At 36.9% G+C, this 72,089-nt stretch overlaps 1 protein-coding gene across 1 annotated transcript; it reads left to right on the forward strand.

The window, feature by feature from the left end:
* Positions 1-2,033: 2,033 nt before the first annotated feature.
* On the forward strand, positions 2,034-50,020 carry LOC131433756 (uncharacterized). Its single transcript, XM_058600349.1, has 3 exons — positions 2,034-4,785; positions 5,164-5,692; positions 49,975-50,020. The coding sequence occupies exons 1-3, from the start codon at positions 2,034-2,036 to the stop codon at positions 50,018-50,020; spliced, it is 3,327 nt and encodes a 1,108-aa protein (XP_058456332.1).
* The last annotated feature ends 22,069 nt before the right edge of the window (positions 50,021-72,089 follow it).

Consider the following 72,089-nt stretch of genomic DNA (forward strand, 5'->3'; position numbering starts at 1 on the left):
TCGGTGGCTAATATTTCGACACTACACTACTGGATCGCTGACCGATGGATGAATGGAGGCTGAACTAATTCGGATGGTGATCTTGGAACGTTTATCTTTTTTTGGATGGAACAAGTGCACATACAAATAAATATTAATTTCAATATACTGCGTATTTTGCTACATCAAGTACTGAGCCCTGGATGCCCGCGGGCAATTTTATCGACATTTGGTATGTGGATTGAATGAAATAGAAGTTTGATTGTTTGTGTGCGATGCAGTGAAGATGAATGTATAATTATCTGTACAAGGCATTTGATACAGGTACAAAAGGTGAGTACCTGTCCACCTATTCACCCAACAGTGCGGAAGGTGTTTCGCTTTGTGTATTGTTTGCAGATTTGAATGTTAATTTTTGAGAGCTTCTGACTGAATGCGAGTGTGATTTTGACGAATCTGCAACTGTGACGTTCGAGTGTGGGCATTGCGTAACGAGTTTGAGTGATACTTTTCGTATATACTGTGCTGGAGGAGTAATTTGTTGGCAATATTGATTCTTGATTCTCGCGAAGTTTTTCTGTTTTGACATACAAGGCCTGGTAGACAGGCTCACAAGGTGAGTACCTGTCCAACACACTAAATTTCTCTCGCGAGGTGCTTTCCTGGTGTTTATTTTCCAGAATTATCTGGTTTGCTGCATCATTTTTTTGTAAATTTGGTCTTGAACGTCTACTATGGGCAAAAAGATGAAATCAAAGATTCATATAAGAGACAGTATAGTCGATTTTTTGTTTCGGATGGAGAGGTTCATGATGAGCACGGAGTCACCGGACGAAAATCAAATTAGATTTCGACTGGAGAAGCTAGAGACGAAATGGGATGAATTCGAGGAAATTCAGTGCGAAATCGAGAGTGCTGAAGATCACGAGGAGAACATCGCAGGCCACCGACTTGTTCGAGAGGAGTTCGAGGAGAAATACTTCGAGGTAAGGGCGGGGCTGGTAGGCAAATTACCACAAACGGTAACGCATAATACGACACATAATACAGCTGTAGCTTCATCGGCGAGCGTGCATACATACGTACGTTTACCACAAATAAACTTGCCTGAATTTGATGGGTGTTTTGAAAAATGGCTTGCATTTCACGACACATTTAGAGCCCTGATAGATTCGTCTTCCGAGTTGAGTGGTATCCAAAAGTTTCATTACCTGCGGGCTTCTCTTAAAGGCGATGCTTTAAAACTAATCGATTCATATCCGATGAGTGATGCGAATTACAGGGTGGCTTGGGATGCATTGGTCGCTAGGTTTTCCAACAAGTATTTAGTAAAAAAGAGACACTTGAACGCTTTATTCGAGTATCCGAGGATAAAAAAGGAATCCGCTGTTGCTATTCACGACATCATAGACTGTTTTGAGCGTAATACAAAAATTCTAGATCAGTTGGGCGAAAAAACGAATGGCTGGGGTGCGATGTTGGTTCATCTCATAATTTCAAAATTGGATGACGTTACTCAAAAACGCTGGGAGGAGCATGCTTCAGGTGACGATGAACCATCGTTTGCCGTATTAGTAAACTTTCTGAAGAAGCAGACACGTGTGCTTGATGCAGTTTCTGTGGATCAACACTCTTCAAGTTCAGCTTATTTGTCTTCTCCGAACGGTGCTAAATACAGACCAGCGAAGGTATCGGTCAACGCGGCGACTGATAGTTCGGGTCCAAACTGCATTGTATGTTCCGAGCAACATTCTATTGCAAGATGTCCGACCTTTTTTAAGTATCCAGTTGATAAAAGACTGCAGATCACCAACTCTAAGAGATTGTGCAGTAACTGTATGGGACGTAATCATTTGGCACGAGATTGTCCGTCGAAATATCGGTGCAGAACCTGTTCTAAGAAGCATCATTCTTTACTTCATCCCGGATTTCCTGGTTCTGGTTCATCTTCTGCGGCAGGTACAACTGAGACTGGTGGGTCTCCATCGACTTCTGGGGCTGCGTCGAACTCTGGTGGTTTGGTTTCTAGTTCGGTCGCATCTATATCATCTAACATGGCGATGGGGGTCACAGGATCGCATATTTTCCTGCTGACGGCGATACTGAAAGTGAAGGATAGATGGGGACGGACACATCTCGCTAGGGCGTTGCTGGATTCAGGTTCACAGGCAAATCTCATGTCAGAAAGACTATGTCAACTTCTCAAACTTCAACGTAGCGACAAGAAAGTGGAAATTAGCGGAATCGGACAAACAAGAAGACATATTTCTTGGGAAGTATCTACGGTTGTTAGCTCGCGTACGCTAGATTTTTCGTTGCCAATGGAATTCTTGGTTTTGGGGCAGGTAACAGACAATCAGCCATCTACATCTATACCATTGGCGCATTGGAATCCACCGTCCGATATGGATTTAGCTGATCCTGAATTCTACATTTCGCGTCCGATTGACTTGGTACTTGGTTCACAGTTTTATTACGATTTTCATCTTATGGATGGTGGTCGGTTACAAATTCGTAGGATCGACAATACTCTTCCAGTTTTTGTCAACACGGTTTTCGGATGGGTTGCAGCAGGTGAATCCGATTGGAACGGTGGAATATCAACAGTGAGCTGCAACTTAGCTGTAACAAAATCGCTGAATAAATCCATCGAAAGGTTTTGGACAATCGAAGAACTATCGGAAACGCTGCCTCGGACCCAAGAAGAGGAAGATTGTGAACTACATTTCCGGAATACGGTCAGTCGTGATACAAACGGGCGATATGTAGTGCGCTATCCAAAGCATATGAACTTCCACGAAATGATTGGAGAATCGAAGGATGCAGCAATACGAAGATTTCAACATTTGGAAAGGCGGTTGGCGAAGGACTCCGAACTGAAGAAGCAGTACTGCGAATTCATGCAAGAGTATCTAGATCTGGAACATATGAAGCTCATCGGTTCAGTGGACGGTTTGCGGGAAGAGAAAAAACCAGTTTGTTACCTTCCTCATCATCCAATTTTCAAGGAATCAAGCTCAACAACAAAGGTGCGAGTCGTGTTCGATGGTTCAGCAAAAACTTCTACGAATTTTTCTCTCAATGATGCGCTTCTTACTGGACCGGTAATACAGGATGATTTGCTAGATCTAATGATACGCTTCCGCAAACACGCTGTCGCTTTGGTTGCCGACATAGAAAAGATGTATCGGCAAATACGCGTACATTCAGAAGATACACCATTGCAGAGAATTGTCTGGCGTTTCAACCCATCAGAGCCGATTCAGGTTTATGAGCTTCTCACTGTCACCTACGGTCTTTCTCCATCGTCGTTCCTGGCAACACGAGTGCTTAAGCAGTTGGCTTTGAACAGTGCGAGAAACCAAAAATCAGTATCTGTTGCAGTAGCGGAAGATTTTTATATGGACGATTTTCTATCGGGAGCGGAATCTATTGAAGATGCTAAGCGATTGCGATTCGGTGTACAAACACTTATGGCGGAAGCAGGACTACAGCTTCGAAAATGGAACTCAAATATCTCAGAAGCTTTGGAAATTGCCCCGGAAGGACCCACCATTCTACATTTTGAAAAGGAACCGAAGGTGAAAACACTAGGAGTTGCCTGGGAGACTGGACCAGATCAGTTTTGCTTCGACGTTCGCGATATCAAACATGGCGAGCAATGGACAAAGCGAAAGATATTTTCGGCGATAGCTCAGTTATACGATCCTCTTGGACTTGTGTCACCTGTTATAGCTTGGGCTAAGATACACATGCAGCAGCTTTGGTTATCTTCCGTTGGTTGGGATGATCCAGTTACCGTTACTGTAAACGCTAGATGGGAAGAGTTCTACGTTCAGTTACCTGAGTTGAGATCGTTTAAGATACCAAGATGTTTGTTCCTAGCCAAACCAACGGATACTCAGTTTCACGTTTTCTGCGATGCCTCGGAACTGGCATACGGAGCTTGTATTTATGCGCGTTCGACCAACAAGGATGGCGAAATCAAGGTTACGCTCATATCATCAAAATCTCGTGTAGCTCCACTCAAACGGCTTTCTCTACCTCGCTTGGAGTTGTGTGCTGCTCTTTTGGGGGCCAAACTATACGCCCGGGTCTCAGCAGCATTACGGATGGAAGGAACTTCTTGCTGGTTTTGGTCAGATTCCACCGTCACTCTACACTGGATACAAGCACCATCCAACACTTGGCAGACTTTCGTCGGAAATCGCACTTCTGAAATACAAAATCTTACTCGAGGACATAACTGGAACCACGTCAAAGGAGTCGAAAACCCGGCCGACTATGTATCTCGTGGAATGCTACCAAGGAACTTCATCGCAAATATGATTTGGCTCGAAGGCCCAGCTTGGCTCCAAAAATCGCAGGAAAATTGGCCTGAACACCATAATCCAGAACCTCCGCCAGAAGATATTCTAGAGAGAAGAAAAACCGTACTAGTAGTTCAACAAAACTCGACCGTAGACTGTCTATATGAGAGATATTCGTCATTTCTAAAGCTAGTACGTGTTACAGCCTATATACTACGCTTCGTAAACGCTTGTAAGAGTAAATTTAAACATCCAACTGATATATTTGTCACAATACAAGAAATGCAAGCAGCCAAAGAAGCATTAGTCAAAGGTGTGCAGCAGCAAACGTTCCACGAAGAGTTGAAGGCGTTAAAAAACAAGCGACCACTTCCATCACATTCAGCATTGAAATATCTTCGTGCAATAATTGATACTAATGGAATCCTTCGTGTCGGTGGCCGGCTTCAACACTCCGAAGAAGTATACCAAGCCAAGCACCCTATGATTCTCCCAAGTAAGCATCCACTATCTCGCCTCATCGCACAGCATTATCACACCCTCACATTGCATTCAGGCCCTCGTATGACATTGGCATCGATTCGGCAAGAGTTCTGGCCGTTACGTGGTAAAGACTTGGTTAATTTTGTGTGTCGTAAGTGTCTCATATGTTTTCGCCACCGCCCTGTCCCTGCTACTCAGTCCGTAGGTCAACTTCCCAAGACTCGTACTGTACCCAGTAGACCATTCACGATCACTGGAGTGGATTATTGCGGCCCATTTTATATGAAACCAGTACATCGCCGAGCATCCCCGCAAAAAGCATTCATAGCTGTTTTTATTTGCTTTGCTACTAAAGCCGTGCATTTGGAGTTGGTCTGCAATCTTTCCACAGACGCATTTATCGCCGCTTTACGTCGTTTCATAGCACGTCGTGGTTTGCCTCAACAAATTCATTCCGATAATGGAACTAATTTCAAGGGAGCAAAAAATACTCTACTGGCACTGTATCATATGCTCAACGATAAACCTAGTCATGAAAAAATTGTCAATGAATGTGTCAATAGAGGCATTCAATGGAAATTCATACCCCCTCGAGCACCCAATTTCGGAGGGCTATGGGAAGCAGCAGTAAAAACAGCAAAAACTTCGTTGATCAAAACGATCGGTCAATGTAAACTATCGTACGAAGATTTCGTCACTCTATTAACGCAGATCGAGGCCAACATGAACACTCGTCCACTTACTCCACTTTCGGAAGATCCCTCTGAGCTCGACGTGTTAACTCCAGGACATTTCCTTACGGGATCATCATTGGGAGCATTACCAGATCCAGATTACACTAAAATACAACCCAATCGATTAAAACACTATCAGCAATTACAGCAGCTGATTCAACAACATTGGGTTCGATGGAAAAAGGAGTATTTGACCGAAATAAACAGCCAACATCAAAAATCTTCAAAATCGGTCCAATTAGAAGTAGGCCAACTAGTTTTAGTGCGAGATGATCTCAATCTCTTGGCCTCTTGCTCAAATCATCACCACTTATCCTGGTCAAGACGGTCACTCAAGAGTGGTAACAGTGAAAACTGCAGCTGGTGTTTACACACGTCCAGTATCCAAAATTTATCCACTTCCGATGAACACCGACATGCAGCCGCAACAAGAAGATACTCAAGGGGTAGCAGCATCCACTACAGAAGACACAAATTGTTCCACTTAACTGAATTTAAAGGATTTAGCTCTGAAAAAAAAAACATTAACATTATGTGTGAATATAAATTTGTAAACAAATTTAGGTGGCCGGCTAATGTTTACGTATAGTATAAAGAGAGAAGCGAAACTGTTATACAAGTATCAATCCTCTTCGAGAAGTTAGGTTGGATGATTTCTAAATGAGCCGCTTTGCGCATAAAGTCAAGAACTGTACACGGCAAGGTAGAATAGTCGACCGACTCATTGTATGTATTGGTGATCACATAATCGGTTTCGTTTTTAGTAGTTCAGTTCAGTTCAGCCTTCATTGCGACAGGTCGGCCACCAAGGCCAAAGTGTAAATTGTAGTAAATGTAGTGTAGTAAAAGTAGTAAAAGTAGTAAAATATAGTTTGATTTAGTAAAAGTGCTGAAATCGTTTTACTTACCTGGTGCTGCGATCCTCGTCTTTGGTTGGCTATCTGCATGGGAATTACTTACCTGTAGATGCACTTGCCGGTTGATACACTGCTGCAGTTGAGACCTGAAAGGAAAGGTAGGAGAACTGTCCGCATATTTGGCCTCGGACGTTTTTTTTGAACCGGAACACACCAAGGTAAGGCCAAAACAAGCACAATGATTAGTCTCGGAGAGCCCAATTCGAAGGAGATGTGCATCTAACGTGTAGTGATTGGACATGAGTCTAGATATCACACGAATGAAATCTCTACTCACATCCAGTCCCCTGAACCATGCCTTTGTCGATATTTTCGGAATAATTGAGTGCATCCACCGACCCAGATCATCTTTATCCCAAGAAGCTTGCCAGCTGGCAAGTGTTCTTTGGCGAGACGAGCTATAGAATTCGTTGAAAGCAATTGGTCTCTCATAAATTTCACCCTGAATAGCACCACGTTTGGCTAAAATATCGGCTCTTTCATTGCCAGGAATGAAGCAATGAGCCGGGACCCAGACTATAGTGATTATATAATTATTGTTCAATATGTCGTTCAGGCACTGTTTTATTTTGCCCAGGAAAAACGGTTCAGTCTTGCCAGTCATGTTTGAGCGAATGGCTTCAATTGCACTCAGACTATCTGTGAAGAGGAAATAATGGTTTGGAATTAATGTGACGATTACACTCAAACTATATTGAACTGCTGCTAGCTCTGCTATATAAACAGATGCAGGTTCTTGAAGCCTAAATGAGGCCGAAACATTATTGTTGAACATACCAAACCCTGTCGCTTATTCAATTCGCGATCCGTCCGTGTAAAACATTTTCTCAGAGTCAATATGCCTGAACTTACTTGAAAATATTTTTGGGATTTCCGTCGAACGTAGATGATCCGGGATTCCACGCACTTCGCGCTGCATGGATGTATCGAAAAATAAAGTTGAGTCAGGGACATTTAGGAGGCGGACACGGATAGGAATATATCTTGAAGGGTTGATTTCCTGTGACATATGGTTAAAATATACTGTCATGAATTTTGTTTGAGATCGAAGCTCGACTAGTCGTTCGAAATTATTAATTACCATGGGATTCAGCACCTCACATCATATTAGCAGGCGTGATGAAAGCTCCCAAAATCGATCTTTTAATGGAAGAACTCCCGCCAGAACTTCAAGACTCATTGTATGTGTCGAATGCATGCACCCTAAAGCAATTCGCAAACAACGATACTGAATTCGCTCCAGTTTGATAATATGAGAGTTTGCAGCGGAACGAAAGCAAACGCATCCATATTCCATCACTGAAAGTATCGTTGTCTGATACAATTTTATTAGATCTTCCGGATGAGCACCCCAACAAGATCCTGTTATTGTTCGAAGAAAATTTACTCTTTGTTGGCATTTTGTTATCAGAAACCTAATGTGTCCTCCCCACGTGCATTTGGAATCGAACCACACCCCGAGGTATTTAAAAGTTAAAACCTGTTGGATCATTCTTCCCATCATATGGAGCTGAAGCTGCGCGGGATCATGTTTTCTTGAAAAGACGACTAACTCTGTTTTCTCCACCGTGAATTCGATACCAAGATGAACAGCCCAATCGGACAAGTTATCTAAGGTATCTTGCAATGGTTTATGCAGATCAATAGCTTTGGGTCCAGTAACTGAAACCACGCCATCATCTGCCAATTGTCTTAGTGTACATGGGGTTACTAGACAGCTGTCAATGTCATTTACGTAAAAATTATAGAGGAGCGGACTGAGGCATGAGCCTTGCGGGAGACCCATGTAACTATTTCTGAGTGTTGCCAAATCGCCATGTGAAAAATGCATGTGTTTCTCTGACAAAAGGTTGTGCAAATAATTATTTATAACCGCTGGGAGTCCATTTTGGTGAAGCTTGTCTGAAAGAACATCAATGGAAACTGAATCAAATGCTCCTTTAATGTCTAAAAATACAGATGCCATTTGTTGCTTTTGAGCGAAGGCAATTTGGATGTCAGACGAAAGTAATGCAAGGCAATCATTCGTCCCTTTATTTCTACGGAAGCCAAACTGAGTATCTGACAACAAACCGTTCGTCTCGACCCAAGTGTCGAGACGTCGTAGAATAATTTTTTCGAACAATTTTCTGATGCAGGACAACATCGCAATGGGTCTATATGAGTTGTGATTGGAAGCTGGTTTCCCCGGTTTTTGAATGGCGATAACTTTCACTTGTCTCCAGTCAGGTGGAACAATATTTTGCTCAAGAAACTTGTTGAACAATTCCAACAAACGTCTTTTTGCGAGGTTGGGCAGATTCTTCACCAAGTTGAATTTAATTCTGTCCAACCCTGGAGCGTTATTGTTACAAGACAAGAGTGCTATAGAAAATTCCATCATTGAAAATGGGTTATTAATAAAACCATTATTTGGAGGAGATTCCCGTATAATGCTCTGCGTAGGAACAGAATCTGGGCAAACTTTCCTAGCAAAGTCAAATATCCATCGGTTCGAGTATTCATCACTCTCATTGCCCACGGTACGATTCCTCATTCGTCTGGCCGTGTTCCAAAGAGTGCTCATTGAGGTATCTCTTGACAAACCTTCGACAAAATGTCTCCAATAGCTACATTTTTTGGCTCGAAGTATGCTCTTGTACTTGGTTTCTAAAACCATAAGTTTTTCAAAATTCTGAGGAGTTCCTCCTCCCCGTTTTAGAAACGTCTTGCAAGCATTTTGTTTTGCGAGTTTAGCCTCTGAGCACTCTTTGTCCCACCAGGGGTTGGGAGGCCTTCTGTTAGTCGTTGGCCCAGGAAAGCGTTTAGTTTGGGATTGTTCTGCTGCCTCCAGAATCGAACAAATGAGGAAGTCATATTCTTCAAGTGGAGGGAGCTCTTCCATTGAATTCAAAATACTAGAGATACTACTTTGGTATTTAATCCAGTCGATATTTTTTGTCAAATCATATGGAATACTAGCGGAAGTAGCAATGCAATTGCTACTGCTAATTGAGATGATGATTGGTAAATGATCGCTACCGTGTAAATCAGGCAGTATTTTCCAGGTGCAATCTAGTCGAATTGATGTTGAGCAAAGAGATAGATCTAATGCACTTGGGCGTGCCGGAGGTCTTGGGATCCGTGTCATGCTACCCATATTTAATACCGTCATGCTAAAATTGTCACAAATGTTTTGTATTAAAGATGATCTGCTATCATTGTAAACGGAACCCCACATAATACCGTGCGAATTTAAATCCCCCAGAATCAATCGTGGTGCAGGAAGGGCTTCAACCATTTCATTAAGCTGTTGCTGTCCAACTTGTGCTTTTGGAGGAATATAAACCGAAGCTATGCAAATATCTTTGCCTTTAATGTTTATTTGGCAAGCAACAACTTCTATACTAGAAGTTGAAGGGATGTTTAATCTATAAAAGGAATAGCATTTCTTAATTCCCAAAAGCACTCCACCATACGGAGAGTCTCTATCGAGACGTATAATGTTAAAATCATTAAAATTTAAAGCTATGTTTGAAGTAAGCCATGTTTCGCATAAAGCAAATACATCACATTTTTGACTATGCAATAATATTTTAAATGAATCAAGTTTTGGCATGATGCTTCGACAATTCCACTGCAGGACAGTGATTGTATCATTTGCGACGGGTGATAAATTATCCATCAAAAGATACAAAACCTGAGACAATTGGCCATTGAGCTGATAACTGCTTCAAAAAGGTTCTAGCTATTGGAAGGAATGCCATTATGAGGGTCTTTAAGGGTTCAGATATATTGAATGCTGAGAAAATCCATTCAACAATTTCCGAAAACTTCAGTAATCTTGTTGGTGGCTGTGAAATGGAGCCCACTGGATTATTATCTTTTTCTGTACTAGATCCTGGATTGGTTTGTGAATTTGACAAACCAGGAGGCACAGTCTTTGGTTTTGACTTTTTTTGTTTAACACGGGGATCTTTTTTTGAAGATGAAATTTTAGGTGTCTTTTTTGGTAATTTGGAGGAAGACTTCTTTCTCTTAACTGACCCTTGGGTAGTGATAAACGAATTACCTTCACTATTTTCGTCAGAGTCAGAGTCCTCTGGTTCCTCTAGATTTGAAAACCCGTTTTCGGTTTCCAAAGGGGGGACATCAATGACCGTTTTAAGCATTTCTGCATATGTGCGCTTAGACCGTGCTTTTAAAGAAAGCTTAATTTTGTCTTTGTGCACTTTAAATGCAGTGCATACTGAAATATCATCATGAGGACTATTCCCACAATAAATACATTTTTCAATTTCCTTGTTGCAATCATTATCTTTATGAGGCCCTTCACACTTAATACATTTTGGTTTATTACTACAGTAAGTAGCTGTGTGGCCGAATTTTTTGCAGTTCGTACAATTCATTACATTTGGAACAAAAAGCCGAACAGGGAGGCGAATTTTATCGACATAGACATGGGACGGCAACGCAGACCCGGCAAATGTCACTCGAAACGAGTCTGATGGGCGATAAACTTTTTTTTCCTCTTCATGAACTACTGAGTACAGTTGTTTGCACTCCAGTATTTTCACACCCTCAAGCATAGAGTTCTTGAAACGACCAACACCATGCTTGAGTAAATCATCTACCGAAAGACTCGCTTCGGTAACAACACCGTCAATTTCGACATCTTTGGAGGGTATGTAAACTTTATACTCTTTATTGAAATGTTCCGAAGAGACAATATCATTCGCGTGTTTCAAATTATTTACCACAACACGAATTTTATCGTTATTTACTTTTATGATCTCTTTGATTGAAGAGTATCGTGATGTCAAACCTTTATTAATTTGAAAAATGTTTAATGGCTTTGATATACGTCTAAAAAAGACTATCCAAGGCCCAGAAGAGCTCTCCTGATATTTTTTCGTTCGTGGGGGTATCGGATTCATGCTAGGATTTACGTCCATGGATTCATCCATTACATTAAAATTTTTAACTAAACTTTAAAATAAAATTTGAAACCAACACTACACAGTACTCAATCAAAAGGAAAAGAAAAAACTTCTACCTTGAAATTGTTGTCTATCTCCGTTGCACTGCCGTGTAGATCCTCGTTGCTCTAGATGTTCTTGTTGGATGTATCTGGACGTTGATACAATGCTGAAGCTCGCTGTAGCGATAGAATATGATGTGATGCTACTGCTACCTGACATCCAGCACCACTCGAATTCCGATTTGCTTTCGTCTTCGCCAGCTGCAACCAGCGCAAGTCACCGGTGTATACCTGCGTGTTGTATGGCAGTGGAAAGACCGAGTTGTCTTGTCTCCTTCTTCCTTGTGCTCCGCACCGATATGCTTCTGCACTGAAGTGCCTTCGCACCGGTGTGCCTTTGCACTCTCCTGCTTCTATGTGCCTTTGCACTCTTCCTCTTCGATGTGTCTTTGCACTCTCCTGCTCAGCACTTGTGGCTGTATATTGCGGCCTGGGTAGAGTTTGGGAAACGCCCTTTGTTGTTTCCTTCACCAGCTTGGCCCAGCACTAGGGCTCTCTTATGCAGCACGACTATACGTTTTAACGGCTGCTGCCAACAGGTTTCTACCTGTAGTTCAACCGTTGTCGTATTTAACGCGTGTAAACCAACCAGCGTTATTAAACTGTACGCTTCTATACACAACCTTCTCGGTTGAACGGCTATTACTGAATGATGATTAATAAAAGTTAGTAGTTAGTAGTCTCGAAAATGGTTTTTAGTATAATTTTGTTAAACACTGTTTCGATTCAAAATTGGGAGTTTTGTAATATCAGATTTTCCCAAAAGTAAGGCTAGAATTGAAATGGCAAGCTGACGATGAAAATTGTCCTCTTTAGTCGCGAAGAATACTTATGCAAAATTTGGACCAAATAAAGAAATATAAAATTTGTCGACTTTCGATTGCATGTCGAAATAACTTTGTACGAAACAAAATCTCAACTACCCATTTGACCGATGAAATCCTCACTGTTCTTCGAGCAAAAGCACAGGAAGCAGTCAGAAAAACCCTCTGAAACCACTATCAGGGATCGCTACATATATCCCGGGAAATGAGTGTTGAAAAGATTTAGGCACCAAGACAAGTGTAGAAATTTCTGAGATATTTTCATTTCTCTTGACGTAGAGTTCTATCAGATGTTAGAACTTCAGACTCCAGTGCTGGAATGTAACTAATAACGCGATGGATAAGTAAATGTCGATTTCCGACCCCGCACAAAGAGTTATCAAGTATTTCTGGCTCGAAGGGGCAAATGACCTTAAGGTTAAAATATCTATAGTCGAAACTAACAAAAAGTAACCACATTCACAGATGGTAAATGTAATTCAGGCCCAAACCAAAATATGGTAAGTATTGCAGTTTGTAGTAACTTTTCTCATACCATCGATAATTTACTCTGATTCATGGCAAATGGCACATTTTACGAGCTCCAAATTGATCTTTTTATCGCTGTTAGCTGATTACGAATTAATACACTCCCGCATCATGTTTACCAAATCAACTCCTTTGCTTCAACCCGGAAAACTCCGTTCCAAACTTTCGCCTGCACTGTGTGCTCGAGCATGTGAGGCTTGTTATTAATTCCTATGGAACACACATGCGGTGCCTCGTCGGAGCTCGTCTGGTTCGTGTTAAAAATTTGAATTGCCGGTAATTTGAGCCATTCAAGTCATCTCTCAAGAAAAACAACCTAACAAATTGCAAATAAAAAAACCTGTCTTAATCCACCTAGTGGTGTAATGATGCCTTTCTCACATTACTAATATTTCCAAAAATTTCAGATTCTGTCAAGAAATTTTTTTCTATCTTGAATAAAATAAGAAACTTTCTTTGGGTATAAACTAACATAACCTTTTCAATTTGTAAACAGTTATGTCAAGTTAATAAAAATTTTACTTTTTTTGCATCGTCGCACTAAATGATACTTCGCCCTATAGATCTGGAATCGGAAACATACTTCGCCCTATAGATCTGGAACCGGAAATCGGACCCGGATGAAATTAACCAGTGACCTATGAAACTATAAGAACTTTTATTTGAGCCTAAGTTTGTGGGAATTGATCAAATCATTTCCGAGAAAATTGAGTGAGTCTCGTTTTAGAGTTTTTCATCACTATTTCCGGTTCTTCTGGAATCGGGAACTTGGAACCAGTAGAACCGAAGTCGGTTCGTTTAGTAACTAACTAATATAGGCTACAAATTGAATCAGTTTTGAGTCAAATCTAGAAGAAATTTACTCTTTTTTGCATCGTCGCTTTAAATGACGGTGTGCAATTTTAAACACACTTTATTCTATGAAAGCATTATGAAATTATATGAGAAAGGCAATACGTGTACTTTTGCAGAAAAGCATCGTTATCATGATTTTGTTATAACACTAACAAGTAGGTACCAATTGAACAAAAGATTCACAAATTTACATAATTTACTTTTTTCACCTGAAAAATTTAAATTTAAATGTGGCCTACATGCACGCTTTAAGAAATTGAACCAATCATAGCCTGTTCGCACTATACCGGGACGGGATATTCTTCGCCAAGTTTTTTCCAGCGCCGGCGGTGCGAAAAACTCGGCGAGGAATATCGGTGGCAACCAAATGGATTTTATCCCGGATCCGGGATTCCAATACATACACACGCCGGCAGCTCAGTCATCGCCGATGAGGAAAAAAACGTCCCGGATAGTCCCGGACGGTCCCGTCCCGGTCGTCCCGGTATAGTGCGAACAGGCTATCACACTACGAACGGATCAAAGCCGGAGGTGGGTTCTTCTTCTTTAGTACCAGCACGTATCGACGTGTACCGGTTTTGCATCGTCATTTTAAATAAGGATTTGAATGTTTTAACACTCATCTCCCTCTAATTTTGAAACCGGAAATCGGATGTGGATGAAATTGAACAGTATATTTAAAGACAATAAGAGCATTAAAATAAATCATGATTCGCGAAAATCGGTTTTACCGTTGCTGAGAATTCGAAGTAAGTTCCGTTGTTGGAGTTTTGCTTCACTATCACCGGTGCTTTCGAAGCGGAAACCGGGGACTAGTAGTCCCAAAGTAGTTTTACATATTCACTAACTAACAAGATCTGCCAATAAGATGAATTTAGGAGTAAATTCTTTGAAAATATGCACCTCATTTCGCCATCGTGAAAAAACACTCATGAAATTGAAAATTTTCACTAATCGCTCTGTAATACCAAAACCGGAAGTCGGATCCGAATTAACATTTCGGAAACATTTTAAAGAATTTTTTGACCTTTCATTTGCTTCTTAGTATGTGAAAATCGGTACAGAATTTTCCGAGAAAATTGAGTTTGCATGTTTTTATAAATTTGCACACTCCGGAACCGGAAGTTGGATCAAAATAAATTCAGGAAAATTGAATGAGGCTATAAGACCTTTCATTTAAATCTTAGTTTGTAAAAATCGGTTCGGTCATCGCTGAGAAATGCGTGTGACTATTTTTTTCCGTTTTTTGATGCATATCACCCTGTAATTCCGGAACCGGAAGTCGGATCGGGATAAAATTTAATAGCAGTCATGAGACCTTTCATTTGAATCTGAGTTTGTGAAAATCGATTCAGTAATCTTTGAGAAAATAGAGTGAAATTATTTGCCACATACATACATACATACACACACACATACACACATACATTTTGTGATCTCGACAAACTGAATCGAATGGTATATGACACTCTGCCCTCCGGGCCTCGGTTGTAAAGTCGGTTTTCACAGCGATTGCATAACCTTTCTATATGAGAAAAGCAAAAATGAAACATTCCGATGTTGTAGAAGGAAAGAAGATGTGATTGTCGAAGGAAGTGAAAATGAAAAATTCAAACCCAGAAGTTTGCGTTCGCCAAGCCGGGGAAGAACAAAATGAATGGTTGTATTTGTGTATGTGAGAAAAGTTCAATAAAATAAAAATAAGGATTTATGGGCTGTCGAAGCAGAGCGCAGGATGAAATAGGCTCGCCAATGTGGGGCGCAGTGTGGGTGGATAAATGCCTAAAAAATGAACAACAGTGTCTGGAAGTTTGGTAAGTATGTGATGGAAAGCTATCTAGTATTGGCAAATTGGAGCAATAAAATTACACGCGAATCCAAATTGAGGCTTTTATGTTTTGTTTGGGGTGTGTTAGAATCGAGTTTGAACACGGCCGAATGTTGCGAAAAGTGGAAGCGCTGTGGGATTAATTCGTATGCTGTATGGATATCTATTTTTATGAAGTCTCAATAACGTCTTCTTTTATTAGTTCACCAAAAACAACAATCCCACAGTCGTTTACGCCACTTATCGTTTTATCAGGATTCAGGATACAATTGAATGCAAACCTTCAAATGTGAATTGCATCACGTTCTTAGGTGTAATGCTCGCTTAAATTGCTACTATCTTCATAAGTTCGATTCCTTTTAAATATTTATAAATTGCGTATCATGCTAACCATTTTGTTCGGCGAAATCAAGAATCAATTCAATTTGATGAGGAGAATTTCATGTTGTGAAATATTTTGCTCATGGAAGTCTCCATGACCATACACTTCGAAGCGTGTGTATAGAAGTCAGTTTCCCATTCATTTTGTACCTGTTCAAAGATCCCCATTACCAGCTCTCTTCAAAACATGTTAATACTAGCGCTTATCGGGTTTCCCATCCCTTCAAAGAAAACCCATTCACTACGGTTGGAACCAGCCAGCTATTGGCACCGAAAGGACAAGCGTGCATTGGGAAACACCCTTTTACTATTGTGTAGTCTCGTTTTCGGGGGAAAAATCGTTTGGAACAGAACAACACTGCACATACAATGCGAGTTGACTTGCAAAAATCTTTGCCGTTATGCTTTTTCCATCATCATTATCGCCCCAACCAGACTGGCTGGCTTGTGCTTTACTGACTTGGACCGTAAACGAATCCCGTTGTTTGCTTCTTGCTTTTGGGGTCGGACATGTGAAGAGGGGTGGCGTGCCGTGAAAACATCAACACGCGTCAAGCACACGAAACTTTCTCGGTTGTGTCATTTGCGACGGGCTTTATGTCGACGGCGAAGACTGTTTTGCATCTCATTCAAACCGAACGAAGAAAGAAAATCCCCGTCATGCAATTGGAGTTTATGATGCATTAGCAAGGGGAGTTGTTCGGCCGGGTGGCGGAGGATGGAAATAATGTCGAAGAATGGATGTTTGGTCTCAAGCTTTCCCTTTGGTCGTGTTGCTGCCACTTGCCAAACATTGAAGATGGCGATTAAAGTGATAACATTCGCTTTGTGAGTGGTTATGTCATGTCCGTAAGCCGATGTTCTTTGTCGTATGCCTTCTGGGGAGGAAATGCTCGTCGTTTCAATTTTATGATTATAATGGTAAAAGCAGATCACACGTTTCTGAAAATGTCCTGTACCTTGACCATTCGTTATTACCATTTGTTATTAGTCAGTATTCTCGTCACCAACTAATTTTATGCTGTCTGACTGTCACCATCACACTTGAATTACAGCACATAGAAAACAAGAAAACCCTTCTTAATCCACCTAGTGGTGCGATAATGCCTTTCTCTTCTTTCATAACAGTCTCATGAAAATATACTTCATACTTTTATTAAACAATTTCGGATACTAATTTTGACACCAATTGATTCAGATTGATTCGAGTAGTTCACAAAAGCATGCTTCAGTGAAATTTCCAAAATCGAAAAAAGTTAGAATGCTTGGAATTGCATGAAACGTCGAGATTTAGTGTCATCTCGAAAAAAATTGTTATTGGAAAAATCGACTTTTTTGAAGTTTTGAGACTTTTGGCATTAAAAAAGTTTTCGATTTTGGAAATTTCATGTACTCCCCCCTATGGTGCTTTCTCAAGATTGAAAATTTTCAAAACTTTACCGCCGAGCAGCACCCCTTACGCATGTCCGATTTAGCTCAAATTTTGCGTGAGGACTTTTTTCGAGATGCTTAAACTTCAGAACAATAGCGCTTTACGAAATTATAGGTGATCCCAAAATATTGGCACCCTCATATACATTAAAGCGGCAAAAAACAACGTGTTTTGTCGGTTACGTCACTTATACCATCATATGTCCGGAACCAAAAGTCACAGCCATTTGTTCTTCGAACTTGATCAATGGTCCGATAGTAGCTTTCAAATGAGCATAAGTTAAAGTCAGTAAAAAAAAAACCTTAAGTGACTAATTCATTAGATTGAATATCTCAACATGTTGAGTAATGTCAAAATAATGGAAAACAAATGCAGAACAATTTTTGTTGAAGTTACTAGTTCATAGTTTTAATGTTTATTTTAATTTATTAGCTGATACAGATTTCTAGGTGCATGACAGAGTGATCAGTTGGCAATTTAAAGTAAAAACATGCTCTAATCCACCTAGTGGTATATTGAAGCCTTTCTCATTAATTTTTTTATGAGAAATCGATGCAAGTTCCATGTTGGAGTTTTTGATTAAACATTTTTACCAACTCAAAATAAGTTCAGCAGTAAAGATATTCCATTGCAGAATTTGGAAAAATAGAACTTTTTTGAATTAAAGCTGTTTGATTTACCTCTCATACACTATTTCGATCGAGCCAATTGAACGAAAACCTGTGCTCCTGTTACAGCTGTGTATGAAATTTAAATTAAATAAGTACATATCGATTTTGCAACATCATTTTGTATGACCAACAGAAAGATCCGGATTAAATTGTAGATTTTGAGTAAATGTGAGCTTCAATTTAAATAATGATTCGTGAGAAATGGTTGAACCATCGCTGAGAATTCGAAGTGAATTCAGATCGTGATGTAAAATTGAATCCAAAAATTAAAAATCGTTGCTGGATTGTAACTTTAACTTTAAGACTCATATTAGCAAACATCAAAAACATTCGTTGCGTCGGGTTTCTTCCCTTCTTGATTTTTTGCAAGCAAATGATGTTTTGTGTTACGAAAGTAGGGAATCTCGTTGAAAAAAAATGATTATTGCGATTCCGGGAACAAAAAGTACAAACTAATTTTTTTTATCAAACTTTTGATATCTTTATATTAAAAAGCATGAATGTTCATATTTTATAGAAAAACAATTATCCCCGGAAATAAAAAAAGGCTTTAGAGTTCTTTACCGAAAAAAATAGTTGAATGAAAAAAAAAATTTGGGTGGCTGATTTTGCGGGGAATGCCTTATATATAATACTGTGGTATTCTTTTCAAAATGTTTCTCTTTGATTTTTGAAAGAATCCAAGGGATTGTTTGTGTATTAGCTAGTATAACCAACATAATGAAAAAGTGCTTTGTTCGGGTAGGTCATCCTTAAGAAATCGAAGTGGGTTCACTATTATATGTAATTCGAGCACCGGAATCTGAGAACCAGTATAATCGAAGTCAGTTCGTACGGCCGCCAACTAACATGACGTACAAACTCTACTAATTTTTATTCAAATTTTGAATTTTTTATTCGATTCTGCCATCGTACTACGGTTTAAGTTTTTGTTGAATCCAAAAATATGCAGTAATTTTTGGTAGGACCATAAGACCTAGCCTTTCATTTGACCCTAAGATTGGAAATATCAGTTCTGCAAATTCTGAGAAAAGTGAGTGAGATCCACTTTTGAGCATATGACTATTCTCTCCCGTAATCGAAAACCGGGAACCAGGATAGTCAGAACCAATTTGTTTAGCTACCTACTGATAATGGTTATCGGTTTGTGTAGTTGTGAGACCAGTATAGTTTTTTTTTGCGTACTTTGTTCCGCAGGTTTAAGTGACGGTGTACAACATTTATCACACTCTACTCTGTAACTGTGGAACCGGAAGTCGGATCTGGATGAAATTCAGGAATTCTGTACAGCACCGTTAAACCTTTCATTTGAGTTTAATTTTGTGGCAATCGGTCGAACCATCGCTGAGAAAAGTGAGTGAGATTCATTTTGGAATATATGACCACTATTTTCGGTGCTTCCGGAATCGGTGACCGGGAACCAGGATAGCCGCAATCGGTTTGTTTAGTTGCCTACTGCCAATGGCTATCAATTTGTGGAGTTTTGAGCCCAATTTAGAACATTTTTTAAGGTTTTTGTTTCACCGGCTTGAGTGACGGTGTACAATATTGAACACACTTTACCCTATAACTGCGGAACCGAAAGTCACATCCGGATGAAATTCAGGAATTCTGTATGGCACCGTGAGACCTTTCATTTGGATCTATGTTTTTAAAAATTGGATGAGCGGTCTCTGAGAAAATCGATTGCACGGTTTTAGTTCATTTTGTACATTTTACCCCATAACTCCCGAACAAGGCCATAATTTAAATTTCAGTTGAAGAAAATCAATTGAGTGATCTCGGAGAAAATGGAGTGCACTTTTTTTTATTCTTTTTGCACATTTTACTCCTACAATGCAATAATTTAAATTTCAGTTGAAGAAAATCGGTTGAGTGGTCTCTGAGAAAATGGAGTGCACTTTTTCATCATTTTTTTGCACATTTTACTCCGGTCCAACCATCTCCGAGTAAATCGAGTGCACATTTTTGTTACATACACACACAAACATTTGCTCACTTCGTCGAGCTGAGTCGAATGGTATATGACATTCGGCCTCGGTTAAAAAGTCGGTTTTCACAGTGTTTGCACAACCTTTTTATATGAGAAGGGTAAAAATTACAAACATTTGATTGTAGGGACCTTTCCCCTAAACGTAGCCGTTCTCGTGAGGACTTGTTATTTAAAGGACTTCGGTTTCTATTGAATTATCGGTTTTTCTTAAAATCGTTATAACTCGGAAATTATTAATTGCTTGAAGATAGTGGCTGAGATGAAGTCATAGGAAATCAAGTGGGAACTCTTTTAAAACAGTGACTGAATAAAAATTTTAATAATTTTCCAAGAATAGGTAAATTATAAGAAGATATAAAATTTATATTAAATGCATATTTTATATTTCAATAGTTATTCGAACACTGTTATATTATTTTACAGTTCAAAGGCAATAAATTTGCTCATAAAAAGTCTTCTTCAAGAAGTTCTTGCTCTCAAGATATTTAAACATAAAACTGATAGTATGAACTCAGATTTTTGTTGAATTGCGCAACTTCGGCAATAATAATAGCAAACCTAAGAGAATCAATAAATTGTCGTACGATATATTATTCAAACTGAGTTTTGGTTTTACGGAGTTGACCAACCCAAAAGGTGGAAATCTTTTTATTAGTTTGCATTTCTGCTAGGTTCGTTTGCTATCTGGCGATTAAAATCATTTGGCCGCAAAACAGTGTTTTGATGACTGTGTTTTAAGAAAACTTTGTAACTTTGCAAATCCGAATATATTGTTTTAACTGTAACTTCTTCGATATAAAAAAGTATGATTCAAATTAATACCTAACTTTGGTTTTGATAAAAGATTTGAAATAAAAATATTGCAAAAACTAAAGATGTGATTCTTATAATGTAATATTTTCGGAAAGATTATTGATTATTTTTTTTTCATTGCATTTTCTTTTGAATGCCCCTCGTTTTCATATAACTTGCTTTAGACATCATTGTGATTAAATAAATAATTTTTTAATTACGTCGATTTGAAGAAAGTGCATGAAAACTACGTACGCTCGCTTTAAAAATCAGTCCCGAGTTGAGTTAGTCTCTTTATCCATGCAAAACAAATGCTTCGCTATACTGAAAATTTATGTAAAGTTCATCCAAAGCGGAGTATGGGAAATTTGATGACTTGTTATCCATTTCTGAAGTTGAACAAGAATACACGAGAAAGAATGATTGTTGTAAATAAAATTTTAAGTCTCGCCAATAATCGCAATCTTGTTACATACATGTTTCCTGCTCGGTACGAATCTTACGTGTTTACGCAATTCTGAGCGATTGACACCATCCAGCAAAATTAATGAGATGGGCAGGTTCCACCAGTTCCGTTGAAATGTGTGAGGTGTGATATTGAATCTCCTTGTCAACTGAGCTCTTCGTCCTGTTGGCCCCAGAAGATGAACGTCGTCTTTCGAATGCCGATGCAGTACGTGACATTGCAGTACAACAAACATTGACGAGCAAACAGTTCACATGCTTCTGTATCCGGCTAATAGTTAAGAGAAAATTGCAAGTTGTTTTCGTCGTCCCGAAGGATGCTACACTAATAGGATCGGCTTTCGCTCATTACCGTCGATGACGGTGCAACAGTGATGAAAGGAAAGAACTCGTTCGTTAGTTATTGCGAGGTTCGATTAACTTTTTTCCTTGTACTTTTTTTGCAGTGGCCTAGTGATTGACGATGAATATACTAGGAATGTAAGGATTAGGGACTTTTCGCTGAGCTATACGTTTTTCACTTTGTTGCCTAGACGCAACTAATCATAGTTGATGTGAACCATACAATTATTACATCAATTTTTTGCATGCCTTTCGTATTTAAAACGTCTGTACGTTATTAGTTCATATTTAACCAGCGATACCAGATTGTATTCAAGGGTTTTGGTTACCATTAACGTCTTTGTACTAAGGTGCAAACGAACCGTTTCGTCTTAGTTAGCCTAGTTAGATATCTCTTACAACGTCATGCACAGTGATATTGTCAACCTTCTTGTAATGACTTCTTGCAAACGTTCAGCCAGAAAAGAAGACCTCACTCTTCCTCTAAAAAATTCTCTGCAAACCCTTTTTGAGCAATCGTGATGTCTACGAAAAGGAAACTGTTGTAATAGTGTATTTTCGGGATTCTGGAATATTAAAAATAAATCAAACCGCTTAATCTTGGAATCGTAGCATTTGACGAAATTTCACTTCAAACCTTTTTGCATTTCTCTTTCGAAAGGTAATAGAACTCCTGGAAACCCCGACTTTTATTCGGAGTTCCGGAGACCCCTAGTGCTATATACCATCAGAATCAGCTCGACGAGTTCGGAAAATGTACCTTCAAAAATTCCTTTGACCGCTTGGGAATTATTGAACCGATTTCAACAAGCTCGTTTGAATGCTACTATTGTGTCATTGAACAAGTTCTATGATCAAACGGCTATCACTTCTGGTGCTGGAGATATAATGGTACACGTGACGTAAATGGCATAACCACTCACTTTTCTTAGAGTTTTTAATAACCTTAGGTTTATTCGAAAAGTTCCATTGAGTCATTGATTAAGTTCCAAGACCTAACTGTAGTCACTCCTAGTTCCGGATATAATGGTAAAATTGACGTAACCGACATAATGCCCTTTTTTCTCCGATGGTTCAATTTTAACGAGCTTAGGGTGATACTGTTGAGTCGTGGATCATGTTCGAAGATGGTGGTCACTTTTGGTTCCAGAGATATGATGGTATAAGTGACATAACCAACAAACGCATCTTTCTTTCCGCTTAATTTTGTCGTAGATGGTTGGTTCAAATGACTGTCACTTACTGTTCCGATGTAGTATTAGTATCAGTGACGTAAGTGACGAAACTCCGTTTACCGCTCAATTATCTCGGATATGCATGAACCAATTTCAATAATTTTAGTCTCGTTCACGATCATCCTCACTATCATCCAGAAATTTTTCTAGAATTTCGCGACGAAAATTCATATCGTTTTCGAAATCATTTATTTTGTTTATTTTTTTCCATAAATACGTTTTTGCCTTTCTCATTTAGAAAGGTTACGCAATCACTGTAAGAACGATTTTTGAACTGAGGGCCAAGTGTCATATACCATTCAACTCAGTTCGTCGAGTACGCAAAATGTCTGTGTGTGTATGTGCGTATGTGTGTATGTAACGTGTTTTTGAACTAACTTTTCTCGGTGATGACTGAACCGATTTTCACAAACATAGATTCAAATGCAAGATCTTGTGGTCCCATACAAAATTCCTGAATATTATTTGGATCTGACTTTCGGTTCCGGCGTTATAGGGTAATATGTGCAACAAAATGAAAATATGTGTTCTAACTTTTCTCATAGATGGCGCGACCGATTTTCACAAACTTAGGTTCAAATGAAAGGTCCTGTGGTCCCATACGTAATTACTGAATTTCATCCGGATCCGACTTCCGGATCCGGAAATATAGGGTAAAGTGTGTTAAAAATTTTATACCATCTCTGAAAAGGGCGAAAACCCGTAAAAAGTTTTCTAAATCGACCTCAAATCATCTCCAATTGATAGTTTTTATCCGGAGAGCTAGGTGAGTGATGTGGTCATCAAAATTTTCGGTCTTCCAATCGATGTGTTTCGCGCAAAAAGCGACGATAACTGCATGTTTCTTTATTTATTGTGTTAGTTTGTAGTTCTCCATTGATGATCTAAGAAAAGAATAGCAAAAAAATTGTCTATAAATTACAGATGCATATATGGTTGTAATCAAATACCGTACACACTTTGTATTGGGTTGTATATTGTTTCAAAAATGCACCTGTGATCAAGTTCGAATGTATGTGGTTGGTTCGAGGAATGTCTTCGAATATGTAACGTAAGTTCTGCAGTATGCTTTTTCTACCCGATTCAATCTGAATGAATTAATATCAAATTCGTGTCTGAAATTATCCTAATGAAAAAGGCAAAAGTGTTTCAATGAGACTATGACAATGACTAGAGGAAGGCATTGTCACATCGCTAAGTGGATAGGTTTTTACTGAAAATTTAGCGTGCCGTCATAAAATTGAGTCGAAGTATACTCGAAATAAATATTTCGAACTATTACTTTTTATTACGATTTTCGTCGTGAGTCATCAAGATAAGAGTGCTTCAATCAACTTAGTTCGACTTTTGGCAGCGTAGCACCATACTATGCGACTGTAAAAAGCTGGTATAACGAATTCAATCGTGATCGTAGTTCGCTTTGCTGATAAATTCAAAGGAGGTCGTCCAAAATCAGTTGTTTTGCCAGAAAACATCGATGCTGTGAAAAATCTGATAATGGAAGATCGCCAAGTGACGTACCGTGAAATGGAGGCATTTCGTCGTGACAACGGACATATTGCTACCGTTGTTTCAGATGGTCATAAGACTGTCAATTCGGATCGGTATTTGTTTCGCATTTGTTTGCAGAAGTTTTTCGTGAATTAAGGAGGTACCAACTCATTTTTGTCTTTCTCATATAGAAAGGTTTTGCAATCACTGTGAAAACCGACCTTTGAACCGAATACGCAAATTGTGTGTGTGTGTGCGCGCGTATGTGTGTCTGTAACGTTTCTTTGCACTAACTTTTCTCGGAGCTGGCTAAACCGATTTTCACAAACTTAGATTTAAATTAAAGGTCTTGTGGTCCCATACCAAATTCCTGAAAATTATTTGGATCCGACTTTCGGTTCCGGAGTTATGGGGTAAAATGTGCAAAAAAATGAAAAAATGTGTTCTAACTTTTCTCATAGATGGCGCGCAATTTTTCTTAAGACGTTTCTTTTTACGTGATGTCGTTTGTAGGTTTTTCACAAACTGGCGGTTCCAACGGCCACACATATAGGCACTTATAGAATTTTGGCATCGGTTATCTCATTTTGGATTTGCATATTTCATTGAAAGAAACTATCAAGATGTACAGGATACATTTCTGCCTTTTAGAAGGACCAAATTGTGGAATTCTCTACGATATTTAGCAAAATTCGGAAATTGTTTTTCGAACGATTTTCGTACAGCGAAAAGTGCACGAATCAAATCAAATTATTTTGGATTTTCACTAAACTGATGATGTTTACCTTCGATATGCAAAGAAGTAATCTTAATAGTTTTTTAGACAACATTTAGAGCCATTAGAACGACTGATTTTATATAATGTTGTCCACTTTTCGTTTGTTTTTCTCCAATGCAAACGACCAGCAGATCTGCTGTCTGATGCAATCGCTTTTGCTTGAATTGAAACCAGCTTTGCGAACAATCCGCAACACATCCGCTCACAGTGCCAAATGATGCCAAACTACAGGGTGATTTTTTAAGAGCTTGAGAACTTTTTTAAACAATAAAACGCATAAAATTTGCAAAATCTCATCGGTTCTTTATTTTAAACGTTAGATTGGTACATGACATTTACTTTTTGAAGATAATTTCATTTAAATGTTGACCGCGGCTGCGTCTTAGGTGGTCCATTCGGAAAGTCCAATTTTGGGCAACTTTTTCGAGCATTTCGGCCGGAATAGCCCGAATTTCTTCGGAAATGTTGTCTTCCAAAGCTGGAATAGTTACTGGCTTATTTCTGTAGACTTTAGACTTGACGTAGCCCCACAAAAAATAGTCTAAAGGCGTCAAATCGCATGATCTTGGTGGCCAACTTACCGGTCCATTTCTTGAGATGAATTGTTCTCCGAAGTTTTCCCTCAAAATGGCCATAGAATCGCGAGCTGTGTGGCATGTAGCGCCATCTTGTTGAAACCACATGTCAACCAAGTTCAGTTCTTCCATTTTTGGCAACAAAAAGTTTGTTAGCATCGAACGATAGCGATCGCCATTCACTGTAACGTTGCGTCCAACAGCATCTTTGAAAAAATACGGTCCAATGATTCCACCAGCGTACAAACCACACCAAACAGTGCATTTTTCGGGATGCATGGGCAGTTCTTGAACGGCTTCTGGTTGCTCTTCACTCCAAATGCGGCAATTTTGCTTATTTACGTAGCCATTCAACCAGAAATGAGCCTCATCGCTGAACAAAATTTGTCGATAAAAAAGCGGATTTTCTGCCAACTTTTCTAGGGCCCATTCACTGATTTGCAAGCGTTGCTCGTTAGTAAGTCTATTCATGATGAAATGTCAGAGCATACTGAGCAAATAATAATGCATGAAAATCATAACCTCAAAAAATCTGAGCAAATACTAATGCATGAAAATCCTAACCTCAAAAAAATCACCTTTTAGTTTAATGCGTCTTCTCGCCTTGACGACCGAAAGGCAAATGAGAACTAGGACCTGTGCGTTTCTTTTTTCAAGCACGCAGAAGGTGCACTCTCCGATGCCGCTGCTTGAATGCGTCTTCTTGCCCTGACGTCTGCTTCCATCCAACGCACAAGAAGAAATTATCGATTTCGACCACGGTTCCCTTTTTATAACGTTTAATTGAAGATATGTACCTGACTACCACAAAATCGTCATCCTTGCGCGAAAAACCCAAGCAAAAGTAAAGAGTTTTTCGCGTTGCTTTCAAGTTTTGAGAAAACCTAATTTTTGAGTTGTTTGTGGTTATCTCGCACTGTTCAAAATATTATCCTAAATTCCTGATCATATTTTTGATGAAATAGTGAAAGAATTATGTTGCTGCCGTTAATACAAGTCGAGATATTCACGATTAAGTTCTGCCCATTCTTCCATATGGCTAATTTTGAAAAGGCGCCCCATAGTAAAGTAAGTTCAGGACAAAAATTTATACCATTACTGAAAGTGGTGAAAACCCGTAGAAAGTTTTCTTAATCGACCTCAAATCTTCTCCAATTGATAGTTTTTATCAGTAGACGATCAGATAAGCTAACCAGCGATTGAAGAGAGAGCAGTGGTTTGCTATTGACGCTCCCGTCCATTGGTTCGGAATCACTGTTTTTGGTTGTTAGCTGAAGCTGGTGTACCTTATTCTATAGAGGATACTGATGGTTTCGTTGAGGAGGATGATTCATTGTTGTTGATGCCTGTCACCGACAGAGATGTCTATCTCCTCTGTGTGACGAAGAGCAAGCAAAATTTCTCCCCTCGCACTGACAACTTCAACGAGAGCTCTTCTCTTTCACATTTATACACCACTGTTGTGTAAAGTGTACACGCATCATGGGAGCGTTTGTTTATTTCCTTTTACCTCTTCCACTGAATCGCACCAAAGTGCTAGAGCATTAGCTAATAAATTCTCCGAGGTGGATGCAGATACTTTCACAGAGGTGTACACGCCGGTGAGCACTCTGCTGTATGGTTTTCGTAGATGAAGCGTGGACACGCAAAATCAGCAAAATAAAACAATTTATCGTAAAATTTTCGGTTTTCCTTGCAAATCTTTCATAGCAAGGCCAGATCTACTCTCTATTAATTGAAGTTCACAGAAGTGTTCGCTCATCATCACGCGCCAGTGGTCACTTGGGTGTATTTAGACGAGAGCGCGTGTGAGCGATTCATGCGAAGAGAATGTGTTTCACTCGCGCCAGCTGCTTTAACCTCAAGCACACACTCAAATGCTGTCTATTCGACACTGAGAAGAAGTGCGCTTTCCTCTTTGTGCGGTGCTTCGTTTTTTTCATCCTCGGTGTGGCAAAACTCTGACTCTAGCGTTTATCACTCTGGTGAAATGCCATCTCTGGTCAGCGATATGCTAAGGTTATATGAGGTTGGTGTAGAGGAAGCGCCGTTGTCCTTTGATGTCTTCTTGTCCAGTTTATCACATGACTTATCATAGTGAACAGATTTTTGACAATATTGACCTGTAGCTATCTGGCTGTCATAGGTGACAAGTGATTTGCACGGAAACTTTGTATTCTGGCCGAAAATCACATAAGAAGGTATAGCCTTCTACAAGCACATGCATAACAAAATTACACCGTTAAGAATGCCGGAGAAAAAGTTCTTTCATACTTCCTTTTCGATGAAAAGAATCTCTCCGTACTAGGACATAGTTTTGCGAATATAAGGATCGGAGGCGCTTGAGAGTAGATCATGCACACGCACTTCTATAGCACTATCTATCATATACACTGGAATGTTGTACTTGATGTTCTCATGCTTCACATAGTGCATTTTACTATTGTGTTTAGCGAATTGTATAACATCTAACTCGATAATGTAAGCTCTCACACATCGGCTCAAACAACCGAATATTTGAGTACCCAAAACATCGAATTGATGGGCCACCCGACGTATAGTCCTGACTTTCCACTTAACGACTTCTATTTGTTTTCTTCTGTGAAGAATAAAATGCATGGAGAACGATTCAATACTTCTGAAGAAGCTATTACAGCGTTAAAAACCATGTTTTAGAGATACATCAAGAAGAGTGGAAAACATGTTATGAAAATTGGTTCAAGTGTATTGAGCATCTAGGAGAATATTTTGAAAAACCATTCAACCATTTTCGATTAAATATAATACTATTTTCATTTTAAGGCTAAATAAATAAGTAACAATCCTAGTATGGGGCGCCTTTTACAAAATATTGCAGTACAAGAATGGATAGACCTCAATCGGGAATATGTCTTATTGTACTTAGCAAGACAACATAACTTTTACCCAATGTCATCGAAAATGTGGTCAGAATTTCAGAAAATGTGGTCAGAAGAAATCAGATCCAGAATTAAAATTCATTTTCAGATCCAGACTCAGTTCCAGATACAAAACTCTGTTCTAGAACCAGTGCCGCATTAGGTTCCAGAATCCAGCTTCAAAATTCGGTTCCAGATCCATAACTAAACAACTTATGAGAACGATTGTTGATATTTGTTAGATATTTGAAAGTGTATTTTTCCTTATTATTTCTTCATCTTGACCTATAGTGCAATAAACTTCATTTGTTATCAGCTAGCATATATAATGTAAATAAAAACAAATCTGAAATAAACTTTTTGAGGAAACTGATTTATTTTTATTTTTGATGTAAAATAAGACAACTGGGCATGGTCCTTTTTGGTTTTGAATAAGCTCATGAAAGATTTGAGCCGAGTCTAAACATGCGAAAATCAAATTTAATAACAAATTGTCGGTGAACCGCTTTGTATATCAAAACCGACTAGTTGTTTCACGTTTAGATTTGTGCACTACTCGCGCAGATTTTTCAGGTTATATTTTGATTTATTTGTCTTTTGCCTATCTGTGCGAACGCAAAAAATGTTTGCTATCATCATTAAATTAATTTGTATTGTCTTCCATTAGTTTCTAATTTAGCATTTTCAATCCATTAGTCTCATAGTTATGATTAAGCATCGCATATTTTAACAGACTTAACAAAACTGGTCCTAATGAAATTTTTACAGTCATCGAAATATCCGACCGTTAAAGCATAACCCTCTCACCAAGCATGAATATCGGCGGGAACTCAATTCCCATACCGGTACTTCTGGGCTGAAATGCAATATTTGCGATTATTAAAATCAGTCCCACAGACACGCCCGCTAACACATCTGTTGCCAGCAGGCTATTAGCGAAATTGCCATCCAATATTGCCAAGAACGTAAAGCCTTTGCAGAGTCGATATCAGCTCGTAGTGGCTCGGGTTAGCCGAAGAATAAGCCCACTTCACCTGCTAAAGCCCTATGCTAACTTTATCGTCTATCTAAACACGGTCCATCAGCTGATAGGCTTTCGTAATTATGCATAACCCTTGGGAATCGAGCTTACTCTCGGCTATCCAAACGACCTGCCAACCGTACCGGAAGTGAATGTTTGCAAATCTCGTGCAGGGTCCCAATTTAATTACGGATTCAATTTGATGCCGGCAAGCTTGGTAGCACTCGTAGTCGTGTTGGTAATGGAGAAGTGGTGGGAGTTTCTGCATGGGTTATTTGATTAAGTCAATCTCAATATAGTTCGCACCGATAGTTTAGAACAAAAAGACTGCATTGGAATGAGCTACGTGCAGCAGAATGATGAGGCAAGAGTGCAATAAATTCTAAATTGATGCTTAGTTCATCGTGCTGTTAATTATCGCGTTCTTTAGTCCGAGATTCACTGTCAGGGTAAGACATTTCGAGTCTAGTATACAGTAAACTGTGCAACATAGTCTAGACAGATGGGTAGCAGTTGCGAGATAAATGTTGAAGCTACGTGATCTATTTATACATCAACAAAATAGTGAAGAGAAGGAGTTCCCCAAAATATATGTTCCTCACTCTGGCACGAATTAAATGAATCTATTAAGGGATGATTGAAATTAAAAATTATCCGTATTTCATAGCAGAGATCACGTCCATTCGCGATACGTTGAACGTTAATTAGATAAATTGTTGCGCTAATTTTTATACCACCAGATGGCCAGCTATGGCCCAAGGTTCCTATGAGTAAAAAGGTTAAATAAACAGATAGTACTTAAGGCAAATACCCCATTGGCGGTAATCAGTGACGTACCCAGAGGGGGGCCCGAGGGGCCCTGGCCCCTCCCGAAATCAAAAACATATAATTATTTAGAATGTCACAGACATGTTTTACAGAAATAACAAGACAGTAAACGTAATGAAATGTAATACAATATCAGTTCCAGTGGAAATGTTTAAAGTGCATGTTAAAAACAGTCGTAAAAGGCACACCAAGAATTAGGTACATAAGCAATCTTCAGTAACATTATTTTTTAATCTTTGGGCCCCTTCCGAAATGAAATCCTGGGTACGAGCCTGGCGGTAATAATTGTAGTTTTTGTATAGCTCTCCTATAACCCGCAACATCAAAACGAATGTAGAAACTTGGATTTATAGCCTAAATCTGTGCAGATTTATTTTCAGCGTGTATAATAGGCAGCATATATCCAGGCTCCGATCGCCACTATATTTAGTGCTCCAGTTTCATTACGTTTTTGTTTTGGTGTAGGTTCGTATCGAAAGTTCTCTTTCCAATACTGACATAGGTGAATTTTTGACAAAGCAAAAGTGTAACGAAATTACTCTAGATTCTTTTTCCCTGTTCTATTTTTTTGCAATTGTTCTACTATTCAATAGGAAAATGTTGTTCTATCGTTGTACATATCATAGTTATTATGATAAGATTGTTTAGAAATAGAAAAATGGGTTTAAAAATTAATCATAAAAATTACTCAAATTTATAAAATACCATAAGCACTCGTGCCGACTTCAGTCCATGGCCGGGTAATAATTTTTTTCCTGGTGTATGATAATGTATCCAGCCAAACATGTACTCGAAGTGCGCTTCTTGTTTTTAGGCAGGATATCTTTCCTATCTGCAAAATCTTTCCGGTTAGCCAGTACAATTTCATGTATTATTATTATTATTGAGGTTTATTTCGTCCCGGTTTTATCTTACATTTTAAGTAGTTCTGACACTGTGGCGTTTCGAAAATAACTAAAATCTTAAAGCCTCTTACGGTGTAATCTGTAGCAGGCACGTACCCAGAGGGGGGGCCGAAGGGGCCCGGGCCCCTCCCGAAATCGAAGTAATGTAATTTCCATTTTGGGATTTTTAACTTTTATTTCCGGAATCAGGAACAGATATGAGTTTTTTGGTTATCAACTAACAAGATGTGCTAATTAGAAGATTTTACCAACCAGTTTTAAATAACCCTTATCTTTTTGCAATCGAATTTATTTTCGAGGCTCAAAAGTCGGATTTCACAGTGATTACAATCAATGTCAAAATTAAAGGGAATGGTACTGGATGATCAGAAAGTGCCATGAAGATTAGTACTGAGCAAACATATCATAGTTTTAGCAAGATTCTGCGAGTGAAAAAGATGTCCTGCCGCTGGATGTTGCACTTACATACTCAGGATAAAAAAGATGAACGCGAGCACACTTCAGAAGCATGTTCGCCTATGCTGATGATGATGGTGTTGGTTGGTTACTGTTGACTTACTCCATTATTATACGCCAGAGAACAGGACATTACCGATTTCGGTAATATAAGTATAAGTGTGAATTATTGGAGCGATTGAAAATCGGTGTGGGCTCTGAGAAATTTATGTGAGTGTGAATGTGAATGCTACTAAGAAAATTTTTCTTTTATTACATCATCACTCCCAATTAGGAATTTAAATTTTATACTCATCACCCTGTAAAATTTCAAATATATTCATGCATATTTTCCCCTGAAAATCTCAAATATATTCAAAAATTTAAACTCGAAAAAAAGTCCGCGAACTCCAAATTTTCTTCAAAGAACGAAGCACGGAATTGGTATAGCGAACAAAAAAAAAAAAAGATCGCGGCAATTTAAAAATTCGGTAAATTTTTAGAAACGTCTTCTAAAAACGTGATTTTCAAAAATCTACAAAAAAGTCTGTAGGCATCTCTGATCCAGACACGGAAGTTGATTCGATGAAATTAAATAGAATCACGTGGGATTATAAGGCACTTCATTTGAATATAAATTTGTTGAAATCGGCTTGACCATCTGTTCGACAAATAATCAACAAATTTGGCAAAACTAAAAGAGCTTACTGAATAGTTTCGAAATATTTTTTCCTTCTTACATCGTGGCTTATAAGAACACACCATTGAAATTGAAGGTTTTAATACTCATCACTCAGCTTTCCCGGAACTAGAAGTCGAATCCGAACTATGGGACTAGGACTAGAAGAAATGTAAAAATCGATCCCTTCCCTTTCACACATAGAAATTTTTGCTTAAATCTCTCGTTGTCCAATCCGAAATATATGAGTACATATTTACTTAAAATGCTACATACTTGCACTCACTCTTCAATAAAAAATAAAACAAAAATACTAAAGGCACAAGAATCATCACTTAGACGCATTATTTCTTATTTGTGGGCCCCTCCCGAAACGAAATCCTGGGTACGGGCCTGATCTGTAGGATCATCAGCCATACTATAAATCAAACATTTTTTTGTTTCCATTTCTGATTTCGGGAGGGACCGTGCTTGCGAATGTATGAGGATAATGAGAAACATTACGCTTACTTTGTCATATCACTGACTATAAGAACAACTTTACGGGTTGATAACGGAAAAACACTACGAAAATTTACTGACTTCGTGTGCATGTAAATCGTATTTATTTGTTTTTTCGAGCAGGGAAAAGCGTACTACTAATACTACTGATACTACTAGCGTACTAGTTATTATCAATTTATCACCATGTCTCCAGTAGTCCCGAATGGACAGTTGATCGAGATCTATGAGCTTGCAACGATCTTGGTAACTCGGAAGATTTAGGGAATTTCTACATGGCACTTAGCGAAGCGCAGAACGAATAAATATGAGCACAGCCAATTAAGAAAAGGTCCATTGAATCCATGTCTACTCAATTTGGAAATTGTATCCCGATGCTTGATCTTGTATATATTGCAACTACTTGAATAATGAATAATGTTCAACATACGAAATTTGTAGTAGTAGATCATTTCGGCATGGAACCGTCGTCTGTGAGTCAGATAGGATAAAGTAGGGTGAGATGCTGCTCTGGGAGAAAAAAGGAAGTGTGCTCGATTTTCTCAGAGATCGCTCATCCAATTTTCACTAGCTTAGGTTCTTACAACCCCATATAACACTACCAAATTTCATCCGGATACGATTTCCGGTCCCGGAATAACAGATTGATAGGTATAAAAGTTCCATTTCCGGGAGCGTGTTTTATACATGAGAAGGAAAAATCAAGCCAAATACATTCAAATCGCATTGTTATTCTTCAATTATGCAGGTATGGTTAGTTTTTGACCAAATACCTTGACTTCAAGTATACCGGATCATCGCTCCTGGTTCCGAAGTATCGGTAAAGTGCTTATGTGCTCCAAACCGAAAATCACTGCAATTTCTCAGAAACGGCTTAGCCGATCTTTGCAAACTTAGATTTTAACGAAAAGTATTATGTTTCCATAAATTGATGTAGAATTTTATCCAGATCTGGCTTCCGGTTTCGGAAATACAACGTAGTGTGCATCAAACTTCAACCTGACATATAGAGCGATAATGCAAAAAACGTAAATAATCTTCTAAATTTGGTCCAAAACTGTTCAAATTTATACGTTATGCTACTTGCTAACCAAACCAACTGATTTCAGCTATGCCGGTTCCCAGCTCCCGGTTCTGGAAGTTCCGGAAAGAGTAGTCGAAATGTATACCCAAACAAACTTGTTTGTTCCAATTCAATATTCAAAGAAAAGTTTATTTGATGAGCCCCTTCGTAATATTTATGAAAACATAAGTTTTATGAGAAAGGTATTATAGCACGCCTAAGTGGATTGAAACAGGTTTTTGTTTCTAATAATTTATTACGATAAATATATTGGATTTTTTTTCATGCGACCGGAAAATATACTGTTTCCAAAAAGCTATCAAACAGTCTTGATATGGGAATCTAAAGACTGTTTGAACATCTTTATAGTAATATTGATGAAATCCCATTACGACCAGCACTGAAAAATGAGTTCAGCTTGAAGCACACTTTGCTAACTACAGTGGTCGTAATAATTGTATGAGAGCCAATGGGAGCACGCAGATCAACGTTACTGGTATAACGAAAGTGACTACTTTGATTATCATCCATTGAAGTATGCAAATCGGAGAAATTTATTCATAGATTTTCAGGAATTCGGTTCTTTTCACAGTGCCAGGTATAGAAAAATACTCTAGATTTTGATATTCTTTGAAAACACCAATATTTTAATATTCTTTCAAAACACCTAATCATTTCCGGAATCAGAATCCGTGTTCAGATAAAATAAAAGAACCATGCAAGTCACAAGTGGTGACATTTCAGCCCCATCAGGTATATGGTTTGGTTACTTCCATTAGGATATCGGTACAGAACCAAATGATTTATGTGTACATGGTAATCAAGTTACTAGTTGAGTGTAACCAGCTTTACGTCTCACTCAATTGGTTCATTCTTCGCTAATGGAGAAACCTTGTCCGGCTGTGGACCATTTGTATATTGCTTCGAAAGTTACTTGAATGTTTGCTACCCTTTCCAAAGGAGGCGATGGTTGAATATGAAGTGTGGAAAAGAAAGCCATTCTAAGGCCAGGTGCGCTGAATTCGTGAACTAAAAGATCAATGAAGATTGACGGCTGCCATCACACGTTTGGCAATCGATTGCGGACAAATGGAAGTTTATTAGAGGATATTCGATGTATCTCAAATCAAGCACTGTAAAGGTCTTAAAATAGGAAATACATATTTTTATTTCGCTTTCGGAACCCTTCCTAAAAATAATAGCAAAGAACAGTTGTGGAATATTCGAACGTTTTTCATTTTGGATGAATATTAAACAAACAATTTTATGTTGAATGTAAATTGTTTGATGTTTGATTTGAATTTTATTTCGTAACTAAAGTTTTAATTATTGACAATCCCATATATAATCAATTACTGTAATAATAATAAGAAAATGTCCTGAAAATAAAACTAAAATAAGGAGCAAGTTTTACATACGAAGCAATTTAAAAAAAAATGCGCCTACTAAGAAAAGAGAGACCTCTTGACGATTTTGTTTACCAAACACGTTGAATCAAGGAGAAATCATGTGCCACAAGTCACTATTGATTCGATCCTTTCAGCTCGAATTCTTCCCGTTTCACTTCGATTTCATTCCCAACACTTTGGGCTCAAGTGTCAAGGTTTACAGCTGCTTAACACCGCTCAACTCTTCAGTCGGTGGAGAAGAATTGAAAAACAACCTCCCTCCTTGATGCGAACCAATCTGGGATGGATTCCAACCTCTCCAACCAACGCAGCGTCGTTGTTAGGATATGGATCTTTCCGAAAAAAAACATGCAGTGCGAAAATAAAAATATGAACAAAACACGTCGATAAAAGCAATAACTGCGAGAAAACGGGTAGATTAATCTAGATCTCTGTCGGCGATAAAATCGCATAAATAACTTCATTCGAAAGGGCACATTTCCGGTATCGGCGATGATGTGATGAAAGAATGAAGAAACGATTTGTAAGAGAACCGACAGGGCAAAGTTTTTTCGGGTGTGGAGTGTTTCCTGCTGACTATTTGTGATATGGTTCAACACTTTGTCCTCCAAAAAAACAACCGGAGCGTCTTTGTTTGATTCGGGCCAGGGTACTTTAGATATGCGTAAATTGTTCCACCGAGAACAATTCCAGAAAAATTCAGAATACTGTATTTCGGTTTGATAGGAATATTTATGTCCATCGATTATTCCATTCTTCAACATATCTAAATAATCACCAAAGTCTTTTTGTTTAATCATATAACAGACTAATTATAAGTTACTTGTGATTTTCGTTTTGTTTTCGTTTCGTTTTCGTTTCATTTTCGTTTCGTTTTCGTTTCGTTTTCGTTTCGTTTTCGTTTCGTTTTCGTTTCGTTTTCGTTTCGTTTTCGTTTCGTTTTCGTTTCGTTTTCGTTTCGTTTTCGTTTCGTTTTCGTTTCGTTTTCGTTTCGTTTTCGTTTCGTTTTCGTTTCGTTTTCGTTTCGTTTTCGTTTCGTTTTCGTTTCGTTTTCGTTTCGTTTTCGTTTCGTTTTCGTTTCGTTTTCGTTTCGTTTTCGTTTCGTTTTCGTTTCGTTTTCGTTTCGTTTTCGTTTCGTTTTCGTTTCGTTTTCGTTTCGTTTTCGTTTCGTTTTCGTTTCGTTTTCGTTTCGTTTTCGTTTCGTTTTCGTTTCGTTTTCGTTTCGTTTTCGTTTCGTTTTCGTTTCGTTTTCGTTTCGTTTTCGTTTCGTTTTCGTTTCGTTTTCGTTTCGTTTTCGTTTCGTTTTCGTTTCGTTTTCGTTTCGTTTTCATTCGCACAATATAAATCTGAAACTAAATTGTTTTCAACGTTCCGTCTTTTCCAAATACACAAATCATATTCCAAAGCTGGTAACGATAAAGCGCTCTGCTATCGCGAATGAGAACTGTTGCCAAGAAACAAATTTATTCCATTTACTGGAAAAGTATAACAAAGATTGCTTCATTTCCGTTCCTTTGAATAAATTCCAGCTGTGTGTACATCTGCAATGCAGAGCTTCGACGATGAAAGACCACTAAACTGAGCTGAATCGTAGAGATGCTGTCGCTCTTTCAACCAACAATCGGACGTTTTTGTATATGGAATTTCTATGGCATGTGCCAGACTTTGTTTGAAAATCGATAAGCAGTATATTGCTTGCAGAAAATTGAGCTCAAAATACATAAGCGACTCAAACTCGATTCTCTAGAACTAGGAGAGCCTGCTTTTGGTTTTAGTTTTCTTTATGAATACCTTTGCTATTGTTTGCTTAGAACACGCTCAATTGAACGTTTTAACTAAAATGTTCTTTAGCTGACGTTAACCCGACACACAGTAAATACTTCCAAAACACAACTACTCACGATAGTCGTTATGAATAAATTGCGAAGCATAAAAATTCCACAACAAAAGTTTTTCAATTTACTATTATCCTTTGCGAAAGCATCCGACCGAGCCTAAAAATGCGAAGTAAAAAATCGCTTCCAGTCAGTGTGAAAAAATTTGAAAACTTATTCAATTAGGGATCAAGGAAGACACGGTAAGGAAATACGTGCCAGCTCTCTGAGTTTAGTACGATTGAAAGTAGCAATAATGTCGATACGAGGCAATTTAGGTCACGAGGTAATACTCCTCTAACGATGGAAACCGTCGGTAAGGTCATTCCAACGTTCCACCACCCTCCCCACAAACATTCTCAAAGGAAAAATTTCGGTTCTACATTTACCGTCACTGAAACTGGTGTTGGTGTTATTGTTTGGATTCTAATTGCAATAGTTGAGTTCATTCTTGTGGTTCTTCCGTTTCAACTGTTTGATGGTATTAATGTGTATACATAAAATTCTACATTGTTTCTTCTTGTTTCACCATTTTTTCGATTATTTTCATAGCTATCATTCACACAAATAAATTCAAATCCTATGAATAATACAAAGAATCACTCAAATAGCATTTTGTAACTTGTTCGTGGATAAATATTAAAAAATAAGTCATTGAAGAAGTCTTTTTAGGACGGGTTTTAAAAATCATGATTTGCGATGTCCACTGTATCTCAGCTGAAATTTATTGGAAATCAAAAAATCCGAGTAATATAGTTGGAGTAGATGTTTTTGTAGACCCCAGCGTTTTTTGCGTTTATAGGTTATTGTCTATGAAATCGAAGGATACAATACACTTTCGAGAGATCATACTTTTTATTTGCATTTTGCTATAATAAAACATTTCAAGAAGCTCGTCAAATGGTTAGATAACTAAGTCCTCACATCATCATCATAGTAAATTGCAACCTTAGTTCTGTTGTTTATTACAATATTTATTATATATTGAATTATATTATATTTCCTGCAGTACTAGAGCATAACTTACACTGCGACATTAACTGTTCTATATTGTATCATATCATATTATTTCTCATACTATCGTCTTATTTTATTTTATGTTATATTATATTGTATGGTATTATACTGCATTGCATTGTATCATATTATATTGTATTATATTATATTACATTATATTATAGTTTATTGTGTTATATTATATTGTTTCATATTGTATTATATATATTATGTTTTATTATGTAATATATTTCATTATATTATATTCTATTATATTGTATTGTGCCTAATTACTGCGAGAACGGGGAGGGGTAGGATGATGGAGTGGATTGCCAACCTGAGTAACGTGGGGAAGCTTCGTGTTTTTCCCTGAAGGTCTGAAATGAGTAAGACGCACCCTTCTAACAAAAAAACACCGGGCGGATTTAAGTTGGTATAGCGATATTTTTCATTATAGGGCCGGATGATCTTCCTGGAAGGCACAGGGTCCTCAAAACCCATTTTGGCCTTCCTAACAGCAGTTATATGAAAGCTAACCGATCAGATGCATATAACAATATCATAACACAAGTATATCATCAGTTGATATGTATAACAATTTGTGTTAATTTGAGATATTTAACGAATGAAAACAGTTGAAAGTTAAAACTTATGATAACAATATAATAAAAAAAATCAGTTATGATGTTTTATTTTCATTTGCAAGACTCATAATGAATTTCAATAATTGAAAAAAAATGAGTTCTTCCGTAGCTTTTTATCAAAACATAATGATCAGAATTTCAAAAAACTAAAAGAAGAAATCAGATCATTAAATAAAAAAAATTAAAAAAAAATTAAAAAAAATCATTCAACAATTTTGGATCGAAACGATGCTAAAAATGAGCTGGGACATAGTTTTTCTGTGTTAAATTTGCTATCTAATTTTTTACAACTTTTATAAATTTCTGCTTTCGTACTTCTGTAGTTATATCAAATTCAATAATAATTGAGATACAAACGTTCCAAAATCTGTTACGATTTGGTTTCCGCTAGAGTATTTTCTGTTATTTTAAAAGCTTTCCAGCTAAAAATATGTCTAAATTTGTTACAAAATATTTCTGAAATAAATTACTCCAGTTGTTATAATTCTGGTATTACCATCTGATCGGGTATCTGATAATTAAATTCGGATCTACTGTTAGTCTATCCACTCATGTGCACTTTAGCAGAGACCCACGAGGTACCAAAACCTTTACGACTAAATGCTTTACGTTTGCTTAGCGATTTGTGTTGAACCGCGAAGTGGCATTAACAACATTATTTACTAATGCACTGAGCTGTGATACATACTTTAGATGTATGCAATACATAAAGGGTGTGTTTTAAATTTAGAATTTAAAAATGCAATAATAATAAAACGTTTTGATAGATTTCAATGATCATACATTTATTTGGAAGGTTGATTTATGAAATTTTTTTGAAAAATAATTTTGTTCAAATGACCCCCACGGCTGGATTGACAGTAGCCAATCCGATCCACTAAATTTTTAAGTACATTTTCAATTTTTTCTGGTCTTATGTCATCAATAGCAATTTGAATTTCGTGCTTGAATTCTTCTATTGTTTCTGGATGGTTGGCGTAACATTTATCTTTAACCGTTCCCCAATGAAAATAATCCAGCGGTGTCGAATTGCACCATTTCTCAGGTCCGTGCGCAGGGGGAAGGGTAAAACACCCCTCCCCCCCTGCGCCACTGAAAGATTTTTCAACATTAAGTTCCATTAGCAATAGAATACTTATTATATAAAAGTGTAAATAACTTGACAATTCATACGTTCATACATGAAATTTTCGAAATCGAAAAAAAAATTTTGATGCCAAAAGGCTTAGAATTGCATAAAACGGACTTAGAAAAAATATAAAAATAAACCCCAGAAAGTTGATTTTTTTTTCTACGCATGTCCGACTTAGCTCAAATTTTGCATGCAGGCTTTTTTCGAGGTGCTTAAACTTTTGAGCACTAGAGTTAACGAAAATAGAGGTGATCCCAAAATTTTGGAACCCTTATATATATGAGAGCGGTAAAAATCAACGTGTTTTGTCGGTTACGTCACATATACCATCATATAATTGGAACCAAAAGTGACAACTATTTGATCTTCGAACTTGATCAATGGCCCGACAGTAGCCTTCAAACGAGCAGAAGTTTGTTAAAATCGATTCAGCCATCTCTGAGAAAATTGAGCGCGTAAAAATACATCGCGTTTTGTCGGTTACGTCATTTATACAATCAAATCTGCGGAACAAAAAGTCACAGCCGTTTGATCTTTGAACTTGATCAATGGCCCAATAGTAGCTTTCAAACGAACATAAGTTTGTTAAAATCGGTAACAATATGGGTCTCCGAGGCTCCGTTCGAAAGTCGGTTTTTCCAGCAATTTTAATACCTTTTATAGAGAAAGGCAAAAACATGATATGTTTTTCGTTTCCGAGTATTATTGTGCTTACTACGAGTCGGAAAGAAAAATGTTTTCTCGTGATAATTTCGATACGCAAAAATGAATTTAATTTACTTGATGTTCATAGTAATCGGTTTTTTAAATTTTTTTTTCAACAGGCCAATGGCCCAATAGTAGCTTTCAAACGAGCCCAAGTTTGTTAAAATCGGTAACACTATGGGTCTCCGAGGCTCCGTTCGAAAGTCGGCTTTTCCAGCAATTTTAATACCTTTTTATAGAGAAAGGCAAAAACATGATATGTTTTTCGTTTCCGAGTATTATTGTGCTTACTACGAGTCGGAGAAAAATGTTTTCTCGTGATAATTTCGATACGCAAAAATGAATTTAATTTACTTGATGTTCATAGTAATCGTTTTTTTAATATTTTATTTTTCAACAGAATGGTAGGAAAAAGTTGATTTTCTACTCAATGAAATTTTGTATCAGTTTTTGTAAAAATGAAGCAAATGATTTTCTAACCATCAATTGTTGACGGTATATTCGATTTTCAAATATTTATAAATATTTGTTAATATAAACGGCACTTTTGTGAGATTTTATAAGATTTGTTCTGAATAATTACTTACCGTTACGAATATTTAAGATAGAAATAGATTTTAGTCGGGTTTTTAATTATTAAAGACAATACAAATGTGTATAAGCAATAAATATAACATTTAAATAGTGAAAATAAACATTAAACCAAAATGTCCCACTTTGTCCACTTCCTTTAATCCTTTAAAACCACCGTTTCTTTTCAGGAAATCCATGTTAGGGAGGCCTGCAAATGTAAATTCAATGTATTAAAATCGATTATTTTCAATCTGTAGGTGGAATAGTATTTCTAATTGAAACCAAATTAATTGAGCTATAAGTATTTTGAACCTAAGGGCGTATAAGTATTCTACAGGTATTCTGAAGCAAAGACGGTCCACTGCCCAAAGGACAAAACAGCTCAATACTAAATCTGATTGTGTAGTGGCTCTGTTTAAATATTATCGTCTATGCTATACGAAATGGAGAATGATCTTATGCATATGAAATTGCCGTTTTCTTTACGGAAAGCCGTGATAAGAAAATATTTAAAAAAAACTGTTTGTTGAATGAAGACATAATTTAGTAAAGTAGAGTAATCAGATGTGAAACGTTGCAAAAATCTGCAAACCAAAGGAAGAAAGAAAATTCTGCAATTGTAGACTTTTATGACATGGAAGCAGGAACCCAGTGGATCTATTCTTGGATACGTTTTGCCTTTTGCAATCACTTGACAAACCGACAAGTGAAAATTGACCCGGAGGCCAAGTGTCATATACAATTTGACTCAGTTCATCGAGCTGAGCAGTGTGAGTGTGTGTGTGTGTGTGACAAACCAAGATTCAAATGAAAGGTCTCATGGTCTCATACGAAATTCCTGAATTTCCTCTGGATACGACTTCCGGTTCCGGAGTTATAAGGTAAAGTGTGTTCAATAACAGTTCGGCTGAAAAGTTCGTATCGTTTAATAGAAACGCACATTTTTTTGCCAAAATTCGTTTTTATTATTCAACATAATTGCCATCAGAGGCGATACAGCGATTATAGCGATCTTCCAACTTTTCGATACCATTTTTGTAGTACGATTTGTCCTTTGCCTTAAAATAGGCCTCAGTTTCAGCGATTACCGCTTCATTGCTTCTAAATTATTTACCAGCGAGCATTCTCTTGAGGTCTGAGAACAGGAAAAAGTCACTGGGGGCCAAATCTGGAGAATACGGTGGATAAGGGAGCAATTCGAAGCCCAATTCGTTCAATTTCAGCATGGTTTTCATCGACTTGTGACACGGTGCATTGTCTTGATGAAACAAAACTTTTTTCTTCTTCAAATGAGGCCGTTTTTTTTAAATTTCGTCCTTCAAACGCTCTAATAACGCTATATAATAGTTACTGTTGATGGTTTTTCCCTTTTCAAGGTAATCGATAAAAATTATACCATGCGAATCCCAAAATTCAGACGCCATAACCTTACCGGCCGATTGTTGAGTCTTTCCACGCTTTGGGTTCGGTTCATCGCATGCAATCCACTCAGCTGACTGTCGATTGGACTCCGAAGTGAAGTGATGGAGCCATGTTTCGTCCATTGTTATATATCGACGAAAAAAATCGGTTTTCTTTAGGTATAACAGCTCCAAACACTGCTCAGAATCATCAATTCGTTGTTGTTTTTGATCAATTGTGACCTCACGCGGCACCCATTTTGCACAAAGCTTTCTCATATCCAAATATTCGTGAATAATATGTCCAACACGTTCCTTTGATATCTTTAGGGTGTCAGCTATCTCGATCAACTTCACTTTACGGTCATTGAAACTCATTTTGTGGATTTTTTCACGTTTTCATCGGTAACAGCCTCTTTTTTTTTTTTTTTTTTTTTTTTTATTAACTATTTATTGGAATATGAGTTAAAATTAAATTATTAAGATTTAAATTGGGTGTTCAGCCACAAGTGGTGACTTTTCAGCCCTGTTATATATATATGATTTGGTTATTACCATGAAGACATCATTTGCTTCCGCAATTCTGAGATTTTTGTGTAGGGAAAATTCTAAACCTACTTGTATTGTGTAATGGGGAAAAGGAACTTATATACTAACTTACTAACTAATACAGAGAGCGAATCGATTCAATTGAAGATTGCATCGATTTTTGTCGGAATTTGCTTATAATATTATGTGACATTACATCTAATGGTTCTATATTTGTGAGTCTGTGTAACTCATTTGTACTAAACCAGGGAGGACGCTTCAGAATCATTTTCAGAATTTTATTCTGAATCCTTTGAAGCGTTTTCTTCCTGGTGGAACAACAGCTTGACCAAATTGGTACCGCATAAAGCATGGCTGGTCTGAAAATTTGTTTATAAATTAACAATTTGTTTTTTAGACAGAGCTTAGAATTTCTGTTTATAAGAGGATATAAGCATTTAATATATTTATTACACTTTGCCTGGATTCCTTCAATGTGATCCTTGAAAGTGAGTTTTTTGTCATACGTTAAACCTAAGTATTTAGCTTGATCAGACCATGTCAATTCCAAGCCATTCAATTTGAGAATGTGATTATTGTTTGGTTTTAGAAAAGAAGCTCTTGGCTTGTGAGGAAAGATAATTAATTGCGTTTTTGCTTCATTTGGTTTAATTTTCCATTTTGACAGATAATCACTGAAAATATTTAAACTTCTTTGTAGGCGACTGCAGATCACTCTTAGATTTCTACCTGTGGCTAACAGACTTGTGTCGTCACAGAATAGCGATTTCTGACAACCAACGGGTAGATTTGGAAGATCAGATGTGAAAATATTATACAAGATTGGAGCTACACTCGAACCCTGCGGAACACCGGCTCGTACGGGTAGCAATTCAGATTTACAATTCTGATAGCTAACCTGAAGAGTGCGATCAGTTAAATAATTTTGAATCATTTTGATCAAATAAATAGGAAACTGGAAATCAGACATTTTTGCTATTAAACCTTTGTGCCAAATACTGTCGAATGCTTTTTCTATGTCTAGAAGAGCAACTCCAGTGGATAACCCAGAAGATTTATTTGATTTTATCATATTCGTTACTCTGACAAGTTGATGAGTAGTTGAATGTTCATGACGAAATCCAAACTGCTCTGGTAAAAAAATTGAATTCTCATTTATATGAGTCATCATTCTTAACAAGATAATTTTTTCAAAAAGTTTACTGATATAAGAAAGTAAGCTAATTGGGCGATAACTTGATGTTTCTGCTGGGTTTTTATCAGGTTTTAGGATAGGAATTACTTTAGCGTTTTTCCATCTTTTTGGGAAGTAAGCTAATGCAAAACACTTGTTGAAAATTTTAACCAGGAGTCTCAAGGCAACATCGGGAAGATTTTTAATAAGAATATTAAAAATTCCATCATTACCAGGAGCCTTCATGTTTTTGAGTTTCCTAATAATTGATTTAATTTCATCAAAATTCGTCTCAATAATGTCATCGTGTGATAACACTTGGGTTGAAATATGATCATACTTCAGTGAGACTTCATTTTCAATAGGACTCACAACGTTTAAATTAAAATTGTGGACACTCTCGAACTGCTGAGCTAGCTTTTGAGCTTTTTCATTATTTGTAAGAAGTATTTGATTTCCTTCCTTGAGAGCAGGAATTGGTTTCTGAGGTTTCTTAAGAACCTTAGAAAGTTTCCAGAAAGGTTTAGAATATGGTTTAATTTGTTCAACTTCTTTAGCGAAATTTTCATTTCGCAAAAGAGTAAATCTATGTTTAATTTCTTTTTGTAAATCCTTAACTATGTTTTTCATAGCAGGATCACGAGAACGTTGATATTGTCGTCGACGAACATTCTTCAACCGAATGAGCAGTTGAAGATTGTCATCGATGATAGGAGAATTTAATTTAGTTTGAGCTTTGGGAACTGAAAGATTTCTAGCTTCGATAATATAATGATTCAAATTATCAATTGCTGTGTCGATGTCCGCAGAATTTTCTAAAATAGTTTCATGATCCACATGATTTTCAATGTGAGATCTGTAATCCAACCAATTAGCTCTATGATAGTTGAAAATAGAACTAATTGGATTAATTATAGCTTCGTTGGAAAGTCTGAATGTTACAGGAAGATGATCTGAGTCAAAGTCAGCATGAGTAATCGGTTCACTACAAATGTGACTTTGATCTGTTAGAACCAGATCAATTGTAGACGGGTTTTTCACGGAAGAGAAACAAGTAGGATTACTGGGATGAAGAACTGTAAAGTAACCAGCTGAGAGTTGATTATGAAGTATTTTACCATTACTGTTATTTTGCCTACAATTCCACTGGACATGCTTAGCATTTAAGTCCCCTATTACGAAAAATTTCGATCGATATCTTGTAAGTTTTTGCAAATCGCCTTTAAAGAAATTTAATTGTTCGCCGGTGCATTGGAATGGCAAATATGCTCCAGCGATGAAATAAATTCCATGAATGGTTTCAACTTCGATTCCCAAGCTTTCAATAACTTTAGTATTGAAAGAAGGTAAAATTCGATGTTTAATTTGCCGTTGGACAAAAATGGCAACTCCACCACCAATTCCAGTAAACCTGTCAAATCGATGAACCACATAATGTGGATTACTTTTCAATTTTACATTTGGTTTAAGAAAAGTTTCTGTCACAATGGCAATATGAATTTTGTGAACTTTGAGAAAATTATAAAATTCATCTTCACTCGATTTCAAAGATCGAGCATTCCAATTTAAAATATTCAAATAATTATTTAACATCACTGTTAAATTTTAAATTCATTATAATATTATTTGCAAATTTCCATCCGATTTGAAATGCTTCAAAAAGTGATGATGTCGAATTCATTTGGATGATCATTTGAAAAAGTTGATCTTGTAGGTAGATCATTTTATTTTCAGTTATATCGCCTAAATCGACTTCATTTAAAGAAGCGAATTGCATTGAAGGAATATTTGTAGGTAGACTGCCATTAGAAGAAGATGATTTGGCCGGTCTACCTATTAATAAATTGTTTTCGTTAGAAGAAGAACTGCAAGGCGGTCCTGTGTTTTGATTATTTACATTAGAAGAAATAGGAGATAGATTTCTACCTAATATACCAGCATAACTGACATTAGAAGAAGATGATGACGAGGTCGATCTACCTGTCAATAAATTGTTTTCGTTAGAAGACGAATTGGCAGGTGCCTTAGAAGAATTTTCAGGTATATTCTGTAAATTTAAGGTAGTTGATTTGACTTGTTGTCTAAGCGAACGAGCGTTTAAAATTTTTTCCCTGACAGGACATTTCAAATAATTGGATTTATGATTTCCATTGCAATTTGAACATGAAAATTTATCAGTGGTTTCATTCATTGGACAAACGTCTTTCGAATGCGATTTACCACAATTCAAACACCGTATATCCATATGACAATTTTTGGTTCCATGACCGAAGCCTTGGCAACGACGACATTGCGTTAAGTTAGCAATACGATTATGCCGTTTATAATGTTCCCAATGAATTTTAATGTGGGAAATGAAACGTACTTTTTCTAAAGTTTTCAAATTGTTTACATCACTTCGATTGAAGTGTATTAGGTAAAGTTCATGGGAAATTCCAGAGCGTGGTTTAGAAGTACCATTCGCTCTTTTTTTCATAAGTATTACTTGGGAAGGGGCAAAACCAAGCAATTCTTTTAGTTCATTTTTAATTTCATCAATACTTTGATCATTTGATAATCCTTTCAAGACAGCCTTGAAGGGTCTGTCTGATTTTATATCATATGAATAAAATTTATGAAGTTTTTCGGACAAATATCGAATAAGACGTTCGTAATCTTCCAATCCATCCACCAAGACTCGACATTCTCCTCTTCGTCCGATTTGAAATGAGACTTTTACTTCCGGGAGAAAAGTAGAAAGCTCAGTACGGAATGCTTTGAAGTCGGAAATCATCACCGTCACTGGTGGCATAGATTGATGTTTCTTCCCAGAACGACAAGCGTCCATTTTGGGAATTTTTGAAGAATTTTCTTCTATGTCGCTACAATCGGATTCAGGAAGAATCTCGTAAATATTGTTAGACGGCATAGGATCAACGGAAGGGAAATCCGTCCGTTGTCTTTTATTTTTACATTCAGATTCTATAAGATCGTGAATGTTATTAGAAAAATGTTGAATAACGGATTGTGATTTATTCCGTATTGAATTATTTTTAGCCTTAGGCTTGTTGCCTTTCCGGTTGGACGCAGGCATTTTTGAAATTAATGAAATTTTAAATTAAATTAACTAGGCTAAATTAGTCTTCGATTAGACTCCTAGCTAGCCTTAAAAAAGGCTGATTAATTTCTTAGTCACTCTAATATCACTCTGTATCACTTAGTCACTCTAATATCACTCTTTGTATCACTTAGTCACTTAGTTAGTGATTCAGGTAGCCTTGAAAAAGACTGAAGCCTTGAATCAATGACACTCTAGGTTGCCAGAAAAAAATTCCAGGAGCCAAGAGCTATACGCGTGCGGTGCGAACGACTGTTCAACACCGACTGGTAACAGCCTCTTTTGGACTCACTCACTGCGCTCATCGTCTTCGGTGCTCTTATGACCAGTACGAAATTTTGCAAACCACTTACGAATTGTTGCTTCGCCCGGTGCAGAGTCTGGATAACACTCATCAAGCCATTTTTTGGTATCGGCGGCACTTTTTTTCATCAAAAAGTAGTGTTTCATCAACACATGAAATTCCATTTTTTCCATTTTTTTCACAATAACAAAAGTAGCTTCACTCAAAATGCAATATCTCACAAACTAATAATCAGACAGCTGTCAAATTTATACACGTATCTTTTGAAGGTTGGTACTAACTGAAAATGGTATGAATTTAATTCTAGTGGCGCCCTCTCATAGAAACGATACGAACTTTTCAGCCGATCTGTTATTGTACACCGTCACTTAAACCGGCGAAACAGAAAACGTAAAAAAATGTCTGAACTGGTTTCAAAACTACACAAATCGATAGTCATTATCAGTAGGCAACTAAACAAATCGATTCCGGCTATCCTGAAATCCGGGATCCGGTTCCGGAAGTACCGGAAATTGGGGTCATTAATACCAAAATGGATCTCACTCACTTTTCTAAGCGATGGTTTGACCGATATCCCCAAACTTAGATTCAAATGAAAGGTCTCGTGGTCCCATACGGAATTCCGGAATTTCATCCGGATCCAACTTCCGGTTCCGGAGTTATAGGGTAAAGTGTGTTCAATATTGTACACCGTCACTTAAACTGGCGGAACAAAAACCGTAAAAAATGTTGTAAACTGGACTCAAAACCGTTATTCCCAATCTTAGGGTCAAATGAAAGGTCTTATGGTCCTACCTAAAATTACTGCATGTTTTCGGATGCAACAAACATTTAAATCGTTATTATCGTTTGTATAAAATTTTCAAAATTTGTATAAAATCTTCAAAATTTGTACAAAAACTAGTAGAGTTTGTACGTCATGTTAGTTGGTGGCCGTACAAACCGACTCTCGGGTTCTCGGATTCCGATACCGGAAATGCATATAATAGTGAACCCACTTCGTTTTTTTAAGGATGACCTAGCAAAGCACTGTTTCATTCTGTATGTTATGCACAAAAAATCTCTTGGTTTCTTTCAAAAATCGAAGAGAACATTTTTGAATAGAATACCACAATATTATACATGAGAAAGGCATCGTTACACCACTAGGTGAATTAAAACAGTTTTTTTTTCATTTCGGCATCTAGACTGGTACTGTTCGGAGAAAGATAATAGGTACTATCAATCTCCTAGTGAACCTCAGCCCCTCTTGTATAACATTTGAACGGTTTGAGTGAAAGACGTACATACATTTAATAATGGTTATGTTTATTGTAATGCTTCATAATTTTGGGAAAATTTGGGTTAAAACAAAATTTGGGTTAAAACAACAAAAACCTCGGGGAAATTTACTGTACAAATTTGATGAATGGAATGAAAAGGAAAGTATTTGGGATGGGAGACGAAATTTAATAAAACAAAGTTTTTGAATCATAACTCATTGGTATTTTTTTTATTCCCTGAAGATTTCAAGATTTTCAAGAGTTTGACTATGGTAATGTGTGTGTGTCACTGTTGTTTTCATTTTTGGTTATATGTGTGTGCCATTTTAATCGAATACACCCTTCATTTGGAAGCATCCTATAAACACGATTGAAGAAATCATACTATAGCATTCGGTGTGGGAAGAAAAATATGTTTCTATTCCTAGAACCGAATCATAAAGTGCGAAGGGGAGTGAGAAAAATAAGTACGTAATACAAAAATGCACTGCGCCAAAGTTTCGTTTTTGTTTCCATGAAAACAGTAAAAAATCGTTACGTTTGAATTTCTAAGGAAAAAATATCATGTTTATCGTGTTTTTCAATTTAACTGGAACCAACGGTTTGTGTCCACCACATATTCAGCTATTCTATTTGTAAACTTGTTCGGTCACTAACCCCACGAGACACACACATCGGAAGGCTGTCCACTATTCAACACACAGAACAGTTGAAGCGATATAACGGGTAGCTGGTTTTGTGCCAAAATTTCAATAAAACAAATTACAAAATTAGGGGGTAAATTTTTGCCTCACCGAAATCATAAAAACATGGTGAGAAGCAAATTCAAACAAGTGAAACTACTCTACTAAAAAGCATTTTTATTCGTCATCATCCGAATTTCGGATTGCTAGTAGTAGTAGTAGTAGTAGTAGTAGTAGTAGTAGCAGTTGCGGATAGAAATGTAGATAGACGTTATATGGCGTAGAAAGTTTTTTTAAACGAGATAATATAACTCCCACTTTCGACTAAATTCAAACCGATCTGTATGTTCGATGTCTATTATGGCTATTTTCGATCGTACCAGGGTGTTTTGGGATAATTGGTGACATAATATCATTTCGTTTATCGCAGGAAACAATACCACAGCAATACTGATAGTTTGAACGTAGGTCGTTAGGTGAAACAACCAAGTTTTTATCCAATCATTTAAGCCAATGCAAGTCTATTCTTTAAAAGTTTGTCTCATATTTGCACAACTCTGAAATACAACAATATCCTGAAATGAATTCACCGCGTGTTCGTTAAAGTGATACTACTTCTAACTAATCTTTATCAGCGAAGACGATGCAATAAATCAACGCAGACTAACTACTCAGTTTCAATTCCACTGAAATAAATGGAGATGAATAAGAGTGAACCTTCCTTTAAATTTGGGCACACTGCCAAATGATGATTTCAAATCCCCTGACCCGTACTCTGGGTCCATTGTCCTCTTTGAACAATGCGAAAAATGTCGGTGTAGACACTGTAGTACGTTTTAGGCAATTCCTTTTCTGCCTAACGATGCACGCAGTCTAGCTGAAGCTGCAGCCTCGGTACGGGAACCATTATTTGTAGAGTTTTCGGCTGTTGTTTATGACGTCTGTGTTGAGCTCTTTGGTAGAAAAATCTTTCAAAGTAATGTTCCGGAACCGAACGAAGAAAAATAGGTCGTTCAGAGAATGCAATCAACGATCATGTTTGGTCGTCCGGTACTACTGTACGGCAAGAAGCTGAATTAATAGAATTAGTTTACCATCACCATTACCTATGCTGGATTTACCAAAAATGACGCTCAATGTTGATAACATTCTAGATGGGCGTTGTGCTGAGATGATCGATTTTTGCTTTCATTGTATGGGTAAAACGTTATAACGTGAATTGTGCAATCGTTGAAACTATTCGTTATTTAATTTGTAGGGATTTCAATATGAAATAATTTTAATCTACCACGACCAGCTCAGACCACGACCAGAAAATGGTGACAGAACGGCGTCGTCTGAGTTGCTATCGCCTTCTGTGTTGTTACCAGAATGAGAAGGTGCGAATTGGTCTGTATTTTAAAGCCCATCGAGCATGCGAAATTGATTAAAGGTCCTTTAAATCGTCATACTCCTGAAGTGTATTCAATACCGTTTTAAAATTGTTTGAAATTATCTATAATTTATAGACTTTTTGCCATCTTTTTTAATTGTTTTCATAAGAATCGTCGCAAGAATTGCCTGTATTATGAAGTCTCGCAAGTATTTTAAATCTCATCCATATAAACCTGTTTTAATCCTTTTAGTGGTATGATGACACCTTTCTCTTATAACTCATATTTTCAGAAATATTATTGTGGTATTCTTGCAAAAAAAACTGAATAGGTTGAGTCGTCTCGGAGAAATGTGAATAAGCTCCGTTTTGGAGGTTTTTGACCAATATTCCAGGTACTCCCGGAACCGGATACCGAAGACCGGTATACCATATGTGAGTTTGTGTTGTTGTCAAATGGCAAGAGCTGTAAATTTATTTACTATTTATTTATATTTTTCTATAAAAGCAAATTATTAAATTTGCAATTTTTTTCACTCGCTATCCTGTAATCGGGACAGGAAGTAAGATCCAAATGAAATTTTATGTTAATGTGGCTTTCTTGGGCGTGGGTTAGGTTCAAACGGATGAAAAAACAATTTTCTAGATCTAGCGTTCAAAACAACAAATTCGAATGTTTGACATAATACAAGACATTCCGTAGAAAAATATTTACAAAGCAGTCGTTGAAGAAGCAGTTGTTGGTTTCGCTCTTAGCAAAGAGGGTTTGAGCAAACCTGATATAAAAACTAACAAACCTGGTTCGAAACTGACTCGATTTTCAGTTCAACAACGTTAAAACTAGTTTCGAAACTAGCTTCAAACAAACGGTTTGACAGCAGTTAGGGTAAAAATTGGGTTAGGTTTGGCATCAAGCGAAAACGACATTAGAAATTATGATTCGCCGTGTCCACTGTATCTCAGCGCAAAATATCAGAAGTTGAAAAATCCAAGTAACAGATCGGCTGAAAAGTTCGTATCGTTTCTATGAGAGGGCGCCACTAGAATTAAATCCATACCATTTTCAGTTAGTACCAACCTTCAAAAGATACGTGTATAAATTTAACAGCTGTCTGATTATTAGTTTGTGAGATATTGCATTTTGAGTGAAGCTACTTTTGTTATTGTGAAAAAAATGGAAAAAAAAGAATTTCGTGTGTTGATGAAAAACTACTTTTTGATGAAAAAAAGTGCCGCCGATACCAAAAAATGGCTTGATGAGTGTTATTTAGACTCTGCACCGGGCGAAGCAACAATTCGTAAGTGGTTTGCAAAATTTCGTACTGGTCATATGAGCTCCGAAGACGATGAACGCAGTGGACGTCCAAAAGAGGCTGTTACCGATGAAAACGTGAAAAAAATTCACAAAATGATTTTCAATGACCGTAAAGTGAAGTTGATCGAGATAGCTGACACCCTAAAGATATCAAAGGAACGTGTTGGACATATTATTCACGAATATTTGAATATGAAAAAGCTTTGTGCAAAATGGGTGCCGCGTGAGCTCACAATCGATCAAAAACAACAACGAAAAACCATGCTGAAATTGAACAAATTGGGCTTCGAATTGCTCCTTCATCCACCGTATTCTCCAGATTTGGCCCCCAGTGACTTTTTCCTGTTCTGAGACCTCAAGAGAATGCTCGCTGGTAAAAAATTTAGAAGCAATGAAGAGGTAATCGCTGAAACTGAGGCCTACTACAAAAATGGTATCAAAAAGTTGGAAGATCGCTATAATCGCTGTATCGCCTCTGATGGCAATTGTGTTGAATAATAAAAACGAATTTTGGCAAAAAAATGTGTGTTTCTATTAAACGATACGAACTTTTCAGCCGAACTGTTAACATAGTTGTAGTAGATGTTTTTCTAGAGTCCTATATTTTTATTTGGCATTTTTTCAATTTTGTGTGGTTGCTTAACGTCAAAACTGCGATTTTTCACGAAAAAATCCGCCTATGGATTTCTAGAAATTATGATTAACTGAAAGTTGTCATCTTGGAATTACGATCGATCTCAAACATCGATTCATCACATTTACTAATAGAATCCGATTCCAAAATACTCATATTGTAATGGTTTTTAAAGAAATCTTCGGGAATTTATCTAAGAAACTTTATAAATTTTATTCATATGATGTAAAACCCAATAGACCTTTCAAGGCTGTCTTGAAAGGCTTATTAAACGATCAAACTACCGAAGAAATTCAAAATGAACTGGAATAATTGCTTGGTTTTGCCCTTCCTAAGTAATACTTATGAAAAAAAGAGCGAATGGTTTTCCTAAGTCACGCTCTGAGAACTCCGAGGAACTTATCTAATACACTTCATTCGAAGTGATTTAAAATTTCTTTTAATTATAATGTTATCGAAAGATTGGGAATCGAAACTTAAACCAATCATGGGATCAATTTAATCAATTTTTAATTTGTATTAAATAAATGCAAAGCATGTCCAGTGGAATTGTAGCAAAATAACCGTAATGGAAAAATACTTCATAATCATCTCTCTGTTCTTTATCCCAGCACGGAAAGACCGAAATCAGCATTTTGACGAAAAAATTAGTTGATTTTCTGATTTTAGTTAGTTATTTTTTGAGACAACTAAAAAATCTTACTTTTGCTAATTTAGATTTTTTAATTATAATTCCCTTAATAATAATAAAATATTTGTTGAAATGGCTATTTTTTTTAGTTGAATTCACCAATTTAACGTGCTTAGCTAAGGCACGCTTCATATCCACTCAACTAATTTTTTAGTTGAATTAGAGAAATAAAACGTTGTTTTCAACCAACATAAATGGTTGAATTGGTTTCTGCCATTTGCAGCTATATGGCGCTCTGTCACCGAAAAAAAGTTAACACCGTAATGACTACTAGCCACTAGATGGCACACGACTACTGAAAAAAATTTCAGTCACGATTATCTTTTCTATATTGGCAGGTATAAATACGATGTTGTATTGGAGAAAAAGACATAAGCGAAACATAAACTTCTTTTTGAAAATTTTTTTTCTCAATTGCTGTTTTCTTCATTCGACTTCGCGAAATTGAACTATCTCACTGAAAACTTTGAGCACTCGGAAAACAAAACCGAATACAAGTAGTACACCGGACAGCGTAGCCCAGAAGGTTGGAAGATACAAAAAACATCATTTGACATATACAATTAGAGTGCAATATTCGAAACTCACTTCACTGTTCCCCGTAAAAACATTATTAAGCACAATCGCTTTATATACGCACAAATTCTGAATAAATACACTTTCCACTAACAGTTTACGTCATTTCTACATATCGGTTTAGAAATTTATACATGGATATATCGTAACACATGCGAAAAACATCTAAACAATTTGCAAGCAGTTTCAACAAGACTGTCCCTTTTAGCTTTTTGCCTTTCTCTATAGACAGGTATTAGAATTCGAAAATTTCATGTACTCCCCCCTATGGTGATTTTTAAAGATATATGAAAATTCCACTAAGTGGACTAAGAAGGGTTTTGCCTTTCTCTATAGAAAGGTATTAGAATAGCTGGAAAAACCGACTTTCGAACGGAGCCTCAGAGACCCATAGTGTTATATACCATTCGACTCAGTTCGTCGAGATCGGAAAATGTCTGTGTGTGTATGTATGTGTGTGTGTATGTGTGTGCACTTTTCGAAGATTTTCTCAGAGATGGCTGAACCGATTTGAACAAACTTGGGCTCGTTTGAAAGCTACTGTCGGGCCATTGATCAAGTTCGAAGATCAAATGGCTGTGACTTTTGGTTCCGGAGATATGATTGTATAAGTGACGTAACCTACAAAAAGCGTTGTATTTGAACACGCTCAATTTTCTCAGAGATGGCTGAACCGATTTGAACAAACTTGGGCTCGTTTGAAAGCTACTATCGGGCCATTGATCAAGTTCGAAGATCAAATGGCTGTGACTTTTGGTTTCGGAGATATGATTGTATAAGTGACGTAACCGACAAAAGGCGTTGAGTTTGAACGCGCTCAATTTTCTTAGAGATGGCTGAACCGATTTTAACAAACTTGGGCTCGTTTGAAAGCTACTGTCGGGCCATTGATCAAGTTCGAAGATCAAATGGCTGTGACTTTTGGTTCCGGAGATATGATTGTATAAGTGACGTAACCGACAAAAAGCGTTGTATTTGAACACGCTCAATTTTCTCAGAGATGGCTGAACCGATTTTAACAAACTTGGGCTCGTTTGAAAGCTACTATCGGATCATTGATCAAGTTCGAAGATCAAATGGCTGTGACTTTTGGTTCCGGAGATATGATTGTATAAGTGACGTAACCGACAAAAAGCGTTGTATTTGAACGCGCTCAATTTTCTCAGAGATGGCTGAACCGATTTTAAAAAACTTGGGCTCGTTTGAATGCTACTGGCGGGCCATTGATCAAGTTCGAAGATCAAATGGCTGTGACTTTTGGTTCCGGAGATTTGATTGTATAAGTGACGTAACCGACAAAACACGTTGATTTTTACCGCTCTTATATATATAAGGGTGCCAAAATTTTGGTATCACCTCTATTTCCGTTGATTTCTAGTGCTCAAAAGTTTAAGCACCTCGAAAAAAGCCTTCATGCAAAATTTGACCTAAATCGGACATGCTTAAGGGGTTCTGCCCGGTGGTAAAGGTTTGACAATTTTCGATCTTGAAAAAGCACCATAGGGGGGAGTACATGAAATTTCCAAAATCGAAAATTTTTTTTGATGCCAAAACTCTTAAAACTGCATAAAACATCGAAATTTAGTGTCATCTCAAAAAAAAATTTTTTGAAAAAATCAACTTTCTGGGACTGTTCATATTTTTTCGAAGTCCCAAAAAGTCGATTTTTTCAAAAAAAAATGTTTTCGAGATGACACTAAATCTCGACGTTTCATGCAATTCTAAGCCTTTTGGCATCAAAATTTTTTTTTCGATTTCGAAAATTTCATGTACTCCCCTCTATGGTGATTTTTAAAGATATATGAAAATTCCACTAAGTGGACTAAGAAGGGTTTTGCCTTTCTCTATAGAAAGGTATTAGAATTGCTGGAAAAACCGACTTTCGAACGGAGCCTCAGAGACCCATAGTGTTATATACCATTCGACTCAATTCGTCGAGATCGGAAAATGTCTCTGTGTGTGTGTATGTGTGTGCACTTTTCGAAGATATTTGAACGCGCTCAATTTTCTCAGAGATGGCTGAACCGATTTGAACAAACTTGGGCTCGTTTGAAAGCTACTATCGGGCCATTGATCAAGTTCGAAGATCAAATGGCTGTGACTTTTGGTTTCGGAGATATGATTGTATAAGTGACGTAACCGACAAAAGGCGTTGAATTTGAACGCGCTCAATTTTCTCAGAGATGGCTGAACCGATTTTAACAAACTTGGGCTCGTTTGAAAGCTACTGTCGGGCCATTGATCAAGTTCGAAGATCAAATGGCTGTGACTTTTGGTTCCGGAGATATGATTGTATAAGTGACGTAACCGACAAAAAGCGTTGTATTTGAACACGCTCAATTTTCTCAGAGATGGCTGAACCGATTTGAACAAACTTGGGCTCGTTTGAAAGCTACTGTCGGGCCATTGATCAAGTTCGAAGATCAAATGGCTGTGACTTTTGGTTCCGGAGATATGATTGTATAAGTGACGTAACCTACAAAAAGCGTTGTATTTGAACGCGCTCAGTTTTCTCAGAGATGGCTGATACGATTTTAACAAACTTGGGCTCGTTTGAAAGCTACTGTTGGGCCATTGATCAAGTTCGAAGATCAAATGGTTGTGCAAAAATTTTAGGATCACCTCTATTTTCGTTAAGTTCTAGTACTCAAAAGTTTAAGCACCTCGAAAAAAGCCTTCATGCAAAATTTGACCTAAATCGGACATGCTTAAGGGGTGCTGCCCGGTGGTAAAGGTTTGACAATTTTCGATCTTGAAAAAGCACCATAGGGGGGAGTACATGAAATTGCCAAAATCGAAAATTTTTTTTGATGCCAAAACTCTTAAAACTGCATAAAACATCGAAATTTAGTGTCATCTCAAAAAAAAAATTTTTTGGAAAAATCAACTTTCTGGGACTTAGAAAAATTTTCATATTTTTTCTAAGTCCCAAAAAGTCGATTTTTTCAAAAAAAAATTTTTTTCGAGATGACACTAAATCTCGACGTTTCATACAATTCTAAGCCTTTTGGCATCAAAATTTTTTTTTCGATTTCAAAAATTTCATGTACTCCCCCCTATGGTGATTTTTCAAGATATATGAAAATTCCACTAAGTGGACTAAGAAGTGTGAACTACTCGAATCAATCTGAATCAAATGGTGTCAAAATTAGTATCCAAATTTATTTAATAATAGTATGAAACATATTTTCATGAGACTGTTATGAAAGAAGAGAAAGGCATTATCTTACCACTAGGTGGATTAAGAAGGGTTTTAATGGATTGTTTTGCTTTGACACTTCTCATGAGTTTTTAGCTAATAAATTTGTTAATGAAACCAATTTCATTTTTGTTTTCTCTGTCCTGTCCTTCAGTGATGATGGTGATAGATAAATAGAAACAAATTTTCTGATTTTAATAACAAAATTTGTTGTCAATGAGAATTTCGTACTGGATTGAAATATTGCTGGTTTGTGTCCAGAATATTCGCCAACTAAACACATTCTCTAAAAATAAGAGTTTTTTTCAGCAAAGTAAATTCTCAATTTAAACTAATTTTAAAGTTATTTTAGAAATTTTGTTGTTAAAATCAACTAATTCAAAAACAGTAATACGAAATAGGCGCAGAGCTAATTTCGGTCGTTCCGTGAGTAATCCGACTTGTTTCTCTTCCCTCTACAATTGATCTGGTTCTAACAGATCAGTATCACGTTTGTAGTGAACTGATTACTCATGCTGACTTTGACTCGGATTATCTTCCTGTAACATTCAGACTTTCCAACGAAGCTAAAATTAATCCAATTTGTTCTATATTCAACTATCATAGAGCTAATTGGTTTGAATACACGGAAAGAAATCCGTTACTGCGGTCATGATTAAAAAAATCATGAAACCAATCATTTTAACTTCTCGTGAAACCATGAGCAAAAATCTTCTCCCATGAAAATTAATCATGGTCCGAAAATGCGTTACTTGAGGAATGGATTTCTTTTAAAGCTCGTAACTCCAATTTTCCATCCGGATATCACTTTGAACCCTCTGCCTTAAGTGATGTGATGGATTGTTTAATAGATTAATGGTAAGACAAAAAGCAGACATTGAAAAGCATGAACTACTGAAAATTTTTACTTGATTCTGAGGCATATTCATTTTATAATTGTGTTGGTTTACCCACCGGCTGACAGAGAATTGACAACATAAAGATAATGAATCGAAAATTGACATTATAAGTTTTACATTTTGTATGAATATGTATTCTTACATATTCGATGTGACTGTTGTTAAAATATTATTCCGAGAGATAACGTAAACCGAAAAATAATTTCGACTGTAAATTAGAAGCACCATCTAACGAAAATTAGATTTTTTTGTTCATCCAGTTTGATTAATTTGTTTCATAGATATAAGAACACAAGCTGTATTGATTCACCAAAATATTTCAAATAAGACGATATTGCAAACGATGTTTTGAAAACAAAAAAGGAAAAATAGATCCGCGGTATTTTTAAGAATTCAACATAGAGCATCTTTTAAGAGGTTTAAATCACACGTGTATTTTTATACAGTTCGTTTATGTTTTCCAAATTCTGAAACAAAAAATCAAATCTGGAGCAATGAACGCAAGTAAACACTTTATTTTAGGTGTCGTGGTTGTTCGAAAACATATTTAAATTGTTGCTGTGCTTTTCACTGTTTTGATATTCAAATGTACAGTATTTGAGACATTAGTTGAGATCGTGTAAACAATACGCCACACACTTTCACACCATTCTATTTGATTCATATTTAAAATCTTCATATTTTAAAACATAACGCCTGAATTTATGTTGCAAAGATTACCATCGTAGCAAAAACATGCCTGAAGTTATACCCAACAACGTCAAATGCGTCATTCAGTAAAAACCATTCAAGCGAAGAGGTTGTGTTTCGATTGTACTGGCTCGTGAGTTAACGGCTGCTACCGAGACAATTCTAAGCTTCAGGTAGTTAAACTGCCCATAGCAAACGCAATATTCGGGGCGTTTCCCGACTGGAAAGCTAGCAACGAAGGCCATCCCGTTCATACGCACAGAGGTGTAGAGACACAGAGGTGCGAGAGCATAGAAGTGACGAGTCACAGAGGTGCCATCGCATAAAGGTGCGAAGACGAAGGGGTGCAAAGGCACAGAGGTGCTAAAGCAACCCAGTGCTGATCTACCAGGTACCAGAATTTGTACGCTGCGTAGGATCAAAAGAGACGGCATATATCGCGAGGTGCTACACTGCAAGCATCGCATTTGATCGCCACCAAGAGCAAAAGCACTGTACCTGGGGTCAGGTACAGCAAGTGCAGTGGTGTTCACAACGACGGCAGAGCAACTGAGATAGCAGTAAACGACAGAAGACTGCCAATTGGAAACAGCAAAAGACTGCCAATTGGAAATCGTTGGAAGAGCTTCACGTCGTTCTTCACGATAAAGGAACAGAGACATCAGCTACAAGGTAGATTTAATTTAATTTATTTTTTATTTCTTATATCTGAAATTTTACTAAACATAAGTTTTTATTTTGGTATTATTAATTTACAAAAAAAATTTAATGTAATGGATGATCTCATGGAAGATCATCCGAATCCGATTCCGGATACTAGTAAAAGTTTAAATACTCCGAGGGCTAAACATTATCCACAGGGTACCACTGGGCCATGGATAGTCTATCTTCGAAAAAAAGAAAAGATTTTAAACTTGATGCAAATTACAAAGGATTTGACATCACATTTCTCTGAAGTTAAAGAAATCTGTAAGGTTAATAGAGATAAAATTCGAGTTGTAGTTAACGACTTGAAACAGGCAAACGATATTGTAACCTGTAAATTATTTGCTATTGAATATCGAGTTTACATTCCATCGAAGGAGGTAGAAATTGACGGTGTTGTGACTGAAGCAAGTCTGACAGCAGATGATTTACTTAAAAATGGAGTTGGCCGTTTTAAAAACTCCATGCTTGAGGGAGTTAAGATACTCGAGTGCAAACAATTGTACTCAGCATCTATTGTCGATGGAAAAAAGTCTTATCGTCCCTCAGATTCGTTTCGCGTAACATTTGCCGGATCTGCATTGCCTAGCCATGTCTATATCGATAAAATTCGTCTTCCTGTTCGGCTTTTCGTACCGCATGTTATGAATTGCACGAACTGTAAAAAATTCGGACATACAGCTACTTACTGTAGTAATAAGTCCAAATGTATCAAATGTCAAGGGCCTCATAAGGATAATCTTTGCGATAAAGATGTTGAAAAATGTGTTTATTGTGGGGAAAGCCCTCATGATGATCTTTCAGTGTGCGCTGCATTTAAGCTGCGTAAAGACAAAATGAAGCTTTCTTTAAAAGCACGGTCTAAGCGCACATATGCAGAAATGCTCAAAACGGTCATACATGTCTCCCCTTTGGAAACCGAAAACGGTTTTTCAAATCTTGCGGAGCCAGAGGAATCTGACTCTGACGGAAATAGTGAAGATACCTCGTTTGTCACTCCTCAAGGGTCTGTTAAGAGGAGATTAACAAACCACAAAATACCAAAAAAGACACCTAAAATTATACCTTCAAAAAAAGATCCCCGTGTTAAAGCTAAAAAGCCAAATTTAAAACCAAAAACTGTGCCTCCTGGTTTGTCAAATTCACAAACCAATCCAGGAACTAGCTCAAGAAAAGACAATAATCCAGTGGGCTCCATTTCACATTCACCAACAGGATTACTGAAATTTTCGGAAATTGTAGAATGGATTTTCGCTGCATTCAATATTTCTGAACCTCTAAAGACCATCATAACAGCATTCCTTCCAATAGCTAGAACTTTTTTGAAACAGTTATCAGCTCAATGGCCAGCTCTTACAGGTTTTGTATCATTTGATGGATAATTTATCATCCGCCGCAAATGATTCAATCACTGTCCTGCAGTGGAATTGTCGAAGCATCATGCCAAAACTTGATTCATTTAAAGTTTTGTTGCATAGTCAAAAATGTGATGTATTTGCTTTGTGCGAAACATGGCTTACATCAAACATAGCCTTAAATTTTAATGACTTTAACATTATACGTCTCGACAGAGACTCCCCGTATGGTGGAGTGCTTTTAGGAATTAAGAAATGTTATTCCTTTTATAGATTAAACATTCCTTCGACTTCTAGTATAGAAGTTGTTGCTTGTCAAATAAACATTAAAGGAAAGGACATTTGCATTGCTTCGGTATATATTCCTCCAAGAGCTCAAGTTGGACAACGACAGCTTAATGAAATTGTCGAAGCCCTTCCTGCTCCACGTTTGATTTTAGGAGATTTCAATTCGCACGGAATGATGTGGGGTTCCGTTTACAATGATAGCAGATCATCTCTAATATATAATATTTGCGACAATTTTAGCATGACGGTACTAAATATGGGTAGCATGACACGGATCCCAAGACCTCCTGCACGTCCAAGTGCATTAGATTTATCTCTTTGTTCGACTTCAATTCGACTAGATTGCACCTGGAAAGTATTTCCTGATTTACATGGTAGCGATCATTTACCAATCATCATCTCAATTAGCAGTAACAAAGGCATTGCTAATTCAGTTAATATTCCATATGATTTGACAAAAAATATTGACTGGATTAAATACCAAAGTAATATTTCAAGTGTCTTAACTTCAATGGAAGAGCTTCCCCCACTTGAAGAATATGACTTCCTCGTTTGTTCGATTCTGGAGGCCGCAGAACAAGCCCAAACCAAACGATTTCTTGGTCCATCGTCTAACAGAAGACCTCCAAATCCTTGGTGGGACAAAGAGTGCTCAGATGCTAAACACGCGAAACAAAATGCTTTCAAGACGTTTTTAAAACGAGGAGGAGGAACTCCTCAGAATTTTGAAAAATTCTTGGTTTTAGAAACCAAGTACAAGAACATACTTCGGGTTAAGAAATGCAGCTATTGGAGACATTTTGTGGAAGGTTTGTCAAGAGAAACCTCAATGAGCACTCTTTGGAATACGGCCAGACGAATGAGGAATCGTAACGTAGGAAATGAGAGTGAGGAGTACTCGAATCGATGGATATTTGATTTTGCGAGGAAAGTTTGTCCAGATTCCGTTCCTACGCATAGCATTGTTAGGGAGTCTTCTTCAAATGATGATTCCATTGATAGCCCCTTTTCAATGATGGAATTTTCCATAGCACTCATGTCTTGTAACAATAACGCTCCTGGATTGGACAGAATTAAATTCAACTTGGTGAAGAATCTGCCCGACCTCGCAAAAAGACGTTTGTTGGAATTGTTCAACAAGTTTCTTGAGCAAAATATTGTTCCACCTGACTGGAGACAAGTGAAAGTTATCGCCATTCAAAAGCCGGGGAAACCAGCTTCCAATCACAACTCATATAGACCCATTGCGATGTTGTCCTGCATCAGAAAATTGTTCGAAAAAATTATTCTACGACGTCTCGACACTTGGGTCGAGACGAACGGTTTGTTGTCAGATACTCAGTTTGGCTTCCGTAGAAATAAAGGGACGAATGATTGCCTTGCATTACTTTCGTCTGACATCCAAATTGCCTTCGCTCAAAAGCAACAAATGGCATCTGTATTTTTAGACATTAAAGGAGCATTTGATTCAGTTTCCATTGATGTTCTTTCAGACAAGCTCCACCAACATGGACTCCCAGCGGTTATAAATAATTATTTGCACAACCTTTTGTCAGAGAAACGCATGCATTTTTCACATGGCGATTTGGCAACAATCAGAATTAGCTACATGGGTCTCCTGCAAGGCTCATGCCTCAGTCCGCTCCTCTATAATTTTTACGTGAATGACATTGACAGCTGTCTAGTAACCCCATGTACACTAAGACAATTGGCAGATGATGGCGTGGTTTCAGTTACTGGATCCAAAGCTATTGATCTGCAAAAACCATTGCAAGATACCTTAGATAAATTGTCCGTTTGGGCTGTTCATCTTGGTATCGAATTCTCTGCGGAGAAAACAGAGCTGGTCGTCTTTTCAAAAAAGCATGATCCCGCGCAACTTCAGCTTCATATGATGGGAAGAATAATCGAACAGGTTTTGACTTTCAAATACCTCGGGGTGTGGTTTGATTCCAAATGCACGTGGGGAGGACACATTAGGTATCTGATAACGAAATGCCAACAAAGAGTAAATTTTCTTCGAACAATAACAGGGTCTTGGTGGGGTGCTCATCCGCAAGATCTAATAAAATTGTATCAGACAACGATACTTTCAGTGATGGAATATGGATGCGTTTGTTTTCGTTCCGCTGCAAATTCTCATATTATCAAACTTGAGCGAATTCAGTACCGTTGTTTGCGAATTGCTTTAGGCTGCATGCATTCGACACATACAATGAGTCTTGAAGTTCTGGCGGGAGTTCTTCCATTAAAAGATCGATTTTGGGAGCTTTCATCACGCCTGCTAATAAGATGTGATGTGCTGAATCCCATGGTAATTAATAATTTCGAACGACTAGTCGAGCTTCGATCTCAAACAAAATTCATGACAGTATATTTTAACCATATGTCACAGGAAATCAACCCTTCAAGATATATTCCTATCCGTGTCAGCCTCCTAAATGTACCTGACTCAACTTTATTTTACGACACATCCATGCAGCGCGAAGTGCGTGGAATCCCGGACCACCTACGCTCTATGGAAATCCCAAAAATATTTCAAGTAAGTTCAGGCATATTAACTCTGAGAAAATGTTTTACACGGACGGATCGCGAATGGAAGAAGCGACAGGGTTTGGTATGTTCAACAATAATGTTTCGGCCTCATTCAAGCTTCAAGAACCTGCATCTGTTTATATAGCAGAGTTAGCAGCAGTTCATTATAGCTTGAATGTAATCGTCACATTATCTCCAAACCATTATTTCCTCTTCACAGATAGTCTGAGTGCAATTGAAGCCATTCGCTCAAACGCTGCTGGCAAAAATGAACCGTTTTTCTTGGGTAAAATAAAACAGTGTCTGAACGACATATTGAATAATAATTATCTAATCACAATAGTTTGGGTTCCGGCTCATTGCTCCATTCCAGGCAATGAAAGAGCCGATATTTTAGCCAAACGTGGTGCTATTGAGGGTGAAATTTATGAGAGACCGATTGCTTTCAACGAATTCTATAGCGCGTCTCGCCAAAGAACACTTGCCAGCTGGCAAGCTTCTTGGGATAAAGATGATCTGGGTCGGTGGATGCACTCAATTATTCCTAAAATATCGACAAAGGCATGGTTCAGGGGACTGGATGTGAGTAGAGATTTCATTCGTGTGATGTCCAGACTCATGTCCAATCACTACACGTTAGATGCACATCTCCTTCGAATTGGACTTTCCGAGACTAATCATTGTGCTTGCGGCGAAGGTTACCGCGATATTGACCATGTTGTTTGGACATGCGTGGAGTTCCGTGATGTCAGATCTCAACTAATAAATTCCTTGCGTACCCAAGGTAGACTATCCAATGTCCCAGTTCGCGACATTCTTGCTTGTCGTGACCTTCCATACATGAAACTTCTTTATCATTTCATTAAATCCATTGGAGTTCCAATTTAAATTTTATTTTATGTTAAACTGTTTTCTCTTCCATGAGTTCAACCAATAGCCAACTATAGGATATTGAATATAAGTGGTGAACTGATACAAACAATCCTGAAATAGTTATAAGATCATGTACAAAATAAATGTATTTTATTTAATGTAATTTAAAATAGCAACTCGCTTGATAAAAACAGTGTTTAGATTAACTAATGAGTACCAACATACTAATATGATATTCGAAATGTATTAGGTTTAAACTACTATGTATTGTGGATGCCACGGCGAAGAAAAACTTATGTATATTGCCTATGAAATAAACGTATTTATGAAAAAAAAAAAAAAAAAAACGTCAAATGCGTTACGCTAAATTTCAACGAAATCAGTCCAAATGGATCATGATCCGAGAACTTTTAATCACGGTGTATTATGATAACATGAAAATATACTATTTTCCCCAAATTATGACTCGTTTGCTCATTTCTTGAATTGGAATTTTGCCCGTGTACAGATCTCACAATGACAATCATTTGGATAATGGAATTTTTTTGAAAGTTCGGCGGACATCGAAACAGCAATAGATAATTTGAACCTTCACATTATCGAAGCTAGGAATCTTTTGATTCCCAAAGCTCAAACTTAATTAAATTCTTTAAAGAATGTTTGCGACGACAATATCAACATGTTTGTAACCCTGCAATGAAAACCATAGTTAAGGATTTACAAAAAGAAATTAAACCTACATTAAACCTTATATATTGAACATTAAACGAAAATTTCGCTAGAGAAGTTGAACAAATTAAACCATATTCTAAACCTTTCAGAAATTTTTTAAGGTTCTTAAGAAACCTCAGAAACCAATTCCTGTTCTTAAGGAAGGGAATCAAACACTCAATGAACAATTCGAGAGTGTCCACATTTTTAATTTGAACGTTGTGAGTTCTTTTGAAAATTAAGTCTCACTGAAGTATGATTATATTTAAACCCAAGTATCACAAGATGACATTACTGAGATGAATTTCGATGCAATTATGTCAATCATTAGGAAACTTGAAAACATGAAGGCTTCTGGTAACAATGGAATCTTTAATATTCTTATGAAAACTCTTCCCGATGTTGCCTTGAGACTCTTGGTTAAAATTTTCATTTTCAGTGTTTTTCATTAGCTAGCTATTCCAAGAGCTCCTAAAGCTCCTCCGCTAAAGTAATTCCTATTCCCAAACCCGATAAAAACCCAGCGAAAACAGTATACTTAGTTAAGAGGTAAACTTTTTGAAAAAAAAATCTTTTTGAGAATGATGGTTCATATAGACAATAATTCCAGTTTTTACCAGAGCAGTTTGGATTTCGTCATGAAAATTAAATGACTCATAAACTTGTTAGAGTAACAAACATGATAAAAGCAAATAAATCTTCTGGGTAATCCACTGGAGTTGCTCTTCTAGACATAGAAAAAATCACTCGACAGTGTTTGGCACAAAGTTTGAATAGGCAAAGGTGTTTGATTTCCTGTTTCCTATTTATTCGATCAAAATGATTCAAAATTATGTAACTTATCGTACTCTCCTGGTTAGCTATCAAAATTGTAAATCTGAATTGATAACCGTATGAGCAGATGTTCCGTAAGGTTCGAGTTCCTAACTTGTATAATATTTCACTTCTGACATTCCAAAGCTTGAATATTTTCAGTGATTATCTGTATGTGTTCTTTTCTTTAAAAAAATGTTCACGTTGTCAAATTGGATGGCTTAGATTTGACATGGTCTGATCAAGCCAAAGGTTTAACGTATGATAAAAAACTTACTCTCAAGGATCACATTGAAAGAATTCAGGCACGTTGTAAAAAAATAGATTAAATTAAATTAACTATTATAAATATTATTCTTATAAACTGAAATTCCAAGCTCTGTCTTAAAAACAAAAATTAATTGAATTAAATTATAAACATATTTTCAGACCAACCATGCTTTATGCATTACCAATTTGATCGAATTGTTGTTCCACCAGGAAGAAAACGCTTCAAAGGCTTCAGAATAAAACTCTGAAAACGATTTTGAAGTGTTCTCCCTGTTTTAGTACAAATGAGTTACACAGGATCAAAACTGTAAAACCATTAGATTAGATTAGAACAATGTTATCTAATATTATAACCTTCAATTGAATCGATTCGCTCTATGTATCAGTCAGTAAATTGCTTTTCACCATTACACATTACATGTAGGTTTACAATTTTTCTTACGAAAAATCACAGAATTGCGAAAGTGAAACCACTTGTGGCTCATCATCCGACTTAAATCTTAACAATTTAAAATTAACGCATATTGCCATAAATAATATAAAAATCTGTTTTAATCCACCTAGTGGTGTAATGATAACTTTCTCATATCAATCATACACAGAAAAAAATAATGAAATTTACACGACATGTAATTCAATGATATTTTGAAATAACCATCAATTGAATCATAAATTGGATTGAAAACTATTATCGATGTAAAAATAAATTAAAATGCTTTGATTTTTCAACATATTTCAATTTACGCTTAGTTTTGCTTTTAGAGAATATTTTAGACCTGAGGAGTACCTTTATATGCAATTTCTTACACTAAATATGTGCATGAAAATAGATGTAAATATTTTTATCTGTGTACTATTATATATAATACTGTGGTATTCTTTAAAATAATTTTCTTCGATTCTTGAAGGAATAACCGGTATCGTTTTGCTTGACCATCTACTGATAATGACTACCGATTGGAGCAGTTTTTATGTTGATTCAGATTTTTTTACGTTTTTTTGTCCCTTTAAGTGATGGTATAAAATTTTAATCACACTTTTTCTTATAATTCCGGAACCGGACGTTGGATCCGGAAAAAATTCAAGGATTCCGTATGAGACCACGGGACCTAAGTTTGTGAAAATCGGAGTGAGTATTTTTGGCCGTCTATCGATAATTACTATCGAATGGAGTAGTTTTGAGAAAAAATTTCAAGTGTTTGTTTCGCCGATTTAAATGATGGTATAAAATTTTCAACACACTTCACCCTATAATTCCGAAACCGAAAGTCGGATCCAGATGAAATTCAGAAGTTTTATATATAATCATAAGACCTTTGATTTAATTCTAAGTAACAATCGGTCACGCCATCTTTGAGAAAAATGAGCACACATATTTTCATTTTGTTGCACATTTTACCCAATAACTCCGGAGCCGGAAGTCCTATCCAAAGAAAATCTCAAAAATTTTGTATGGTATCATAAAAACCTGTTTTAATCCACCTAGTGGTGTAATGAGGCCTATCTAATATCAATCATACTATCATATATAATACTGTGGTATTCATTAAAATAATTTTCTTCGATTCTTAAAAGAATAAGGTTTGTTTGACCGTCTACTGATAAAAACTATCAATAGGAGAAAATTTGAGGACGATTTTGAAAATTTTCTACGGGTTTTCGCCCTTTTCAGTGATGGTATAAAATTTTTAACACACTTTACTCTATATTTCCGGATCAGGAAGTCGGATCCGAATGAAATTCAGGAAATACGTAAGGGACCACAGGACCTTTCATTTGAACCTAAGTTTGTGAGAATAGGTCGCGCCATCTATTAGAAAAGTTAGAACACATATTTTCATTTTGTTGCACATTTTACCCCATAATTCCGGAACCGGAAGTCGGATCCAAAAAATATTCAGGAATTGTGTATGGAACCACAAGACCTTTCATTTGAATCTTAGTTTGTGAGAATCAGATGAGCCATCTCCGAAAAAAGTTGGTGCACTTATTTTCACAATTTTTTGCACATTTTACCTCATAATTCCGGAACCGGAAGTCGGGTCCAAATAATATTCAGGAATTTTGTTTAGGACCACAAGACCTTTCATTGGAATCTAAGTTTGTGAAAATCGATCCGAGAAAAGTTAGTTAAAAAAAAAACGTTACACGAGTAATTAAAAAACGTTACACGAGCAATTTTTTCATATTTTTGCACATTTTACCCTGTTACTCCCGAGTCGAAAGTGCGATCTGGATAATATTCAATAACGGGCTGTAAGAACAAAAGACTTTTCATTCGAATCTAAGATTATGAAAACCGGTCCAACCGTTTCTAAAAAATTGGAGTGATTTCCGGTTTGGAGAACACGATTACTTTTTTTCGATACTTCTATACCAAACTTAATACCAAATACTTATACCAAAATCAATGTTTTTGATCATCAACTAACCAAATATGTCCAATTCAAGAATTATACGGCTATTTGAATGTATTTGATTGATTTTTCTGTGTCATGTATGAAAACACGTCCCAGAAAATAATTTTTTTTTACCTATCAGTTCCGGTTCCAAAAGTCGTATCCGAATAAGATTTCGTAGCAATATATGGGGTTGTAAAACCTTTCATTTGAACCTACGTTAGTGAAAATTGAATAAGCGGTATCTAAGAAAATCGATCACACGTTTTTGATTCATTTTGCACATTTTACCCCGTAGCTCCCAAACCGGAAGTCGGATCCAGATGGAATTCTGTAGAAACCAATAGGACTTTAAGGCCTTTGATTTAAATCTTAGTTGAAGAAAATCGGTTGAGTGGTCTGAGAAAATCGAGTGCATATTTGCCTACCTCATATAGAAAGGTTATGCAATCGCTGTGAAAACCGACTTTACAACCGAAACCCGGAGGGCCGAGTGTCATATACCATTCGACTCAGTTCGGCGAGATCACAAAATGTCTGTGTGTGTATGTATGTGACATTTAATTTTCATACATTTTCACAAACTTAGATGCAAATAAAAGTTCTTAAGATCCCATATTAAAGTTCCAGAGTTTCATTTGGATCCGACTTCCGGTTCCGGAATTACAGGGTGATATGCACCATAAAAGGAAAAAAATAGTCACACACGTTTCTCAATTGAAAGGTGTTATGGCCTCATACCATTTTCTGGAATTTCAATTAGATCCTACTTCCGGTTCCGGAATCACAATGATATATGTGCAAAATTATTAAAAATTGTGCACTCAATTTTCTCGGAAATTTCTTAACCGATTTTCACAAGTTAAGAAGCAAATAAAGGTCTTAAATTTTTTTTGAAAAGTCCCCGAAAAGTTTATCCAGATCCGACTTCCGGTTCCGGTTATTACAGTGCGATAAGTGAAAATTTACAATTTCATGAGTATTTTTTCACAAGCGATAGAGAAACGATGTGCTCATTTTTTTAAAACTTACTGCTAAATTCAACTATTGGTAGATATTGTTAGTTAGTGAATATATAAAAAAGTACTTTGGGACTACTAGTCTTCGGTTTCCGCTTCCGAAAGCACCGATAATAGTGAAGAATGTCTCCAAAAACGGAACTCATCAAGACCCGACTTCCGGTTCCAAAATTATAGAGCGATGAGTGTCAAAACATTCAAATTGTTATTCAAAATGGCGATGCAAAACTAGTGCGTGCGGCTTTGCTTCATTCGCAGCGTGCTTTGTTCAATTTCGTATAGCGTGCAGGGTTGCCGCATTAAAATTTAATTTTTTCAGTGGTCAAACAGTTTAAAATGAGACTCATTCAATTTTCTCAGAGATGATTTGATCGGTTTTCACAAACAGGCTCAAATAAAAGTTCCTATTGTCTCATAGGTTGCTGTTCAGTTTCATCCGAATCTGACTTTCGGTTCCAGAACTATAAGGTAAAATGTGTTTGATCATTCAGTGCGACGATGCAAAATAAAGAAAAATTCTTATTAACTTGACATAACTGTTTACAAAATTGAAAAGGTTATGTTAGTTTATATCCACAGAACGTTTCTATTTTATTCAAGACCAAAAAAAAAAATTTCTTCACAAAATCTTCTAGTGATATTTTTCAAAATATAAATAATATGAGAAAGGCTTCATTACACCACTAGGTGAATAAAAAAAAGGTTTTTATTCATATTTTTGCCTATTTTATTCTGTTACTCCCGAACCGGAATTCCAATCCGGGTAAAACTCAATAGCACTCTATGGGACCAAGAGACCTTATATTTGAATCTAAGTTTGTGAAAATCGATCTAGCCATCTTCGAAAAAATCGAGTGCACATTTTTGTTACAAACATACATACATACATACATACAGACATACCTCGAAATCTACCCGTCAAATATGCTACGAAAACATCCTTGTTGTAAGAATTTTCAAGGAGCATTAACAAACCGGAACTCGCCATCTTGAATGTTGAAACGATCTCATATATCATTTCACAGTAGATGTTTCTTCACATACGTTTTGAAAATATCCATATGATTGATTGATTTTTACAACATTCATTACGCAAAACTTTTTTCGAACAAAATTTCAAATAACGCAGATGGTTTTACACATCATATAACGTATCGTATCAAATAACGTGAACTTTCTTTTCGAAACTTAATACAACGTTAGCTTTTTTACGAACTGATTCGATTTACGAACCCCCGCAAAAGCTCGTAAATTAAGATTTCGGTGTATCTGGTTTGGTTCTAATTATTAGTTCATTATATTGGACCGTCTGAAGGAAAAATATTCAAACATTTTTTTTTTTTTCATAAATACGTTTATTTCATAGGCAATATACATAAGTACTTTAAACCTAATACATTTCGAATATCATATAGTATGTTGGTATTCATTAGTTAATCTAAACACTGTTTTTATCAAGCGAGTTGCTATTATAAATTACATTAAATGAAATACATTTATTTTGTACATGATCTTATAACTATTTCAGGTTTGTTTGTATCAGTTCATCACTTTTATTTAATATAAGATAGCTGGCTATTGGCTGAACTCATGGAAGCGAAAACAGTCTAACATAAAATGAAATTTAAATTGGAACTCCAATGGACTTCATGAAATAATAAAAAAGATTCATGTAAGGAACGTCACGACAAGCAAGAATGTCGCCAACTGGGACATTGGATAGTCTACCTTGGGTACGCAAGGAATTTATTAGTTGAGATCTGACATCACGATAATCCACGCATGTCCAAACAACATGGTCAATATCGCGGTAACCTTCGCCACAAGCACAATGATTAGTCTCGGAAAGTCCAATTCGAAGGAGATGTGCATCTAATGGAAAAATATTCAAATATGTACAATGTTATTCTACATTTCAAATTTGTTAATTTGTTTGTTTAGGAAGTCAGATCGGGATAAAATTTAATAGCAGTGTATGGGA

This window comes from Malaya genurostris, chromosome 3 (assembly GCF_030247185.1).
Source record: "Malaya genurostris strain Urasoe2022 chromosome 3, Malgen_1.1, whole genome shotgun sequence".
NCBI classification, from domain to species: domain Eukaryota; kingdom Metazoa; phylum Arthropoda; class Insecta; order Diptera; family Culicidae; genus Malaya; species Malaya genurostris.

Coding starts and splice junctions, on each gene's coding strand:
- LOC131433756 (XM_058600349.1), top strand. CDS start 2,034: ATGGCGATGGGGGTCACAGGATCGCATATTTTCCTGCTGACGGCGATA. Junction 4,786..5,163: donor GCACCCTATGATTCTCCCAA/GTAAGCATCCAC, acceptor ATCTTTCCACAG/ACGCATTTATCGCCGCTTTA. Junction 5,693..49,974: donor TGGGTTCGATGGAAAAAGGA/GTATTTGACCGA, acceptor TCGGATTGCTAG/TAGTAGTAGTAGTAGTAGTA.